Source organism: Lepeophtheirus salmonis, chromosome 8 (genome assembly GCF_016086655.4).
Source record: "Lepeophtheirus salmonis chromosome 8, UVic_Lsal_1.4, whole genome shotgun sequence".
Lineage (NCBI taxonomy): Eukaryota > Metazoa > Arthropoda > Copepoda > Siphonostomatoida > Caligidae > Lepeophtheirus > Lepeophtheirus salmonis.
The window spans coordinates 30,091,850-30,163,938 of record NC_052138.2 but is presented as its reverse complement, the minus strand read 5'-3'; the positions used below and the strand labels follow the sequence as shown (position 1 = coordinate 30,163,938).

The window sequence follows — 72,089 nt, the reverse complement described above, 5'->3', positions numbered from 1 at the left end:
TGCTCTACAAATTAAAAAGAAAAGGAACTACAAATCTAAAGTGTGGGTACTCAAAACTAGTAGTAGCATGACTAAATTACAAAAAACGTCATTTTAATGGAATTAAGAAACGACAACTCAAAACTGATTTGTGATATGTTTAAATATTGTATTTAGCTATACTTATTATGCAATATGTCATCCTTCACAAGCAATAACAGCCTCAATACGCCGGCGAACAGATTGTCAGCTTTTGACCAAATTTTTGTCCATGGTGGCAGTTCAGAGCGAATCCAAATATGCATGAGATGTCCGCAGACATCCTTCTCCAAGACACCCTAAACTACAAAAATAAGGGCTTGAGGTCAGGGCTGGTGGAAAGCCATTTGGAGGCTGGCCAAATATCAGTCATATTGTTGCTGTTCCTAAACTGACTTTTTAATATTATAATGCAGACTGGATGGAGATACCAAGGGTCTGTACAGCCTTTTTGCTACTGACACCGGTGCAGAAGAGATTGTACACGCTTTCCCTCTTTTTTTGTTTTGTTGTTGTTGCTTTGACATTTTTACAATTAGAAAAATGGGATTAAAAATAAAACTTGTTTATTTTTGTTTCCGCTGTTGTTTGGTGGGTTAATGACATCTAATAATTTTAATAAGTGTAATAAAATCGTAGTTAAATGTTACTTGAAGTTTTGGGTCCTCACTTTGTATATTAATATAACAAAGTTTGTCTGTCTTTTGTCGATACCTAATCACTCCAAGCAACGACAGGTACTCCCATGAGTAAATAAATAATTCATTCTTGACAATTATGCTACGTCTTAAAAAAGTAATAACCCTTTTGTCAAAATGCTAAAAGATTTGTCAAAAAATAACACAACAACATTATTTCCCTCAAATAAAAATCCTAATAATGACCTAATAAAGCAACACTAATTTAGACAGATGTATGTTTGAATAGCCATATTTTAATGATTGAAATGTCTTATTACTTTAAGAGGTATGTCAGTGCATTCCAGAGTATTAAAAGTCATTTTTACATCCTATAAACACATCAAGTCCAATTGTAATGATAGTAATACAATATTTTATCATCATCAAAGTATTTATTTAAACAGAAGTGTTTTGCACATATGACACAAATAAAAATGAAAATCTACTCAAACATGACATTTTGAATGATTTACTATTTATTTACTAAAAGTTTTTTTAATTCCTTACAATAACACAGCTCATCATAATTCGAACTCTTGCCTCACATGTGCTGTTATTGTCAGAAAATTATAATAAGTTAACACTTTTATTCCTAATTTAACTAATTAGGAATAAAAATGTCAAAAAGTATGTTTTCAATGGACAACAATATTCTGTTTGTTCAGATTTTGCAATGGAAGAATTGATTTTTTAAATATTAGTAATCTTTTAGTAATAAAATCCATTTTTTATTTGTGAATAAAATGTTCTTTTATTTGCACCATTCTTATACTTGTTTTCCTGTTCATTTTAGATTAGACCGGTTTGATTTTTAATTTTTTTTTCAAATTTTGATTATAGCTAGTGCGGAAAAGTTATTATATAGTATGAAAATGACCTATGCAAAATTTCATATCCCTACGATGTCATCTTTAGGTAGCGCATCTTGCACAAACTTTGAAAAGAGAGAAAAACTCTTTATTTTGCCAATAAGGATTAAAATACATTATTTTGCATTAATTAATTGTCATGGGCATTATTCTAACCTATAATAAACATTAGTAAAGTTTTGTTCTGAAGCCCCTCTATGTATCAAAAAGAAAGAATAAATAGAAAAAATTTAACTTTCCTTATTGAAAAAAATAATAAAGGATGTAAGCTGTTCTAGGGTCATCAAATTTTCCGATTTTTTTTTTTTTTTTTGTCTTTTTTTGTTCCATAGAACAATATTAGAAAAAACACTTTCTAAATACTTTTTATAGGTTAAAAAAATGTCTATCAAAACTATTGAATGCAAATCCAATAGTTTCTTCTTCCAATTCTCTAATTAGTGCTGTTAGCATTGATTGGTTGGATTTCTTATTAAACTGTGAACAATTATGAAACACTTATTGAATAATAGTTCCATAGTTGGAATAATTTACAAACTAATTTTGGAACTTCTTCTGTTGTTTTTCAAATGAGAGGTTGTGAGATGCAAAAAAAAGTTGCCCAATGTTATACTAACAATAATTTTAATAGTAACTAAATTATTTTCTCATAGTAATAACATAGGATTATTCATTGTTTCGACATCAGGAATCAATAAAAACATTAAGCTTAATCCTTATTCTATTATATTTAGGTAGGAACTTCAGGTAAAATGCTAATAAAATTCGAGCCAAGTATACGTAGACTTTTGTGTTTGGATTTGGGTCCAAAAGTTCGGGTAGCGAATATTTACGCCTAAAGATCTGAAAGGACCCGAATACGAGAAAATGTGGATCTGTCTTATCTATAGTCAACATTTGATTATAAAGTATTCATAAACCTACCAAAATACCTACTTTTATTATGATAATTTCTTCTTCTTTTCGGTTGCTTGCTTCTTTCATTCAGTTGACGTGTTGCTCTTCTAGATCTTTACATATTTTCTTTGATTCCTCTTAAATAAGCCTGGATATATACAAAGGTCGTCCCAGAAGTACCCAGACTGACTAAGAGATGAGAGTAGTTGTATTAGAAATTACACAATCTATAAAGCGTATGGTTCAAGTTTGAAAGTCCCAAGTTGTTTAGTATTTCTTTGGGTGCCATCAATAGTGAACTTTATCAGTGAATTTGTGAAAATGGAGAACATTGGTCATTGTTATATGATACAGTACAATTATTTGAAAAGCCTCAGCCCAACCAATATAAGAGCTGAACTGGATTCTACTCTTGGTGAGTTTGTTCCTTAGTTTAAAAAAGTAAAACTTTGTCCATCTGAGTTTTAACGACACCGTACGAGTTGCCAAGGGAAGTATCACAGTGGTCCACTAAATGAAGGTGGCAACTCAAGAAATTATGAAAAATATCCACTAAGCTGCACTGGTTGATTGTCGACTGAAAGTGTGCAAGCTAGCAAAATTGTAGGCATTTCAAGAAGTACATTGCATTTTATCTAAAAATAGGAACATATGAAAGCTGAATACAGGATGGATTCCTCTTTTGCTTACACTCGAGTAGCAAAAATAGTATTCTGGAGAAGTTTAAGTTGAGTGTTTACCGAAATTTAACTGCAATAGAGCAGAATTTTCGGCATTTAGAAAAAGAGTATTTTCTCTATTGGATTGTGTTCTTCTAGGACCAGCCTCGTATAATGTAGCGTAAATATACCTTCGCGCAAGGATATCCAAATTCTAATCACTGTAAATCATTTAAACCACTTTTAATCTGCGACTGGGAACAACTGCCTTGTTCATTTGATCCCTTGTCTAAGGGAAGCGCTTACTATGGATACGCCTCTATAAAAATCGGTACTAAATTACACTTGTGTACTGCTAGGAATTAGAAGATTTATATATGGACTATGGATTGGCAGTTGAGAACCCCTGCCTGAGGCCCAGCGCTTAATTATAGGAAATACAGATCCTGCACATTGATTTTTAATGACATTAATTTATTAATATAAATATGTTTTTTCTATAAATAATAGTCATTTACAAAATGGGGATTCATAATTCATTAATAAAGATACAAAATATTTTCCAGAGTGACCAACATAGGCTATTAAATTTATGAGAAACAATTTCCATATTTTTAAATTATGTATATATAGTTTAATTCACATTATTTACACTCCCTTGACTTTTGGACTGGGTGTGACTGCTTAATTTTTTTATTTTAAATTGTCTATGCAAATTGATGATTCAAAATACACCAAATATCATATGTCAAGAAACTGTCAGTTTTTGAGTTCTTCTACATAAAAAGTTTGACGAAGGAACATTGTGTTTTACATTTTAGAGAAAAAGAAGTTACTTTATTTCAAAGATCAAAATTGAAGAGACAGTAGGGGCAATGCCGTAACTATAGGGGCAACTAGGGACCCTGCCCCTTCAAGTGACGTTTTTGCTCCTTTGCAGAAGTATAAATATAAACTTATTATATATGAAAGTTTTACTAAGACTGCAAAATCGTGACCACTTTCTACTTTATTATTTTAAATATGCCCCTCCCAGAAAATAAGACCCATTGAAAAAATAAAATATACCTTTTTCTATAGAAAATAATTTTTAGAACTAGATACAAATATTATTTGATTAAAAAAAAAAGAAATTAAAAAATCTATGGTTAGAAAGTGGAGGATAAGGGGCCTAAAAAAGGATTTACCTTTTTTCGACAATAAGGTCATTAGAAAAATTAAATAAAGCATGTAACCAAATAATTTACTAAAAAAGGATATTGAGAAAAAATGAAAAGGCCCAAATTTTTATCTGGAAAAAGGAAATGTCTGTCGGGAAATTTGGAAATCATATTCAAGCTTGGAAAGAAAGAATTCATTTCATACCAAATGTATTCACTATTAAAAGGCCAAAGGCTATACGCTCGACCAATATAAATATTTTTTAAATTCTGAGTTATTTGAGGATTTATTTGATGGATGAACTAAAGTATTTTTCTTCTTCTTCAAGTTTTCCTTTGAGATTTCAATGGGAAAAATGATATCGCTAATCGATGGAGGTGGGATGTGTGTTACGAAAAAAGTAAGTATATCGATTAGAAAATGAAAAATGGTTCATCCCTGTGCCTTTTCTTTCTTTTGTTCATTATTTACAAAGTCGTGTGTGTGTTGACATCTCCCTCTTAAAGAAGAATTATCACTGACCTTTGGTGTAAATTGATTTAAAAATGCATAATGAAATAAATATTTATGGTTTTAATGCAGTTATAATATTTCGTCTTCACTATTTTAAATATAGAAGTTTTTCCTCTTTAGAGCAGTAATTCATTTTTCCCCTCCAAAATAATAAATCTTGTAGTTGATATTATCCATGGTCTTAATTCAGGTGTACCATTTGTCTCGCTCTCGCCTTCTCCTCGCACTCTTACAAAAAAAAAACATATCTACCAATGAGGCGCGAGTGTTATTGACTTATTTTCGTTTGGAAAATAATACAACTCCCTGAATAATAATATTATTTAATAATATGCATAAGTTATTCACATAGAGGACGATGTGAAAATTCTTTTGAGCATCCACCGTTTTTTTAAACATCAAGCTACAGACTGTTATTTTGCAGTTAAAATATATATTTATATATTTTTTTTAGTTTGTTCTTGTCCTATTAGCTTTGCATTTTTTTATTTTGCAAAACCCCTTCCTCCTTTCTCATTTTCCTGTTTTCATACCTTAACAGCCGGTGCCCCAGTGAACACCTCCTTCTCTGATGTGTAATACATTCAGACCCCCATGGCCTCACTCCAACCATTAATAACAAGTTGTTCTAAGTCTTTCATTTAGGAAAAAGTTCGTAGCCCCTACTTTCTTTAACTTTATATACATTTTTACTTGATTTATTTCAGCTGAATCAATGTTTTTTCACAACTTTGAGTGATATAATTATATCAATAAAAAAGAAAATATTAGATTTTACAGAACACTTTTTTAGTAGTAATTCACATAAATTGTATTTGTACTAGAGTTGACATTTTTGTAATTAAAAAAAAATACTTTTAAGAATTAAAAAAGAAAAGGCAATTTTTGCTAGTGCTCTTTTCTACTTTTTTTGTTTATTATTTAATAGGGTGTCCTAGTATTAAAGATAGGTTCACTGAAGTACTTACGCACTCATTCACTACGCCTAATTTCTCCCTTTGTATAGTTATTATTGCACTGAACTTCAATAAAAAATAAAAACGATACTACAAGAGGATATTTTATTAAATAAAAATTTATTGCTACGCAACATATAAAAACATACAATCAATACAGGCACATGTAAAAATATCTTCAAATTGGGGTGTCCTCGCAATAGTTTGCCGGATTAGGTATCCTTCTGCAGTCTGTCCTGAAGGTGTTCCTAATGATATAAATTGTTCAGTCAGTGCCCGATATCAGAATTCAATACCTAAGGATCTAACCTTAGGACACCTAAGGATTATTTGTGGAGGAGGTTATCCTCCAAATATAATCCTAGTTACAGAGATAGCAGAGATGTTCTCAAAAATCTGTCATAATTTAAAATTATATTCTGTGGATTTGGGTTGTAAAATAATTATCCGAGTCCTCCAACAAATCAAAAAATCCTGGGAACATCCCTGAATAGTTGGTGATTCAAAATGACTGGTATGTTATATTGAAATTAAAGAGACATTCAAATCCTATCCTACAATCTAGCAGGCGGAAAATGATAAAAACGTGCCAAATCAACATTGGAAATAATGATAATGTAAAGTGCCTGTTTTTATCTCCATTATATAAAATTTTTAAGGTATGTAAAATATTAGGGTGGTTAGTTTTGAGGGGGGTGATCAACTTTTTTAAAAGTTGTGAACTTTGTATAGTTTCCCAAAACATAAATAGTAGTATTGGGGCTCGGGCTGAAAATCCTAGACCAATCTGATACCATTATGATTTTAGTGGACAGAGCACAATTGATCCTTTATAGAAGTACGTTCCGAAAGAAAAATGCGGTTGGGATGGGGTTCATTTACAATGGAGTAAATACTAATTCTATATATGAATTTTTGATGATGTCATCTGTGGTTTTTTTTTTTAAATTGTGAACATCAATGAGACGACATGGCTCACTGGACAATGTGCTCGGAAAAATTATTCACTTGAACCTGATGTACGTAGGTTTGCGTCTCGGTTGTTCCTAGAAAAAGAAATATACTTTAAGTAGGTGGACTTCAAAGACAATTAATTCCTTGGATAGATGGAGTAATTGTAATACTATAATGTTTATTATTCCTAATCCGTGCAACTCCATCTGACAATAACGTCGAAAAAAATTAAAGGTGTTGCATAAATTAAATTTGTACAACTCATAGATCAGTTGTGAGGAGAAAATTGGTCCATAGATTGATACAGGAAAAAAAAACAGTCTATATATTGAGTCTCACCACTTAGAAATACATTTTTAAAATTGTATATTTTCATATAGCTGATTTATTTGGTGAGGATCACTAATCCCATTCCCAATTGAAATATTAATAAATATGAAAATAACAATATGTTTAACAGAAAATGTAGAATTTGATTTGGTGGAGCTATTAATTTTTTGAATAATAACGAAACTTGAACCTTTTGATCATTATGGATTAAAAATAATCATTTAAGTATATGGTCAGAAATGCAATATCTCACCATAATAATTTCTAAAAAGTATGTTTTTTAAAATCTACAAATTATTGGGTTTAGCAAAAAGAAACCCATTATTTTTGATGGACTTTTCCCCATTAAGGTTCATGTCCTTGGTAATCAAAACAAAGCTTACATGATAGAGGGACTCGACGATTTATATTATTTTGTTCATATTTTCGAAAATAGACCTTCCAGAAGCGTGGTGCATTATTACAACGTGAGATACACATTACTAAAGCCATCAATTGAAAAAAATATTGGATTTATTTTAATTTTAACTATTATATATCAATAATGTTTGAAATGAATTAGAGAACCCCCAAAATACAGTCAATCGTTGGGAAATTTAGCATGGAATAGTCTTTCAATGTACTATAAAAATTTCCCAATACCTTCAATCATTAATTTCTAAAATTCGGATTATCGATCCACTCTAATATACATTCTCCATACAAATATACTTTAAACAATTGTAGCAGGGTTTTTTAAGCATCGTGTGCCTCAATGTAAGAAGACAAGTCCTGCCTTTTGAATGTATGTACATCTTATTAGTATATACTCCTAATGTAAAAACCCATAAAATATTTAGTGAGCCTGCTTCATACTCCTACTTAGTAAAAACATACATCCCTGGATGGAATTTCTTTTTATAAAGGAATAATGTATGTAATCCATTAGTTTCTCTTATAATACGAATAAGATATTTCATTTTATAATTAGGATTTCTCATGGTTGATCATCCTTCATTGAATGTGGGTTATTATAATATTATGCAGTATTGATAAAAGTGCATGATGACTTTTAAGATGTAACTCAAAGTTGAATGTTATTCCACGTGTGTTTTTTTTTTTTTAAAGAGAGAGTGAGAGTTCCAAGAACGATCCTTTCCAATACAAAGCTATTTATACATAATAGTAAAGCTAAAAGTCTCAAGTGCGCTTAATTAATTAAAACTGCATGACTACTTGATCTAAAAAAACAAACAATATAAAGTGTTGTATAAACTATGACATAGAAAGCGGGCCATACTTTATGCAGTTCCACCCCAAACATTATTTTTATTTTTTAAAGCTGTTATCATTCTTATTATATTCTTGAGAAGGGGAAAATATGAAAATAGAGAAAATGCAAATGGTGTAAGACTTCAAGTTACATTAGTAGAGCAATACAAAAATTGTAAGTTCTATTAGATAGTAGTCATTTATTTGATATAAAAGTTCTTTCGACCAATAATTATTCATCCAATTTTATAAGACGAATTATAACCACTTCATAACCATTCAAGGTTCAGTTCGTGCCTCTGATATTTATCAAGAGTATTAGATTATTGCTGTTTTCAACGTATAATGTACAGTTCGATATTATATTCGTTTCTTATGTGTATACATAACGATCCGGTCTTGTCCAGATCGTAAAAATCATCTCAATCCCTGGATATCCAGTCAACTTATTGAATACATGCTCCTAGGCCAAAGATGCTCTTAGAGGAACAGCCTGCGAATGGCTAATTTAGAAGATCTGTAAGTTCTTATTGGACACTAAGTGGAATTGAAGATCGACTTCAGATTATATGTCTTTGCTTTATAAGGAGTGGGATTTTTGTTTATTTCCTTCATCATATTGTCACTCACAGCTCAATTAATGAAATGTCATGATAGTTAAGGTGCTCTTTTTTCAGAAATTCTTCAAATTTTCAAGATTATCACTTTCAGTTCCGGTTTCTTTTATTTTTACAGGCCGACAGGTAATATAATATGCAGCACTGACCATGTAAAGCTAATGTCATATTAAAAAAAAAAATAATGATCAGTTATACGTTGGATGCTCAAGAGCTGATAGTAAAAAGAGTTTATATATCTTGAGGCAAGACGGAATTACTAAAAGTATTGCTGATCAATAAGTCCTCAAGTCTCTGTGTTTGCAATTTTGAATAATTTTGTAGAATGAAATATTAAATTTTTTTTTATATAATTAGAATTTTTAAATTCATATTTTAATCTAAACTTTGGTATAATTATTCATAAATATAAAAATATAAGAAGGGGGAAATTTTTAAAATGGACTTCACGATGACTGTGAGCAACAAAGGCATTTAAAAAACTTGGTGTTATAGTTGAAAAATAACTCCAAGCAATGCGGGTACTCTCTCGCTAGTAACTTATATTAATACAATTATGCCTGTATAATGTTAGTACATAGAGTAATGGACAACAAGCAATATTATTATTATTGTTTATATCATGTATATTAGGCTGTCCCGATTTTGGGTTATATTTTTATTCGTCTACTCAAAAAAAAAAAAATTAGTTGAAAATAATCAAAAAACTGACTTTGAGAAAGTTTGAGGGCTCTAAGTTTTTAGTTTGGGGACCAATCAGGTTCTATTTTTAACACATTTGTATCGTACCCTATGAATAAAAAGTTGTACTATTTATTTCCTTTAGCAGGTGCATCCCTAGGGGGGTTGGCTGGAGGGGATGTACTCCATGTTATGTTTTTTTTTGAAGATTTATTTTCGCAAAAAAAAGAAGGTCATTCAGGTAAATTATGCAAAAGAGCAAAAAATTAAATATTTAAATTTTTTTTTCACAAAAGATTTCACATTTGGATTTCTTGTGAGCAGCTGTAGATTATGAACTTTTTTCCAAAACATTAACATTTAAAATTTTAGAATATATATATTTTTTTATCAAAAAAATTATTTTTTCTAAACAGCTGTGGATTATTGAATTTTTTTGCGAATATCTATGGATTTTTGAAATATTTTGTGAATAGTCTTGGATTCTTTTTTTTCAAAAAGAATCAAAAAATCAAGCTCCCCACCAAAATACAAAACCTACAGTTTAGTATTCTGTGTATCTGTTAGAAACATTTTGCACCTTGTTTTTAAAAATAATTTAAGGGGTCCCTGTAAGATGTGCTCAATGACTTGGAGCACGGGACTGTCTAATCTACATACACATAGACGACGGGTATTCAACATTGAATATATATGTATACAGAAACAAACTTCTTATATTATTTATGAATATATTACGTAATATAATATGTAAGAAAAAAAACAAAAAAAAACCTCGTTTTCTAAAGACTCTCTGCTCCAAGAAAAATAAACATTTTGATTGCTTATATCTTCCATCTACTCACTATAAGTGTTAGAATACATATAAATGATATGAAAAAGTGTGTTATAAAAGTCTTGAACGTTTAAATGTTTATAGAATTTCAACATGGTGACGGACTATATAGCTCTCTGATTTAGATGACCATGAATTGAAGTTATGTGATATTTATAAAAAAAATATATCAGAATTAGGATTATATATATACTTTTTTTTTGGAGAGGTGGGCTTGGCTTTTGGAATTTTTATTGAAAAAAAGTATCAAAAATCGATGGCCATTCAAATAAAAATTATTTTTTTTGCGAAAAAAAATTCAAAATTTTAACTTCAAATATTGAAAAATAATTAAACTTTGTTAAAAAAAAAATCAAATGTTAAATTTTTCAAAAATCTAGAGCTATTCACAAAAAATGAAATTTCAAATACTAAATGTATATAAAAAAAATCAAAAATTCAAAGCTGATTACGGAAAATCTTTTTTTTTTTTTTTTCAAAAATCCACAGCTACTTACAAAAAATTTCAGAAATTAAATTTTAAATATTAAATTTTTGGAAAAAAATACAAAAATCAAAAAAAATCATTTTTTTTTTGAAAAAAAAATTAAAAATCCACAGCTACTTACAAAAAATTTCAGAAATTAAATTTGAAATATTAAATTCTTGGACAAAAATACAAAAATTCATAGTTATTCACAGAAAATTTAATTTTTTGGAAAAAAAATATGAATAATTTTATTTTATTATCTTTTCACATAAACAAAATTCCCATCAAATATCAATTATTTAAATTATAAAAACAAATCAATTAAAAAAAAACTTGAGTTGTCTCAAGTTATTAAAAGGATGAGGTCCCCTTTATAAACTAAAATATATAATTTGTCCAGTTTAAAAGTCCATTGTTTCAATATATCTTGCAATTGTTTTGTTTAGACCTGCAGGAAGAGGAGCCTTTTTTGTTCGGCATGCGTAAATAATCGTGATTGGCTTTGCAACTATTGCTTCAATTTTAAAATCATTCTCTCCTCTCAATGTAAGAGCAATGATCCAGTCTGACGCTTTTAGAGTTATGTTAAATCCATACTCTCCACCATCAACAATGGAGGTCTCAATGACAGAAATAGGAATAGGTGGAATAAAGATTCTACTACATAATTCAATAATTTATTTTTTTGGATATTTAGGGGGGGGGACTATGCCCCTCCAGCCCACCCCTCCAGACGCCCCTGTATATATACTACGTACATTCAATAAATCCAATGTTTATATCTGTATTCATAAAAACATATGTAGATATAATATACAGATAGAAGCTACATATATTTCTGTCTTCATTTGTCCCATTCCTCAGTTCAAAGACCTTTTAAAAAAATCATAAATCTTGATGATGCAATACCTAACATCATCGACAACATATTGTTATATAAAAACACTTTATCTATGTAGTATGTGAATTCGTTGCATCACAAATAATTATTACTATCATCCCCATTATCTATTCCTGTTATTAGCTCTACTCGTAATTTTCACATCCGGTGAGCTGTAGGAGTTTTTCTGTACAGCTGTGGATTTTTTTTTTTTTTTTTTTTTTTCTAAAAAATTCAATTGGGAAAATACTTTTTGAATAGCTATAGATTTACAAAAAAATCAAGAATTTTACTTTTGGAATTTTTTTTCAAAAAAATTCCAAAAACCAAGTGGCCCTCAAAAAAAAAAAAAATTGGGCAGACTGATATTAGTTGAAATAAAAAGGGAAAATTTTTAAAGTTTTTTCAAACGATAATTGAATAAAAGCCATATTTTTTTTCCCAAAAAAAAAAAAAAAACGACATGTGGCCTATTCAGTTACAGTTTTAGCTTTTAGCGAAAAGAAGGTGTTCCAATTTTGATATTAATGAAATTTAAGAATACCTTATAAAACATTAATAAACTTTGATTTGATGTTTAATTTGTACTTTCCTTAATTTTATTTTGATTTTAAGTCAAAAGAAAATCTACTTAACCTACAAAAGACCGCACATTTTATTATTTATTTATTTTTATTTATCAAACTCCACAGACGCTCTGGACAAGATGTAAGAAGAGCACATGTTTCGGAGGGGGCTTGCTCACTCTTGGTCATACCAAAGTTTCAAAAAATTATTTTGTCTCATCATCATGAAAGAAAACATTAATTGAAGAAGACATTTCGTCTATATCAGTGGTTCTTAACCTATGGGGAATTCCCTACTGGCGGGGAATGGCGCAGTTGCCAATTGGGACAGACTGATCGAACAGGATAACCACTAGTTCAAAATTTCCTAATTTTTAGACTTGTTTAATAACAAAAACATTTTGCTCCTATTACTAAGAAATTACTCATACGTCTATATATTCCTATGGTTATTTTATTTAGTGTGTTGGGGATGATATTGTTTGTTAAGGGTTAAGATCTGTGAATACGCAGGAAGAAGTGAAGCAAGTTCTATACTAACTGCAGTGCAACGGCTTTTCCAACATTAGCACGAATCAGCAAGACTGCTGGTGGCGTCAGCAGCATTCTCTAGAACGAAGCCATCATCAACCTCAAAAGGCTGCTGGACGAGTTTCAGCACTACTTTCCGCACTTCAAAAGCGACAACCCAATGATGAAGTTGAAGAGGGATCCCTTCACCTTTCGAGTTAAAAACTTCCCGAAGGAAGTGGAAGACATCTAAGACCAGTTTCTTGAGCTGATGCTTGATTCCATAGCAAGGGCTGTTTTTTACAGAGAAAAGCCTGAAACCACTATAGATGGTTCGTATCCTTGCATTGCTATGGCGGCGTTCACTCTACTGGTTGTATTTCTCTTCACGTACCTGTGCGAGTCGGTGTTTTCAAGCATAGTTGAGCTCATAATCAAATCGCGTAACCACCTGATTGAACTTTAACCTGATTTGCACTGCGCCATTTCAAAAAGTAAAACCGAACATTGAGGCACTCGTCAAGGCAAAATAAATGCAAATGTCTCATTAAGATATATGCGTCTAGTGTTGTATTTTGTATGTTTTTTATGAGCCAAATAAATTGAGAAAAAAACTAGGAATCTTTTCATAAGTATTTTATTTCTATGTGATAACTGTTAGTAAAAAATATAATATATGCAAACAAACATTAAGGACCGTAAAAGCAAAGCAATACATGGGTTAAAATCGAATTTGTCAAGGACCGACGCTGTGGTGGGAAATGGAGAGTTGGCTCACTAAAAAGTGGGGAATTTGGAGAAAAAGGCTAAGAACCCCTGGTCTATATAGTCAACTCATAGCTGACCAAATTAACACAGTATAGAGAATACAGTAATACCGGGAAATACGATAGTCCCACAGCACGAGTCGTTTTTTTAATACGAGCCAGATTGCGAGAAATAGTTCGCGTTTGGGATAAAAGTAGTATTAAATCAGTTCTAGGACTGTTTTCCTATTCAGTGTTCCCCCTTCCTTTAAGATTTGTTTTTTATATCGGTCCGATCTTCTTTTTTTTTCAATTCAACGATCCTAAGGGCTGTTATGTTGGTTCTTTAGTCCTACGCTCCTAGCAAAAATTTTATTTTCCTTACTTCTAGCTAAAATGGAAGAATCAAAGACCAAAGAAATTAATTATGATGACTAGAACGTATAATAATAAGTTCTAGGCGCACATCTCCGACTTTAAACTTCAGGTACCTTGTCTCTTTGAAAGAGACTTTGATAACACTTCAACTACGGACATGACGTAGTTAATAACTACGATTTTTCAGCTGTTGTAATTACCATAAAAGACAAATAAGGACCGGTCCTAGAACAGATAGGATTACAATCGTTTTAGATCTATCCAAAACTACAATTCAGTCTTCTTCTTTTATGAAATACAAGTTAGGGAGTTATTTCGTATAATTGAATCAATTGATTTAACTTACGAGCTCTGTCGAGAAAGGAAATACACGCATTCGTGTGAAGGACCTACTGTATAGCACACGTCCCATTCAAATCCGTTTAAAGGTTCTTGGTCTCCACTTCTTCAATTGATGCAGATTTACATTATATTTTTTAGCCGTCAATGCGCTCCTTGCAATGAGTAAACTCAATTCTTTATAACGCGCAATAAGAAATGAAATTGCATTGCATTCTTCAAAAACGGTTCTTCTTAGGGATATCCTAATCAATCCCTAAAGAAAAGTAATTATAATTATGAGTGAAATATTAGAACGATCTTATCATTTCTTGATATAAAAGGGGATTGCACCTGTTAAATTAATATATGTGGTACATTCTGGTGCACATTCGTACTCGACAGATCTCCCTAGTGCAGAGCACTCTCCTCTTTCCTCCCTTCCTATATATATAATATTATTATTATTATAAAGGAACATGTTTGTGAGGGGAAAGAATTAATAATGTATTCTGATTCTCAATAGTACACAAGGCCGAGGCCGCCATATTGAGCAAAAAAGAAAAGAAGAATGGGAGAGCTCTCTGTTGTACATGCATGGAACTTGTCAAAAAAAATGTAGGCCGGATTGAGGAGGAGGAGAGGGGGATCATGATGGCCTGTGTTTCTCTCTCTTCCCTTCTTCTATTTAAAAGACTTACAAGAATAATAATAATAACAAAAATACAATTCTACGGGCGAGCAAAAGTATTTTGAAAAAGAAAGAATGGAGCAGTTGAATTTTATTCGGGGTTGGGGTCGGGATGATGGTGTCGTTAATTAATAAAAATATGTGACAGATAGATAAATAATTATATATGTATTATTATATTATTAATATTCTTATTTATGAAACTTGTTGTGATTATTGGCGGCATTATTGCATTCAGGAGAGACAAGGAGGAAATCCGTCGCTTTAGCTAGTAGAACTTGAACAAATAAAGATTCAACATCAACTGCAGTAAAAGCGGGGAGCAACTAGTAACTACTACACACTTCTCAAATAGTATTTAAAGTTAAAACACTCGCACACAAAGACCCAACATAATAATGTCCGGCTCTTTTTCGTCAAAGTCACTTTCCCTACGAACGGATAATGTAGGAAAACGATTTCTATGCGTGAGTGGAAGTCATAAAATCAAAATTAATCGATATACTGAATGGCCTTGGAGAGCTGGAGTCATTCGCTGTTCTAGTCACCTGGATGCCTCAGATAATGAACTTCAGGTGGGCCTTCCATCTTATTTTATTTATATCTATATAATATCATATAATCCATTATTATTTGACAACTATTAATTGATTAATCCTTTATTTTTTTTAAATTATATTATGTATATAGTTATTATCTATTTATAATATACGCATATATTATAAATATTTTCTGTGACTGTATTTGAAGTACTTTTGTACATATTTTGACATAACCTACTTTTGTAGATCTGGAAGTGAAGGAGAGAAAGAAAGACGAGGGGGAGTGGGCGTACCTCAGTCGTCATTATCAGTATACTATAGATCATATTCCATACTACCAACTTTAGTATTAATATTCTTCTAATACAGCCACCTATTCCGTAATCAGGGAAAGGGTATGAGAGAAAGGGTGAAGGAGGAATCCTTCTGCATTCATCTTATATGAATATTATGCACCTATGTACAGGCCTATACGTTATTCCTTTGACCTGTATTCGTTATCCACGGGGTTGGTAATATGTGCTGTAGGCAGGGTTCCCAGTGCTTGTCCCCCCCAGATATTGGGTTTCACATATCTTCTTAGGTTTTTTGTACTGATATTCTTTGTTAAAGATCAAATACTGCAGGCAGCCGCCAAACTGTCAGAAATTATTAAAAGTATTAATTAAGTTTATATTAGAGGAAAAGGGGATCATCAAACTTGATTAATAATCCGTTTGAGGAAATTACTGATAGAAAATTTAAATATAATTGCTTAAAGTTCTTAGTAAAGCTATGCAATCAAATATTAAAGATATTTAATTTAAGATACAAATAGGATAATTGCAAAGCTAAGGATACTAAATCTTTAAGTAACCCAAGTATTTCAGCTCCATAAATTATTTAATTTCCCTTTACTTTCACCGAAACATACAGAAAACCATATTGATGATCAATAGAAGCTTAAACGTTTATCTGCAGCCGACCATTTGTAAATATCTACCGAAATTTCTTCAATAAAGATAAGAAAATAAATCATAATATTAATATATATATTGTAGCCTTGGGTTTTAAATAGCTACGTCTTGAGTTTTGTTGAAAGTTCACTGGCAGCCATGTTTGTAGGCCCTACCAAATAAAATACAAATGCAAAAAATACTACTTTCTAGCTCATCAGTGGGCTCCTAAACTTAATATGCCTCTAACATAGGTAGAGTTTGAAATTTATACAAAGTGGGGGGAGGGTTATTCTATATCTGCTTATGGTCTTTCGGATTCAGCCCATGTTAGCCCTTACATTAAAGTGGTTCTGCCTATTATAGATGTAGTTTTAAATTGGTTCTGAGGTTGGGGGCCAAATTGTATTTATTTAGTAATTACTAAGTATATCCAATATAATTGTTAATAAAATAAATCTTGAGCATCAGGGGGCTTGGTCCTTCTGCAAACTCTGCCTATGGTGCCTGATATTACTATTGGAGATAACGTCAGAGAAAGTAGTAGTACTACTTATAATAATGAGTAAAAGGCTATTATTGTTTGATTAAGTATTCATTTGAGAAATGGAACAAGGAGTTTTATAATTATTTATATGTACATAGATATCCCTTTGTCCAAAGAATTGCGATAATGAACAACACTCTCTCTGTGCCCTTTGTTGTTGAGTACTACATAATATGGTACATATTCGTACATATAAAAATCATTAAGAATACATATTTTAAGGGCATAAAGTATACATACTATACTCTTAAATAAAAATAATTCTATTGAAACATGAGACTCTACCTACCTCTTGTAGGTAGAAAAAGAAATCTCTCTCTTTCTCTAGGAAAAAATATCTTTTGTAAGATTATGTGGAGTTGGAAAATATCAAGGAAAGAGTCAGCACTTGTATTATTATTTAGAATACTTACTTTGCAAAAAAAGCAAGCCCCTGGAATATCCTTCTTATTCAATGTAGTCTAGCACACAAATCCTTTCAGGCCTAAAAACATAATAGAGCTGTACTTCTTTGTCTTAATTCTTCATAATAGTGGCTTCTCTTCTATTTATCTCCTTTTTAGGTCAATCTCGTTTCCCATACATTCTTCAATTAAGTATGTAACCTAGATTCAGTGTTGCTATGTTTTCTTCTCTTTCTCCTTTCTTTCACGCATTTGTTATTGCTTCTGTTGTTATACCACATCTACTCTACATTTTAGGTTTTTGTATTTGCGCCAATCCTTTCTTCATTCCTTCCTGCCTCATCCTTATTAATCATACTGAGAAGGATACTAATACACTCTTAAGGACAATATATGTTCCTCCATTTCTGTTTCTTAAAAGCTATAGAGCAGGGATGCTATTTAGAATTTTGATATATCCCTAAATTTCCCCCTAAGATCCCAAGAAAATTATATTGGTTTACTGTATATCAATACAATTGGACACTCACCTTGAATCAGTCATGTTTTATAGTCTTCTTCACCGTCAATAATATTTACTGAATAGCATATACAATTTTCATTTTCTATATGCGTTTTAAGCCTATCTTTGCTTCGTTATTAGGTCTTTCTGCGGCAATCAGTTCGAACATTTTCTTCCGTTCTTTCTAATAGGTATATTGTGTATAGGCAGTTAAAATCAGACAAACGAGACGGAGTACTGAACGAGTGTAAAACGACTCAAAAAGTTATAAATTCTTAACGCTTTATATCTTCAAAGTTTGAAGATATAATTAAACGAAAGTTATCAATCATTGTTGAATGTATACAATCCCAAGATTTTCACATTTTGATAGAAATCATCCCTAACGTAACGTTAATATCCCAATCTTTTGGGATGAATCCCAAGGAGTAGCATATCTTCTATAGAGTAGGATGTTGTATTTATGTCGTGTACTACTAATTGTACTTGTTACAACTCAAAAATGAGACGAATAATTTTATATATTAAGAATTTATAGTACATATTTTAGGGAAGGATAATGCAATCATTGAATATTTGGCCATATATTAATGATATAACTCATGATATATTAAATAAAAATTACTAATATATGAGTAGATATTATGTGGCACACTATAAAGTTCAACTGTCCATAGTTATATTGCCCCTTAATACATAATAGCCCATAATAATTTTAATAGATCAAAATGAAATTACTACATCAAGTATTAGAGACTGATTTTATAATTAAATATACGGCGTTATGACTTATGAGATATAGAAATTGTAATTTGTACAAAATCGCAACTTGTATGCAAAATTTACAGTTCGACCTAGTCTAACAGGCCCTATTCTAAGTGTCTCACTGCACTAAGCGGACATATCCTGTTTTCAAATATAGAAGGGTAATAAACAAGGTTTAAGAGATCACCTTTCAATAAGTGATCGCTCTTTCAGTTTCTCTTGCCTGACCGCTACATACAGGTCTAACTGTACTTACTATGCACATGAAATAATAATGATGGAAAAAGTAATGCATTGTACAGTGTACAATCCAAGGGAACGGGTTTTTGCCCCTTCTTTTTGACAATTTTTATTGGCAATTATCCAGTTTTTTTCTCTCATTCAGATTGGATCTATGTAATGTGTTTGTGTATAAAATTATATCATGACAGAATATTGACCTTACTCCAGTAGTTTATTTGAATGTTTTTTCTTTAGTCAAAGGGCTTCCAATTAAAAGAAGGAAAAGGATTCATAATCTTTTTTCTTATAGATATACTAGTATACAATATAGGTATATGTTATTAAATATACTTGTGTGTGCTTAAATGAAAAATACTTACTTACTTCAGGGCAGACTTGCCAAAAAAAGAAGGAAAAAAAACAACATATCTTTCTTGTTTATATGTTTGTGGATATATGTATTAAAATAAATTTTCTTAGAGCAATATGTACAATGTAAAATGGAGCAAATCAAATAATAAACTGGCTGCATTTTGAATTCTATAGCAGATGCTTAGATAGTATCTACATGATTTGGATATTTGTACATACATATTTATTTCTATATGTACAAGGGCCGTCTGCACGGATTGGGCTGGAAAGGCTGTAGCCCAACCCAAAAAATAAGGAATTTTAGCTCTTTACAAGATTGTTTTTTCATTCGGGCTAATTATGCTGCAGAGCAAAAAATTTAATTTTAACTGATTTAAAAAAAAATAATATTTGAAATAAAATTTGAGAATTTTTTTTCCGAAAAAATTGAATATTTTAATTTTTTCCCCAAAAAATTATATTTTTTTGCAAAAAAAATTCAAAAATCCACAGCTATTTACAAAAAAATTAAATATTAAATTATTTCAAAACTCCACAGCTGTTCACAAAAAAAATTAAATCAAAAATCAATAGCTATTCATAGAAAATTAAATTTAAAAATCAAATTTCAAATATTACATTTAGTAAAATAAATTCAATTATTACATTTTGTAGTAAAATGCAAACATTCCTTAATTTGGGGGCTACAGCCCCTCCATCCCTCCCTCTAAGGACGCCCCTGGGTCTTGACAATTTCATTAGCTGAATATGAGTTCAACTCCCTTGTGTTGGCTGTATTCAGCAAGTAAAGGAGTTAGTGGTGGAAAGTAGCATTTACCTTATTCCTAAGGGTGCCCCATCAAAAATAGCCCAACGGATTCTAATCTGGTGGAGCAATGAGGAACTAAGCCTCATTGCACTCATAGAAGCACTATTTTCCTAGCGAATACGCTACACAATACACAGTTTGAACTCATACACCATTGAGTAGTGTTGTGTAGGCCCTTATTCAGGTCTGAAGACTTCAGTCCGGTCTTGGTCCGGTCTAGTTCTGTCCTGCGTATCATTCCTCAACTTTATTTCTTCTTCTTCTTTTTTTTCAATTCTGACAGTCCGAAGGACTCCTGAGACTAGACCGGAATGAATAAATATGGAATGACATAACACTACCGACAAGCTCTACAGTTTCCATTTTATACATTGGACTTTTAGTAGAGGAGCGACCTCTATTCGTTCATCTTCTTTCAACGCCCTTTATGGAATCCGTTGTCTTCAAACAAAAAGGAAGTGTATAAACCAGACGGAATTTTTTTATAACTCAACCTCATACCCCTTAAAATAAGAGTGGTAACAACACATTTCCTTGCATTTGTGGTCCTACACCCTGTATATATATATATTTCTTTCAATTGCTTCATAATTTGAAGGTAGTGCGTGCGTGCTTGTGTATGTGTGTGAAGACGTTTGTTTGAGGCTCATTAATCATCTTATGCATTTTTAAATTCCTCACAAATAGAAATCCGATTCTCATTATATTTATACAGAGTCCAGAGTAGGAGGTAGGCACGCATAATAAGTGTATAATTACCTGGACTTTTCCAAAGGTATATCATTAATATACATAATATTACATACATATATAAAATATGTTGGGGATTCACAGAGAAATACACTATGAGAGTGGAATCATTCATTCTGTATTTTCCTATCTGGCTATTTATCTATACACAACTTATTATAGCTATAGGTATTAAAGTACTTAATTATACAAACAACACGATAGTATTTACCTATGTAAATGCCATTAAGGTATAAGCTTTTCTCTCTAAGTAAACTCTCCTCCTCATACTTTTAGTTACTTTGTTTTATATAAAAGAATGAAACAAGTTGCTCTACTTATTTTTACTAAGTCTTTCTCAGACTGTCTGCAAAAAAAAAAGGCAAATTCATTTCACTAATAGTATATACATTTGACAATCTATCTAATTATGTACCTAATCTATATAGATTGCCTGACAGTGATATTTGATTTATAAATCAAAATGGAGTCTGGATTATATTTGTATGTTTTCTTTCACTAATAATACACTATTTCTCCATTTCTATTAACAAATTATGCGGATTAATGCCTTGAAGAGACTACGAATTGCAATTAAAGTTGTCAGCCAAACAAAGTATCATGTAGATTATTTGATCCCTTGTCGTCGAATTTGTAAGTTTGTACAATCACAAAGAAAACAACTGTCTGTAATATGAATGGTAGGTTTATTTGAACAGTAAGAGACTGAATATAGAAGCAGAAAATGTGGTGAAGTCGTCCATTCCCCTTCGTAGAGAAACACATCTCGAAACATAATTGGTCCCATGCTTGATGGGATGGGGACGGTGTTCTTAGGGCGTTAGACTCTGCATTTTTCTTTCTTCAAACACAACGAGTTGCCAAAGAGCTCGATTTTGGTCTCATCTTACTGCATCCTCTTCACCCAAGTCTCATCTTAATCATTCAGGTGTTCATTGTCAAACTTCAGTATTTATAACTTTCACGTAATGTAATTTTCTGGATTTTTAAAAATAACTTCTGTCTTAAAATAAGCCTACCATTAAAATTACAGGCTTTTTATTATTCTTTATCAAGGGATCAAATACTATTTTCTCAACTGTATCAACTATTGAAAACGAGGCATACCATTCTATTTTTTGAAGAATTATCGTCAATTTCTATCAATAAATTATTCTTATTAACCTTTGGGTACGTACTAAATTGTTTTCTTAAAGTAGCCAATATTGATCGTCTCCATAAAATAATGAGATATTGACTGATTTTATTTGAAAGGCCTTATTGGGCCAAATTAATTATTATTATTCAAATAAATGTATTAAACTATAGACAACACTATTGAGTATTTGATTTTATACCGTCAATTAGAATGTCAGGCCTATAATTGAGAAAAATATGTCTATACAATGTATGTATGATGAAAAAAAAACAATCTTATTTTCTTGAATTATTTGAAGATTGTTTTTGTCCTAACTCAACAAATGTACGGCTTCATAAGACCCCACATTAAAGACTATGTTAGTGAATTCCAGTTGGTATTTGTTTTTATGTTAGTTCACCACATAATATCTAAGTATTTGACTGTAATAAGAGGTGTATAAATATGTCCTACAAAGCGGGAGCTGTTTTTTGTAGTTTTGTAGTTATTTTCCAAAGCTGCAAGGATAAAGTTATAACTAAAGGACTCGAGGGAAAGAGTTTAATAAACAATTTGTTGGGAAGAATATGTTCTAAAGTATCATTTATTTTTATTTGCACAATGGGGAGCCTCACCAATCCTTCATTGGCTGTGTGCCTAACTGGAGGAACATGTAACAGTTTATAATTTTAAGCCAATCAGAATTGAGAACTAATAAACTCTATATTCCTTGCCTTGAGTATCCACTGTTATAAATGTAGAGCCCTTTAGTAATAACTAGTGCTATTGTTGATAGACGGAGATTTAGAATGAAGGTTTTCTCAGTAGTTAAAAGTGGTTCTTGTTGGCTGAGTAGAGCTGAGGATCAACATCGTGATAATTCCATACTCTAAAATTGTTTAATATTTGTTGTAGTTGCTATCTAAATATATGTTTTTATTTGCCAAATCATGATTAATTAAAAAACTTTTACAAATAAAGAAAACGTTGATAAAAAGTAACAATGCAAATGTATTCCGGTGTTATAAATGTAAGTCCTTTGTTGAATAACTATGGGGTTAGTGAAATTTTTCCCAAATAAATAATTTTGTAATATTTGAAAGTTAATATGTGAATTTTTTTTCCCCAAAAATTTAATTTCAACTTTAACTGTGGATTTGAAAGAAAATAATATATTATCCTGCAGACGCTTCTTCTGTTTTATGTCATGAATTGAATTTTTTATGAAGTATGAATAAGAGAATTTAAGACGCCTAAGGGAGAATGACTTGATATTAGGGGAAACAATCGTGTGTGATAGACTCTTCCTGAAGGAGGTTTTTTTTTGTGTTCAATCATAGTTCTTTCCTTAAATGTGTTTACATATTTGATGGCGTACAAAGTGAATACCTTCCTACATATAATACATATTTATGTGGTTTGTAAATGACCCTTTGTACTTATGTATGGATGAATGAACATGAAAACAATATTGAGCAAAAGTCAAGGAAAATGAGTCAATTTATGTTTTTACATCATACGTACATAAACCTAAAATACTTTGATGCTAATTTTCAATATCTGATGACCCTTAATTCAGTTTAACTAAAGTAAACAAATTGAGCGATATTCTTTTTTTTTTTTTTTGCCAAGTTTCATTTATATAGCTTGAAAAATGAATTCACAGGAACCAAATCTGAAAAATCATTTCCCACTCTCCTTCAAGCTCAAAAGGAACCAAAGGAGATTGAAGCCATTGTTCGGTTTCCCTGATCACTATGTATGCCGTAAAAAGACGTTGCAGGATAATCACACTGAGGATCCATACTCCATCATGGTCTTTGGGGTCATATGCAGTTGCAGGAATAGGATTTTCCCTACTTTTTCTAACAAGAAAAGTCTGTAGACACAAAGGCTTACTACAATGTGCTTTGATACTTACCCTGGTTGAAGGACAAATTCACGAGGGATAATTATATGTGTTAACTGTTACACAGCGAAGAAGAACAAGGCCTTTCTCAAGTCTAAATTGGCAAGACTTATGGCCCCTATTATCTCTCGACATCAACCCTCGGGACTATTATTGGTGGAGTACAGTCTGTGCTTTCGGTGACACCAGATTAAGGAAAATACTTTGAATACCTCAAATAGTAGTTATTGAACTCTCAACATACCATTTTTCAATTCAAAAGTCATGTCCCCGTAAATTGTCGTTGAGGGGATCCGAAACTAAGATATTTCTAAATTACGGGATCCCGTTAGTAAATTAATTTAAGTATTTATGTTTGTACTTAAAGAAGTTTATGGGTGGGTAGAGCCCCTGGGTCCCCCTTATAATCTAGAATCTATACAACTCTTTTGTTAAAAATATCAAATATCTGAAAAGTCAACTTTAAATGGACTGATCCTTCTATATGTATTTTATTTTTCCTTTAATTAAACTTATATTGTCATATAATTAATTATTTTATTGTTACGATGCATTTTTGTGTTCTGTAAGTGCAATTTTGGAGAGCCTCCGAAGGATTAATCACAATAATTTATTGATGAAAATTGACGATAATAATTTACTGCTTGACGTACCAAATTTGCTACGTTAATTTTATTACATTTGATGGCAACAAAAAATATATAATGCACCTAATGCTTATCTGTATAACGCTAAGTGAAGTACAAACCTGATTGCATTAAACCTTCCATTAAATTTCATTATGAGCTTAAAATTGTTCAATTATCCATGTTAGATGTTCAGGTGAGATAAACCTGTCAAAAAAAAAAATTATTTGTATAATTAAAATAGCCTTTACCATAAAAATTATTTATATAAAATCCTTTATAAACAGACAATTAAGATCATACAAAATGTAATGGTGTAGGTATAATTAGTGGAAGAGCATAAATCCAGAGTCAATGTTGACGAGAAAAATCCTTCTCGCTTACTTTCGTGTTGATGGGCCATATATTTGTAGTAGGCCTTATATTTTCTTATTTAAACCTGTTGTGAAAAGAGAACAGGATAAGAAACTTAAAATGGAGGAGATGTTATAAAAAGAATCTCTCCATCCTTCCTCTAAAATGAGAAAGAAATCAAGCCTGAAATCAACAGGTGGATGGCTAATGATTTTTAAAATTAAGAATATTCATTGTTGTAATTTGTCAAATATTTTGCTTATTTGAATATGATGTGTCAAAAAAGTCATATAAAAAAAATTTATGTCAAGGACTTGTCTAAAAGCTCCCTAAAAATTAAATAAAGAAAAATCCTAGTAACGGCCCTAAGTAGGTCTGTTTTAAAAAGTAGGATTGCTGAGTAATGATTACATCGATTTATCGATGGCCTTGATTATTATGAATATAATTGACTCATTCGTCTATGTTGTTATTGCTGTAGTCTCCTATTTGCTTGCTGTTGGCACACACAAATAAACACGCACAATCATGTATGTCAGACCAATGTAGGTAGGACCTCTACTTTACGTCTAGTGGAGAAGAATCCATCCGTATTGCTCACTCTTACTTTGACATTCACAACTCTGCGACTGGAGTGTGTGTGTGTTTGTGCGTGCGTTAAGAAGGAGGATGTAATGTAACATTTTCCGTTTTTGAAGGACATTTATACTATGATTATTATTTATTGTCAGGATCAGGTTTATTTGTTTTTGCTGTCTACTCCACGCAGAATATGCTCAATAAACTTCTTTTAAAAAAATCCATCCCTCTTCCTCGCTCTTTTTCCTTGTATCGTTTTACTACATAGACTATAGTCAATTACTAGACGTATAAATGGTTTATTAATTAACAGTTTTAATTCATGCATTTTATGACGAAGGAATGACTACTTGTACAATTTACTTCAAAAACTTGTCACTTCTACAAAATCCCAACTTGTACAATACATATATATGTACAAAAACGACAGTATAAAATTACAAAACAAGAACGAAAATATAGCCAAAGCTTGGAGCACCAGAGCTTTACAATAATCCGCGAATCTGTGGCGTGTGACTGAATCACGAATCATATTTAGATGACAAATGCTTACGTGAGATGATTCCAAAGTTGTTGTTGTTTTTTTAGCTCGGAGGCAAAGGGTACAGGCAAAAGCAAGGTCGAAAGTATTTTTTTTCCTTCTAAACTGAGTTTGAATTACATATTTATCTTTCAAGTACTTAAATATCATCCATTTTTATAAATAAATTATTGCAATTGATCCTTTTGTAGTCGTCACAAGTTACACTTCATGTATCACAGATTCATCTTCATAATGAAATAATTAGAAAATTGATCGATTTGATAGACCATATCAGGTCTGAATAAATAGCATATATTAAATTAATTTTCTAAATTAAAATTATTACTCCGGACTTTCTCAACTCATCATTAAAAAAATTTCGCCTCCCAAACTGTTCTTCAGATTTTTTTGCTTCTTTAATAGATATATTAATAGTGTGGGGTTTTGTTCTGGAAATCCTAGGCCAGTCTGAGAACGTTATATTTTTGTTGGACCGAACTTATTCAGTCCAACAAAAAAGCGTGTTCTGGACCGGTCTCATAAAAATTTGGTGTAGATTGGTCCAAAGGAAAAGTTCGGTCACAAAAAAATGGTCCAACCCCATTTTACAGATAAATGGTTCATAACATGACATCATATGTATTTTCAAGTACAATGACGTTATACAAAGTTTAAACAGAGATAAATTGGATTAATTTAAATCCCGTCGTCTCTTATATGTTTACACTATTCCTTCTAGAACTTATTGTATACTTTTGATTTTTTTTTTTTTTTTAAATGAAAAATCGGTCCAAATCGGTCTAGAAAAAATTAATTAAAACGAAGCTGAAAAAAAAAATTGGTGGTGGACCGAGTCTCCGCACTATATATTACAATTACAGAGGCGTCTGCAGGGGGTGGACTATAGCTATTCTTTGAATAGCTGAGTATTTTGTTTTTTTTTTTAAATTTTATATATATCTTTACTCGAAAATTTAACTTTTTCAAATTTTTTTCTAAAAAATGTGATATTTTTAATTTAGTTTTTGGATTTTTTCAAAATTTTAATTTTGAAAAAATTCTAAAAACCAAGCCTTCCCCAAAATATAATCCTAACGACTTCCCTGCTTAAGTATATTCAAATTCTTGAATGGGTATATGATATACATGTTAGCTAATAAATAATTTCATTTGAAACGTGATACTTGATTTTCTTTGAATATGGTTTTTATATATTTTTACTTTCATTATGACTTGGATTTTCTACAACCTTAAGGTGCGATTTGTACTGTCAATTTTTTAATTTATGATATACAAGCCATAAGTATATACACCATTCATTGTCCGGAGTAATTAGGCGTCGAGGAATATATATATTTTGCTTTCATAATATATAAAATCATCAGTGTTTCTCTCCTTTATTTATTGAGCACACTCAGACTTAGCTACTCATTTAAGTGTAACATTCTCTCCTCAAGAATAAAAATTAACAGCTTGAGAAACAAAATTTAATATGATTTTATAAGCCAGAGTGACTATTCACTTGTTGCTCAACCTCGTCTAAAGTCATATTCATTATTTATATATACATATAAAGTACGTCCTTTAAAAAAAATATCTGAGTTCGAACTAAACGCTTGCCAGATTTAATTCATTTAATATGTACAATGCTCCCTATACGGTATACTCTTTTTATTTTTTTAATACTGTACTGGTATATGGTATACATTAGGGAGCACAATATACAGTGCCCTATGCGACGTTTTTCATACATTCAGACATACATAAATATAAACTTTTCTTTATTAATAGAAATAGAAGCTAATCCTAATTAATTTGAAGAATATAGTTGGGATTCATTCAATCTCTTTTGTTGAGAAGAAAGTTATCCATTTTATATGCTAGTTTAGTTAGAACAAAGGCAGTCTGAATGCAGGGAGAGTCTGCATTCAGACTACATCCATGCCAATAATAAGTAATGTCATATAGGGAAAAGTGTGAAATTGATTTCATATTTTTTGACGCATGAGTAATAGTGGGGAGACTGTCGAGAAAAATAAGAATTAGAACACACAGATTTAATCGTTATTGTCTGAAAAAAAAAGAGGTTGCAATTATATATATATACGTATTGGCTAGACGACGGTGGCTATAACGACAGTGATAAGTAGTACAAATGTATGCATTAACATATATAAAATATACAGTTGTTTATTAATAATAATATGTGGGGGGGGACTTCATTTTTTGGTTATTTGGTTTCATTCTGCATTTTCTCTGTTCATTGGGGTACTTTATGAATTAATTAGTCGTTGCATAATAAAATAAAAATCTCCCTATTGGAGGCATTTCAAAATTGTTCAGGCTCTAGCGAAAATACAGTTTGTAGCTCAGTAAAATGTGTAAATATAAGTAGAGATTGGATTTTTTTAAGAGTGCAAGGAGAGGGGAGGATTGAGACATATGCTATTTTGAATTAAAACCTTTGTTAATATCAGCTGCTTGTTATATAATTTTGGAGAGAAAATGAGTTACTGTTTTAAAGAGGAGAAACTTTCTACATTTAAAATATAATTAGTGCAGGGGAAATATAGGTATAATTACATTTATATTTCTATATACATATATATTCCATTATGCATTTTTAAAACAATTTACAGGAAAGATAGGAGAGAATGCTTACTTCAGAGAGGAAAGTTAACACCAGAACCACTTATGAAATAATTAAAATAAAAGATTAAAGAGCACGCTTAACAACTGTTTTTCGCATCTAATCGCTAAACTAAGTTTGAAATATAAGATCTAATAAGGGTTTTTTAAATTTTCCAATACTGTTCATAGGGATGCACCACTGGCTCTACGCGCCGTTTTTGAAAGTGGGGGCCAATAACTGAACCAAAAAAAGAAACTTTTTTTTTGCTGCTACATGTTATATATAAATTCTCAAAAGTAGGGTAGCAATGGCTCTCCTCCTGCCTCCCTGTTCCGCAGCCCCTGCACCAATTGGACTGATTACCGATTAATCTGCCAATCATTTATTAATTGTCCAGTTAATACAAAATACGGTTAAAAGAAGCCCATTAAATGCTTGTAATACATAATGAAATCTCACTGTCGGTAGTAGGGTCATAGCCCTACACAGTCTCTGACTTAAGTTACTTTACACCTGTGCTCATAAAAGACGTACAGTAACACTGAGGATTTGTAGTAAGCTATGAGTGTAAGTCCTTGTTGGACTTGGAGTAGAATAGAGGATCGGAATTCCTGGCTAAGTCTCTATTGATTTCCATTCTTCTCCATCTCCCCGCCATAGCTGATCTAATGGAACTTTAATCTTAGAGCAATGGTTCTAAATCAATGCGTACTTTCTAATTTTAAAACCCTTTATTGGCAAAATTGCCCATTTGCCAGTTAGAGTTCATTTTTTGTGTAATTTGACCCAGATAGGAATTTAGTGTATATAGTATGTTTGTAGATTGCCCTACTTTGTAATTCATATATTGGAGTTAGTTTCTGGGAATTGTATGTCCCATATTTGTAGGTAGTTATAATAATAACTCTTTCTCTCTCTCTTCAGTAATTTGGCAATATATACAACCATATTATATATTAGTCCAACTTTCTTAGGAGGGAAAGAAAGGTTCTATATATGTAGAACAACTTCCATAGCTCTTCTATTATATATATGTATAAAGTATTAATGTTGTGAAAGACGAAGATCACAAGAATAAGAAGAGAGATTTGAAAGAAGAAAGAACGACGAGGAGTTGTAGAATGTAGATGGATCGATATTTGCTCTACTTTCTTCTTCATATTATTCTTTATAATAGTATGCACACACGTATATACACACAATGTATGTACATGGTACTTGGCTGTACTGGTAGTATCTACTTTATATATAGTACAATCTACATGGTAGAATACGCATAATCCCATAATAATATGTATGTTCCGCTCGCTCACAACCATTCATTTACAGTTAGTTTTTTGTTGTTCTTATTGCGTTTATTTTGTACCTTTTCCCTACACAAAGAGGGTCTCATGATGAAATGACGTTTATTGCTGTTCTTAATTCCTCTTCAAGGATAATATATTATTATATGTACATATAAAGAAGGGCTGTGTAGAGTTGTGTCAGTCCTTATATATTCAGGTCCAGTTCAGTCCAGTCTTGGGACAATTACTGGAACTGATTAAACGAAGGATATCAAGGACCTGAAGTCTGTCGGTCTTTAGGACAAATCAGTACTAGAACTGATTAAACAAAGAAGAAATACATTTTAATGATGACATCATGATCAAACTTGATCAGTTTTAACGACTGGATATGTAGGATTGAACTGGACCGGACAGAGACTGAACTAGAAGGGACTGCGTGTTCGGTCCTAAATAAGGACGAGCGTCTATGGGTGATTCTAGTAGTCTAATATTTAATACTTTAAAACAGATGATAAATTTAATTAGTTTGGATATCTTTGCTCGTTATTAATAAGGAGTTCTTGCGTCATCCTCTTCATCATATCCAACCCCATTGGCGTTCGCAAGGGAGGGCTCCCAAATTAAGGACTATTTGCTTTTTACTAAAAAATGTAATATATTAATTTTTTTTTTTCAAAAAGTTTAATATATTAATTTTTTTTTCAAAAGTTTAATTTTAATTTTTTTCAAAAAGTTAAATATTTGAAATTTATTTTAGTTTTTCCTATGATTTTTTTAATTTGTTTCTAAAAAATTTAATATTTGAAATTTAATTTTTTTAAATTTTTTACCAATAAATTTAATTTTCTCTGAATAGCTATGATTTTTTTAAATTTTTCACTAAAAAAATAAAAAAATTAATTTTTCAAATTTTTTACCCCAAAAAAATTTCATTTTTTTGTTAATAGGATTTTGATTTTTGTTCGCAAAACGAAGCCCGCACTTCTCCACAAAAAAAAAAAAAATCTCCGGACGCCCTTGCACCCAGTAGTACCATTTCACAAGATGAGGTGGAGGAGAAACTCTTGGTTATTAGGTATTTTGTATAGAATAATACTACAACTCTGTAGCTAGCTCCCGCTTTCCCCCTTACAACATGTTCTTTCTTCTTCAACTAGTCAACTCATCGTCGTGTTTGTTTCTAGGGTGCAATTTTGTTTTTTGCGTCCTTGAAAGGCACAGAAGAAGCAAGCCTTTCCTTTTTGATTTTCTACTTCAATTTTGTATTATTATAAGTATCGTCGTCCTTGATAATAATAATAATAATAACAAGAAGAGGAGAAGAAGGAATATCTATGATAATAATAACGGTGAGATGACCTTGAACAACAACAACAACAGATGAAATAAGGATTATTTATTAAGTGTATACCTAATCATATTATGCACTTACATAATATATTATTCGCTACACAGTTTGTGTAGCGAATAAGGGGAGAGAAAGTGAGAGAGGAATCAGGTCCAAGAAATGAATTATGTAGGTCAGGCAGTATTATTTAATTATGTGCATATTCTTAACTACCAATTTGTTGAATATTTCTCGCTCCCTATACCATGGGCGTCACAGGGCTGGACTCCCCAAATTAAGGATTCTAACTTTTTACTATAATTTATTTTTTCCAAAAATTTAATAAATGAAATTTAATTTAATTTTTCAAAAATTAAATTATCGGTGAATACCTATGGATTTTTGAAATTTTTCTCCAATTAATTAAATTTTTTATGAACAGCTGTCGATTTTTCTTTAAATTTAATATTTATAATTTATATTTTGTGAACAGCTGAAAATTTGGATTTTTTTGTTGATTTTTGACATTTAATTTTTGAATTTTTTTTTAACAAAAAAATTTTAATTTTTGGATTTTTTTTACTTGGGGAGGGGTCTTAGGGGTATGCACTATAATGTGCAGTGTGCTTAAGCAAATTGTACCTCGCCAAATAGAGCTCCATAAAGCCATTATTGCTTACAATCCATGTTGGTTTAATAAAAAAAAGACTGTTGTAAAATACGTGCGAAAATATATGTGAATATTATATGCAACATATTGTACAAAAATATAGCTAATTCAATATTATTATTGCTTTGAGATATGAGGCATTATAGTCAATGGCTATGTACGTAACATTTTTCAGGAGTGGATTTTACAAATTTGGGTTTTGAAAATTTCCTCATAGTATTGTTCGTTAAACTAGCGGAAGTATCTGTCATTGCCCAGAGTTATTAGGTGTCGACAAACAGACAAAATTTGTTATATTAAGATAGAAGATAACTCTCCGAGAAGTCATCAGTGTTACTCTCCGTTTTTATGAACATGCGCAAACGTTCTTACTCAATACTTAGTTGTTATCTGTTCAATAATGCAATAATAGTCATAACACTCTATATTTTTTTAATATGTTGTGATGATCCAAGGATTACTTTAGTCTCTAGAGTGCTCTCTGGCTCAGCTTTAGCTACACACTCTCGTTATTAAAAATGAGTCCTCAAATCAACTCTATGCATATGTATTTTTTTTTTTTTAAATATGATGCACACGCTCAATGCTACATGTAAAACGCCTACAAGATTTCATTAATACCACTACATTGTTATTTTTTAGATCAAAAATGAATTGACGCATTTCATACATATATCTTATTTTTACTCGCTTGATGGCTCTTAAGTTGAATCAATGTCACTTAAAGACTTTAGAATAGCTATATTATATTGAAGGAAGTAAGAGTTGATATTCATACAGAAGGTATGAGGAATAATTATATTTAATATTTCCTTAACTTAAGCTTAAATTCTTATTTTGACAAGTGACTTGAGATTTGCCCTGGGCCTAGGATATGTGCATGTCGCCCACAAGTTATAATTTATACGTTCCATAGCGTCTTAATTGTTGAATTACAACATTATCCATTTTAATTACCAACTATAGTATACTTTTCATTTATATTGATTTATTGATTATTTGTCTACTTTTGAAATGTATAATATGCCGCGGAATACTCGATAAAAAGTTAGTAGTTTTCCTCAAAAATATTAAGAAAACACTTCAATGTATTATCCTTCTAATAAGTACCTACTCTAAATTCTTAATTTGAAGTGTTTTGTTCCATTTTTTGATTGGTACAACGTGTACAAAACGTAAATATTGCATTTATATTGCTGATTGATTAATTAATTATTTGTGTACGAGTGATGGAACTGTGGACATTTGAAATGCAAAATGTGCCACAGAATACTTTGTAAAAAAATTAGGAATTTTCCTCTAAAAAATCAAAAAAATCAGATCATTCTATTATCCTTCTCTTAAGTACCTACTCTAAATTTTTAATCTGAAGTGTTTTGCTCTATTTTTTTATTGCTACAAATTTTACAAAACGTAAATAAAATGTATGTACCTATAAATAGATCTCAATTCATTTGTTCTCCTCCTCTAATTTTCCTACTCGACATATACAAGTTGTAACTTTTCCTAGCAGAATGTACAAGTCGCGATTTCTCCCTATTTAATTACATATATGTGCGCCGTGAGTACAAAAGCAAGCTAGAAGGATTTTTCTAAAAAATTAACATTTGTATTTTCTCCACAAATTAATGACCATTTATACCAAGGAATTTTTTATATCAACCCTTTAGATACGTAGCAAATTCCACTTAAAGTAACCATAATTAATGAGAAATTATCATATTTTATTCAAAAGGCCTCATCAGGCCCAAATTAAATTTCATGTATCAAATAAATGTTTTAAACTATTGAGTATTTCATCTCATCCAAGAAATTTGAATATAAAACCTATAATTGAGTGAAATATGTCTATAAAATGTATGTATGATCAGGGGCGTCTACAAGGGGTGGGCTGGAGGTGTTTAACAATCCCTCCCCCCACCCCAATATAAGGAATTTTTGCTTTTTATTATTAAATTTAATATTTATAATTTTTTTTAAATTTAATATTTATAATTTTTTTTAAATTTAATATTTATAATTTTTTTTTAAATTTAATATTTATAATTTTTTTTTAATTTAATATTTATAATTTTTTTAAAATTTAATTTAATTTCTCAAAAAAAATTAATTATCTGTCAATAGCTATGGATTCTTAAAATTTTTCTCCCAAAAATTTTATATTTGAAATTTAATTTATGAAATTATTTTCTAAAAATTTAATTTTTTGAGAATAGCAATGGATTTTTGAATTTTTTTGTGAACAACTATTGATTTTGAAATTTTTGGAGAATAGCAATAATGTATTTTTGAAATTTTTTGGATTAATATTTTGTAAATAGCTATGGATTTTTGAAATTTTTCTCCTAAAAATTTAATGTTTGAAGTTGAATTTTCTGTGAATAGCTGTGGATTTTTGAAACTATTTTGATAAAAATTTAATATTTGAAATTTATAAATATAAATATAATCCATTGAATAACCCTGATAATGTAAAAAAAATTATATATTTTTATTGAATTTTGTTTATTATTGTTTTCGTGTTGACTCACGCAATTTAAGATTCCATGAGAGTAGCAAAACCTTTGTTATTTAATCTTCAAATAGAAAAAAAAATATTTGAAAAGACCCATATTGGGCACAATATAAGTCCTTTAGATCAAATAAAAGTTCTATAAAATAGTTTAAATTCTTGAGTATTTGCACTCATCCCACAAATTTGAATAGTAAAACTATAATTTATTCAAATACGGATGTCCATGAAATATTGGGCTGTAGTTATATATGAAATAAAATAAAAAATTGGATTTTCATTTTCTTGATTCTGGTTCAATATTGTTTTTATGTTTACGCACCGCATTCGAATTGAAATTTGAATTGTATGATGTGTCCTAATTAATTATTCAAACATTACTCTTTTAATATGTCAACCATCTTGTTGTGACTTGAACATCACAATCTTCTTAAAGAAGTTGCTAATTTTACAAAAAATATAGAGTCAAACCTGTATGTAGTGATCGGGAAGGGAAACTCAAGAAGCGACTGCTAATTGTAGCTGACCTCTTCAACCAGGTTTTCTTAATTTGTAAAATTTAATTTGATGGAACGACGTAGCTCCATGGACAACACGCTCGGGAGAAATTATTCTCTTGAACTTAATGTTTTTAGGTTATATACTCGGTCTTTACTAGATAAGTAAGCATACTTAATGTACATAGACTTCAAAGATAATTCTTAGGTCAGATGGAGTACTGGGTGTGTCGTTGAATTCAGAACAATCAATTATTTAAAATAACAAGATAAACCTATTTCCGTAGCTACTAGACATGTACAAAAAATATTTTGAGACCAGATGTAGCGCTATATTGTCACCTCTAATTTTATATGTAGGCCTCTCTGAGGTCCACGGTGGTCTCAAAACGCCTTCTGAAGTCTTGTCACGTCTTCCTTATGTATTTTTGGACATATCGGCCCAGTGTTTGTTTACCATGATATGTTCTGCCTAACGGCACTGGCTCTGGATTCTATAACCGACCAGAAGGTGTAGTAAAAAGTGTTGGCGTTGAGTGAATATGTGGACCATATTTCTTTTGGCTAGAAATTGATGTAATTGCTCAACCACCATCTTTGCCAGTGTGAGAAGGGGCGCCGTCTTTTATCAAGACCACATTAACATCCGGAATGTTAGCCCAAACCCATGGGGGAAGTGAACCTCCAGGTTTTATTTCCTACATCAAGAAGTGGATGAACTTTCAGCCTAGTTACAAATTCAGAAGTGAATTTTCTTGATAACTTATTAAAAGATAAACAAATGAAATTTCTACAGGATGTTATGAAATGCTCAAAGTGCCTAACATTATTTATGTCCGTCTCAGAAAAACTCACCAGAACTTCTGGATTTGCTAATAACCTAGTATTCAGATTTATCTATACTCACTAAATCAGTGCAACTTGATCTGACCAATTAAAGGAACATTATATAAAAAAACCTGAATATGGCCACTGGGTACGTTGACACGCTTAAAACAGGTGGTCGTTGCATTAGGGTTGACTGTATAAATATTGATCTTCTTCAAGTGACTCATCGTCTTACTATATATAAACATATATGTGAGTGAAAAGTTAGTTAAATGTCAAATACAGCTAAAGCATGACGGCGAATGTTTATAAGAAGATTTTCTATTTATTTCTTTAATTGTGTTTATTTTATATTTATATATACATACATATATATATATTCACGGTAATGATTATGTAATCATGATAAAATTACGTTCCTTGTACGTGACCTTGAATTGCGTCAATTCCTCTCTTCTTCCCTCCTGTTCTTTCCATAAAGGAAGACAAAAATAATAATATTATGTGTTAGTAATATTACTTATTATGAAAGTCTGGATCATGGGAGCCCTTACTAATTAATTAACTATGTATGGAGATGTCAGATTCAGGTTTTTCTTGTATGAAAAATCAAGAGAGACAGTCAGTCAGTCATAAATCATTTAGATACCGACGTCATCATGATTTTCTTAGACCATAAGGGGGTTGAAATCAAATACCATTCTTCACAAAGTGTAATTGGATAAATATAATCCAACTTAACTAAAAAAAACCATTGTCTCTAATGCTAAATCAATTGACTTTGGTGCAAAGTATTCGATGCTAGAGACAAACAGAAGTTGAAGCTTCTTTAGTCTCTGTGAGTTGGAAGATTACAGATATTCAATTTTTCATGATTCTTTATTTTTGAAAAAAAAAACGTGAAACAATTTGTATTCTTTGACAGTTGGGAATACGATCCTGAATATTAAGTTTCTCTAGTTGCATGTGTACAGTTGAGAATAGGAAATAGGGAGATTGGGTTTTTAGAGACGTATCTGTGTACCAATACTATTTATCCATTAGTTAGAAGCTAATTATAATAGACTTTTATTATTTTAAAATATTTGAATGCATGTTTTTAAATCCAGAAACCTTCATGATTGATATAAAAAATGCACTTATAGTCTTATCTAAAATGCCGTTGGTGGTACTACATTTCCTGTTACAAATACTACTGGGTGTTTATTTCATACTATGTCTAAAAATCTTTTTCTACACACTGTTATCTTGGTTTTCAAATTAGGAGTGGATTTCAAAATGAATAATAGTTATTAAACTCTCGATTTTTATTAATTTTCAATTCAAAAGTCTAATAAATATTAAAGTTATGGTTTGAAATTATTGTATGAATATTTTTAAGTTTATATCATACTTAGATACTCATCACATTGGGATTGAGAGAGGCTGTGGGGAAATCATCAAATGGTCAATATAACTTTATAGAAGTATGTTCCGATAATATAAAAAAAAATCGGTTTCAGTTAAAATTCGTTCCATTTTATAGATGAATTATTGATGACGTCATATGTGTTTCCAAATAGTGAATATTGTCACAATGAGATCATGTGACTTTTAAAGTGTTGTATATACCTATGTATAACTGAGATGAGGAGAGCATTGGTCCATGTAGTGAGACCGAAAAAAGTATGTGCATAAATTGAAAACGATTAAATTTCGGTCAACGATCTGAGAATGTGGTCTCGACCGAATTATTGGTCCTAATTCATATAGAAAAAAAAAAAAAAAAAAAAAAAAAAAAATTACTGAAGACTGAACCGTTAATAATCTATCTCGTACCGAGTCTCAACACAAATACATACCAATGAATATCATTTATACAAAATCTTAATGGAAAATTAGAAGGAGGTATGCAGTTGAATGTGTGATACCACTAAGTAAAAGAAAAAGAAATAATATTATTTGAGAGCAATTTCATGGAATTTGCAGTCTTTAAAAATAATAATATTCTGTATACTTGTTCAGTCGCTAGATGTCTTTAGTGAGCTATATCTCACGATTAATAAATTACATCAAAATATGCTTAAATATGCTTAAAGCGCACGCTTAAATAATGTTCATTTACAGTTTTGTGTTTGGTGAAGCCAGTTGTGTGTTACAGCAGTGTTAAGCAAAAAAGAACATTCGATGCATCTTTAATAGTACTACGACCAAGGTGGAAAAGGCAGAGCAGGTGGGGAAAAAAAATTGTGCTATTTATGAATCCAATACAGTATCGAATGCAACATCAAAGTAGGTGCTTCCAATGATTCTGTTGTGTTAATATGGACGGCGAGAATCTGTTAGGCCAATCATCGAAAATGGTGATAAAATAATAGAAATCGTCGAGTTGTACTGGCATATGAACACTTACTCCATTGCCCATGAACTGAAGATTAGCCAGAAAACTGTTTGTAATTATTTAAATCGGATAATCCTAAGTAGCTGAGCTATTTGACTGGGACCCCGTGCTGTATAGAATTTAAAAAAAATGTAAATATACTAAAAATACATTTAGATAAATATATAAATAACTTTTTTTTTTCCTTAAAAAACATCATTTAATTGAAATATGAAGTATTGTCCTTTTCTATTAAAAAAGATCATTCTAAAATAAAACTTTATTCTAAATATATAAAAAAGCGTCTTTGATTAGTATTACTAAAATTTTATTTAAAAAGACCGCGCGAGTCATCAAGAAATGTCTTTTTATTCAAAATTTGAATAAGTATATAATTAAATGTATTAACTGAATATTTACTATGGCATCTAACTATATATTATATTACGCTAAAAACACGATAAAACACTTTCAATAAGGACCACATTTGCATTAGCTTTCCATATATATATTTTGAATATTTATGGAATTTATGTGGGAATTATTAGATAAAGATATGCATATTTATCAGTTCAAAATATCTCAGATCATAGTAATATGATCTCTCTCTCTATATATATAAATGCTCAATGATAAAGTTTTCCTAAAAACGATGAGTTTTCCTCATTTTATTTGCCGTTCCGGAGGCGATTTTTGTCTTAAATAACTGTTATTTATTAATTTGTTGGATTCGAGTCAAAAATTCGAAACTTTTGACTTCTGCCTCGAGTATTAGGACAATATACCAATTTTCGAGTTTGGTTGAGTTTGATTATTTGGAAAGTTTCCAAATAATATGTAATATAATAGGATCATTAGAGTGTCCCAAAATGAATCAAATGGAATGCCTATTGGTATTAATACGAATAAAATCATTTTAAACACTTATTAGAAGTATTTTCTTCTCGATGCGAGCCATTTCCCCATCACTTTTTTTAATGTTTATATATTCAAAATTGACATTTACGAAGAAAAAACGGTAATTGATGGGGGATATAATCCTAAAGACCCCTCAGTGTCATAATTTTAGGGGTCAAGGGGCTGTAAAAAATGTTGGGCTGTTGGCCATCTAAATATTGTTTTTTTTTATTGTTTTTACAAAGCTGTTATAATTATTTTTGAAGAGAGAACAACATTTAAGTTTAAAGTAATCACAACTGCGTGTGCTTATGAATGACGAAAAATGGCACTAAGGATTTGTTAGGGAGTTATAGGTCAAAGTCCTTGTTGGACTCTGAATGGAATGAGGATGTACATTGGAGTAATTCCTGTCTATACATCCTTGCTACAAAATGAGTAAGGTTTGTGTTTATTTCCTTCCTCTAATAGTCACTTGTATCTAATCTATTGAAACGTCATGAAGACTACGCTGAACTTCTCCAAAAATATCCTTCAAATTGTCAGGATTACCATGATAATTTTTTTTATATTTTCTTTTTTACATAACGAAAATGCTTACAGGAACAGCCTCAAGGGGTAAGCCCTCAGAGCCTCCCCCCCCCCTCAAAAAAAGCCAGGAATTTTTATCGTTATCATCTAAGAGATATCACTCTGATGGAAACATTTCTAATGACAAAAAGGCTAAACCATGGATATCCAACCTTGTGTTCCGCTTAGTATTTATGTGTGGTCTATACTCATTCTCCCTTCCTGTAGTATTTTGTAGCAAAACTGTCATAATATCATCAAAACGCGTAGAACGCGCATAATACGTTCAAATATTGAAAATAATTCCTAAATAAAGGAATTGTAGAAAAAATATGGCTCTGGGGGAGGAGAAAAAAATTCGCTCAGCAAAAATTTAAAAAAAACAAGCAAACCCTACAAATATATATATATATAGTCTTGTGCAGCAGGGTGGCCTTGAAAATTAGATTAGACCTTTTGTTATATTTGGCCTAAATTTGAAACAAATCTGTATTTAATAGTTTTGTATTATGATGACATTTTTCATGAAATTTAATTTAATAGCTTCCCATTAAAATATTACAAGTGGCAATGCGGCCCATTATATTAATATTGAAAAAATAAGTGTTTTTTTTCTTATGGGGGAAATCCTGCGGACGCCCCCGGCTTACGATTTAAAACCATATCTTTAACTCTCCTCGCCTTATCCGTCTCATTCAACCTCAACCCAAACGCCAAAATTAAAGGGTTTTTTTTATAAAATCCACACATATATAAAAAGTAAAGTGGTTGTTTCAAACGCCAGATTATAGAGTTATTTTTGGTATATTTTTCCTTCTTTTTTTTTCTTCATTCTGCGCAGGCACGCAAATTATCATTACATTATTTATATTCTTCCACAATATCTACCTATATATATATATATAGGTAGATAATTTCATTCAAATTTAAAGCGCACTGTGTAACTATTAATGATCATAACAAATAGAGATGAAATAACTAAGGAAAAGAAGAACAACGGGAGAGAGAGAGGGAAGAGTTCAGCTGATGATGACCTTATTTCACACGTGGTGGTGCAAGCATTAAATAATTATTTTTATAAGGATGATGCAAGCGCCGTGGAATCGTCGTACGCATCGTCATTGTGGCTCTGATTCATACCAACTATATACATACATATTTAGAGGCTTAGGGGGGATTAAGCTCCTTCATAAAAAAATATATTTTTGGGCATGTTTTTGGGGGAAAAAAAAAAAAGAATTAATGAAAAACATTTCAAAAATTCATAGCTATTCAAGAAAAATTTATAATGTTAAATTTTTTAGAAAAAAAATTTGAATATAACATTATTTACAAAAAATTTCGAATATTACATTATTTAGGAAAAATAATTGAATATTACATTATTATAATAATCCGTATTTATTCCAAAAAATTAACTTTTTGGGGAAAAAAAAAAAAAATTATTTTTTTTCTTTGTTGTATAATTTTTTAAGAAAAAAAAAAAAAAATTACCGTGATTTTTGCGTAAAATTCAAAAAATTTCTTAATTTGGGGGGGGGGGCTACAACACCTCCCCTAAGAAAAAGAATCTAAAAAATCCATAGATATTCACAGGAAATTAAATTTTTGAAATATTTTATTTTTTGCTCTTCCGCATAATCTGCCCCCAATGACCTATTTTTAAGTAAATAAATCTTTCAAATAATAATTTTTACCCCTATTTTCGCTTATAAAAATTTCATCCTGACAAAAAAAATTAAAGGAAAAAACAAATTAACAATGGGTGGACAGTAATACCTTGAGATCAGAGTGACCCAATATACGAGTTTATTGAGATAAAAATAATTACTTTGACTTTGGAACTCGGTCCATGAAGGAATTAAAGTCTTATGCCAATGTATTACTGTACAGTGTACATTAACATAACATGTGGTGTGTTAAAACAGAGACAATTAAAAAATGATGAGATATGTAAAAATTATTTTTTCACATCATCGACATATTTTAATCAATTAAAGGCTTTGTATTCAAACTTTGGGTATAAGTGAAAATACACTATAATGTTTACTATACTGTATAACCTTAATTTGAACCCGATATGGCGTTTTAACAATAATATCTATCAATTCCTATTTATTTTTTTTATTGTGTAGATGAATTTTTACTACTTTAAGCGCTGTTTGTGATGCATTTTAAAGGATTAATCAGAATATTTATTTTATAGAAATGGAGAGTAATCATTTTGTTGAAGAATACAAATGTAATCAGAGTCGTGGAGTTGGAATATTTCTACCCACTCTGACTCTATCAACAAAAATTTTTATTTTTATTTATGTAAACAAAACTTATTTATAATCTTAGGCTTATATTGAGTTTTTGTAAAGTTATTTTCTAAATGTTTATAAATTATAGGTATTAAGTACTATTTATTTAAGAAACTTATTAAGTTAACTAATTTGTAAGTTTACTTCAACAATTTCAAACGTGATTTATGACTCATAGAATCACAATTCCCAAACACTTATAAAGTCTAAATTATTATATTGGATAGAGCATAGCCGTGTTAATTCATTAATTAGACTTATAAATAGTCTATTTCATCTGAGAAAAGTGTTATGTTGCAGTGATATACTGTGGGTATTCCCGTTCCTCGGTTACGAGTACATAAATTATTTTCCAAAACTTATGACTGTATTAGCAATAGATAGATTTTGATCCATTTCATTTCTTGTTCATCTTGTTAAATATCTTATATTCCAAGTATTTTCTTTATATCTGGTACAATTATTTACTACATATAATTAATTAACTATAGCTATAAATTAAATCCATATTTAAGAACTCAAGTGACTCAATGGTACTTGGCTATAAAACATATTATTTAAACATAATAATGTGTGTTGAACTCAGCAGCCCTGAATGTAATTAAAACTTTTTTTAGAGAAAAAATCATTAATTCTTCTGTTTGTGTCGAATATTTACTTGGGAAGAAAAATGTGTTTTGAGTCCCCGTATTTCTACATATAATATACTAGCAGTGTTATTCGGCATTGTCCGGATATATTAAGTGCTGACAAAGAGACAAACCTTGCTCAATCGATATAGAAGATAACAACTCCCTAAGAAATCCTCAATCTTACGCTACGTTTTCATGAGGACATTCACATGTAATTACTCGATACTTAGATGTCTTCTCCTCAAGAATGAAATAATAATGATAACAGTTTGAGAAGAAGAGTCCTCAACTAATACTTTATAGATCTCTATAAAGTATAGAGTTGTATAAAATATGAGCTAACATACACAACTACGAGTTCTTTACTTACATACCAGCAATGCCATATGCTATACAACTCGTAACATATACAGTATAGTGATGTAAATAGTGCCCGTTTTTTTAAGTTGGCAACCTGAAGAATGGACTTAATTTTCCTCAGCTGTTGTTATTATTATTCAACTTCCTTTCCTACTACATTCAATTATATTCCAACCCCGTTGTGCTCATAAAAGACGGAGTGTTACGCTGTGGATATTTTGTAAAGTTATAAATGTAAATCTTTGTTGGACACATAGTAGAATTGCGGGTTCGGCATCGGAGTCCTTGTTTATTTCCTTCTCCCACTCCTTCCTCTCCACAGATGATTCTAACTAGTCTAATGGAACGTCATGACAGCTAATCTGCTCTCCTCGAAAATATTCTTCAAATTTTCAGAGTTACCATGTTGATTTTCTGTTTTATTTTTTTACATACCCAAAATACACACGATTTTCAACACTAACGATATATATCAGGGAGCACTATTCACATATTTCCCCCTTTCTTTTCCTTTTTAATATGAGACGATGAGATTTATCTACATACGTTCGTTGTTAATTTGAGATATCTTCAGACAATCCAGAAAATAAACAAACATACAGAGAGATCAACTTTGCTTTATTAATATTGTAATAATATGTACTACGTATCTGTTACACCACCATCAAGCACAACCTATGCTTACTGTCTCCTCTTTATATTGTGCTTGTGTGTAGGCGATTTCCCCACTAAAGAAAAGAGATAAGTACAAATATATATTATATATACTTTGTGTACTAGTTTCAACTCTGTACCAATTATTACTAGCAGATTATACAAGTCTGAGTTTCATAACCTTATAGCATCTCTTTAATTATCAATTGAGGCTATCATCATTACATTTTGATTTACTTACAATAACAATTATGCAATGTGTAGTCATGTCATATGCATAGTAATTAATTAATTTTTAAAAATGTACCCTTTATACAGCAATATCTAGAAGAGTTCGTTTCTTTGTTCTGCCAGCATATTGGACTATGACAAGTCCACAAATTTCAAGTCCAATGACTAACACTGTATTCTTTTCGAATATTGCAAATGGTGGATGATTTATTACTAAATAAATGGAAACTGGTATTATAGCAAAACCCGGACTGATCTAATCCGGAGTAAATTGAGTATTGTAGTATATCTAAGAATGTTTTATGTATACACTAGCAGAATGGACCGAAGTAACTAGGCGTCGGTTAAAAGACCATTTTGCTTCTATAATATCCCCAAAAAAATCCTCCTCAGTGTTACTTGATGTTGGTTTTGTTTTTGTGCGAACAACAAGGAAAACGGCAGTGGGGGTGCAATCCCCTCCGCTCACAAGTCGACAAGTGAACGTTGTTCTGAACAGGAGAAATGATCCCTTCTTTGGCTGAATCAAGAGCTCAGGTCATTGTCCTGGGCGTCGTGGTATCTGACGGGAACAAAATGCATCCCTACTTCTTCAAGGCTAACTTAGGAAGTTAATATAGACGTCTACTAAAAGGTCCTCATGTAGCATGGGTTGTCATGGTTGAAGAGCACGTTCCTCAGGGACAACTATGTGTTTACCCAAGACGGTGCCCTGCCACACACATCCAAGAAGGTGCAGCTTTTATGCATGGCTGTCTTCTGGTCGGCAGACTTCGTTCTCACCCGACGTGAACCCTCTGAACTTTGCTGTTTGGAGCGTCTTGGAGGGTAAGACAAGCAATACTTTTTACCCGAATGTCGATGCTCTGAAGGTCGTGTTCATCTTGTCCTGGGACCTCATTAAGGCCCCCTTTTGAATCCATCATTCCGAATGGAGGGGGGATATTTTGAATAGAAATTGTAGAAAATGATTGAATTACCACTTTTGCTCTCAAAGTTTGCCATAAAAATGGGACGACAAAATAAAAATATAGGGAAGTAAAAACGGCTTTTGGAATTTTCTAATTTTTGATCCTCACCCTGTATAAAGTATATACATTTTACGTGCCCACCTAGTAAATACTAACATACGTAAATGTATGTAATAAGAAGAACGAATATGACCTAATAATGTCTTCCTTTTATCTAGGTATGCACTATCTACATAGTGGCCAGTAGGTATAATATGTATATGTAGGTACTAAGAGCAAAACTTGAAATGAAAATCATGTTTAGTGGTGGTGTCGTTTGTTCATTCTTTGTCTTTCACCTCAGTCAAAATAAATAATAGCTATTATGTAGAGTTCGTCGATAGAGTACGTACAATAATACAACATTTATGAATCCTTATTTTCACTCTTATTTATTACAGGGAGCTGGAGGAGGTCCTCATTACTCATTAGTGCGCGTCTCTTTGCGTATTTGTGGAGCCCTATAATTCCTCCTTATCCTTTCATTTTTGACAATTTCTTTTAATAGACCCATAATAATTATACGAATAACAATATTTCCACTTGCCGTTCGTTTTTACTCTCTTCTTCTTCAATGTCTTCCTTTATACACATATATGTATATAATGTGTTATTAGTGCTGTTGGTTGCTATTATTGCTCCATGATGATGAACGGTTTACCTGGAGTGGTGGTAAGTGGTAGTGGTAGAGTGATAATGATGGTTGTACGTACACACATACATAGTGGTGGTCGTCGTCGTTGTAGTCGTTGTGATGGCAGTAATTGAAACTGTTCTTAAGAGCTGGATGTATTTGTATGTAGTATTAGTAGAGAGAGCGAAGTTGACTTTTGTTTTCTTCCTCATGACCATTGTCAGTCATTATTGCTATTAGTCATTACTTCTTTGCTATGCTTTGATGGAAAGAAAGACAGACAGAAACGTACAAAATGCAAAGTGATCTTTTTGTTATATTATTAGGGGCGTCCGCAGGGAAGGGGCTGTATCCCCAAATAAGGAATTTTTATTCTTACTAGAAATTTAATTAATTTTTTACAAATTTTTTTACAAAAAATTCAATTTTTGAAATTTTTCTACGAAAAATTTAATATTTGAAATTTAGGTTTCAGTTTTTTCTGAAGAGCTCTAGAATTTTAGGTATGGATTTTGTATTGTTTTGGAAATGGCTATGAATTTTTAAAAAAATTCTTCAAAAAATTTAATATTTGAAATTTTTTTCCAAAAAAATTAATTTTTTGTGAACAGAATTTTTTAATTTTTTAAATGTAATACTTTTTTTTCCAAAAAACTGTAATTTTTAGACTTTTTTTTCACAAAATTCCAAAAACCAAGCACGCCTCCCTTCCAAAAAAAAAAATATATATATGCAAATAATTTGCGAACTCCCTTGATTATGTAGGGCATACTGTTGATGATATTACCTGCATATGTAATATGCAGGTAATATAATTAGGCAGTACACGGACTAATGATCATGTGTGAATGACAAGACAAATATGTACTAATAAAAATAGAATTTTTTTCCTTCCTTCCTTTTTCAACAAATGTATATTTTTATATCTGTAGGTATATACGATCTTGTGTACAAGTTGCAACTTGTATAAGTAAATTGTACACGCTGGAATTTCTTCGTCATATAATATCTTATTTAATAAACACATTTTATGTACTTGAGTAATATAACCCTGAGCAAATGAACTTTATAATGTGCAACATAATTCTTATATTTTATTAATTTGTATTAAAATAGTCTACAACCCATTAGTACATATTCATCATTCATGCAATATTCAATAATTGCATGATCCTCATCCCAAGTAGGATGAAATCCTTTATTTAAAATGATTCATCTCATTTTTTTGGTTGTAACTTTTACAAGCAGATTGTACAAGTTATAATTTCTTCGTCTTATAATGTCTTATTTAATGACAACATCAGTTTTTTTTAATTACCAATATATCGTTTCATATTGATCTATTTAGATTACGCATTTATTATACATATGAGTTATAGTTATGTGTGGACCATTGGGTTATTTATCTAATGTGTCTTAGAATGCTAAAAAAATAATAATTCTCATTTAAAAAATGTCTGATATTACATCATTGGTATGCCTACCATCAATGGAATATTATAATGCTATCTTCACCACAAGTAGTGCTCTAAAGTCTTCTTTTAGAAATATTCGTCTTATTTTTTGGTTTCAACCTGTTTATTAATTAAACTATGTACAAATGATCAATTTAATATTTGTTTTGTTGTTGTATTTACAGTTTTTGGTGGAGTTTGATGATCAACCCTGGGAGAGTAGGGAATGGATCAACGTGTACACGGACAATTACCATATTTTCCTCGTTGAGTCTCAACTATCCCTTGGGAGCCGTCCCTCTGCCACAAGAGGTTCCCTTCATCCTGCCTTGGCCTTTATTCCACTTGTAGATAACATTGGATTCTATAAGTCCAAACATTCCAGACCACTCGAGTTCCTCGTGGACTCTCTTCTTGATTTTCAAGACACTTCCAAGCTCAAAACCATTCGTGATTGGGATCCCACCATCACGGGATTAGAAACTAGTTCTGCCAATGAACGTGCAGTTCGTGCCTGGTCTGAACTTCAGGGCGGACAGCATCTACTCATTAATACTCCCTCTGTTCTTATCGGGTTCAGGATCAAAGTCTATCGAGCAGAGGGAACTACTCAATGGTACACTGCCGTTACTACTGGATATAATGATGAAACGGGGGTAAGGATATATTCATTATTTCATTTGTATATGATGTACTTTATTTATTACCACTGTAGGAGTTTACTCTCATTGATGATACAGTCTTAGAGGAACACTATGAAGATCCTCGACTCACTCATTTGAAATTACTTGGAGAAGGAGGTAATAATTATATACTTAAAGGAGAAAGTTTCTCTTATACACACATATATATATATATTTCATTTTTCTTAAAAATGCATTTACGTTTTTTTATACTTTTTGCTTCATTTCATAGTTGTGGAATCCATTTTAAAAGGAGAAAATATAGGGATAACTCCCCGTCGATCAAGATCATCTGTAGGAAGTATACGGGTAATAATTACATATATATATACACTCATATACTTTTTATAAAAACACAATTTCTTCCTAGGTTTGTCATAATTATGGAACACACTTGCCAAGACGAAGAATCGTCTCTAAAAAACCATATAAAACAAATAGAGCTCATCTTAAGAAATCAACAACAACAACAACGACAAATACTACTACTAATCCTATGAGAGGCAGAAGAAAACGGTCACACTCCTCTTCCACCACGGTCTCATCAACCAATAACAATAATAACTCCTTAAAAAATGTACACGAAAGAAAGAAAAATCCTAGTCTAAAGAAATCAAAATTAAAGTCTAATAGTAATAATAATAATAATAATAATCAAGGTATGTATGCGTTGCATTAATAAACGACATTATTATTGTTATTATTCGCAGGACTTTCTTCTTGTTTTGTTTTTTGGGTACACTCATATTTGAGTGTATTTTATTTGAGGATAACCCATCATCCTTCTTCTTTTATTTCTTCTCTAGCAAGAAGAAGGGATGATGACGAAGACATTTTTTTTTTCTAGAGAGAGAGAGAGAAAAAAAAGAGAGAGCAAAAAACACACGCGGTTGGGCGGGCGGGCGGAGGCATTCCTGTTCTTTTGAGGGGAGTCAGTTACGAAATTCCCTTCATAGTGAGACGATGTGTACGGAGGACCATTTTTTGTTGTTCCTTTAATACTATTTCTGTTCTATTATTATTTATTAAATCCATCGATTCAGTTGTAGCTCCGTTGTGTTTTCCTTTTGTAAGTGCACTATTTTGATATTATTTGATCTGTTGTTTTGGTGGGATTTTTTTTGAAGTTTTTTTTTTTTTTTTTTTTTTTTTTGAAGATTTCTCCTCTCTTTGAATGCCTCCAGGGAGTGCCCTAGAAGTTCTATTTTTTTTCCTTTTTTTCCTTCTTTTTTTTCTAATTTCAATGGCGAAGAACTTTGGGGAAAAAGGCAGATACGGCGTGTGCCTTGAAGGCTTCCCTCCAATTTATTCTTTGTTCACTCAAGAAATATGTGCTATGAAGGAAAGAGGTTTTCCTTCTTAATGGTAGCTAAATATTTTTTTCAGTTTTATTTTTTCTTCAAGTTGAACAGCAGCGGCTCTTTCCTGCCCCTATTCCATTTTTTGATCATCTCTTTTGTCTCTCTCTTTGAGTCGTATTAGTGTTATGTTCTAACAGCTTAGAAAGGACACCTCAATCTCTTAATTCTTCCACTATTTTAACAACTGACACCTTGCTACTAGTCCTCCGCGTCAATTTTGAAACTTTTGATGATGATGATGATGTCTATACACACACTACATATTGTAATGAATATCTTCTCCCTGTTCTCCTGACTCAAGGATTTTTTTTTTTACATTTTATAAATATATATACGTATAATGAAATTATCAATGTAGCAAGTAGATGTTAAAATATAATACATACTTTGAATTCCATTTACTCTGCCCCCCCCCCCTGTTCCTCCTTCAACGAATTTATATATGTATATGATTATTATTATTTTAAAATTGAGATCATCAACGTTCATAGTTGCCAGTTGGGGGAAGCAGAACGGACATTACTAGTATAACTACACTCAGATACGTGTTGAAAGAATATACATATTTGTCTGAAACAGATGGTCGAATATGTAATAAAATATCATTATTTTTGTCATTCCGTTTTGTCTAATAAATTATAATTACATTAGATTTTTTTTTTGTCCACAGAAAAAAAACTTCAGAAAACAACAAAGCGTCTTGTGGTGGTTAAACCTCGGGGTGGGAACTCTGTAAATAATAGCAATAATAATAACAATAAACAAGAGACGACTCTAGCTTCACTTGTTGACAAAAATGCCTGTGGTGGCAGTCGTCTTGCCGATAACAAGCCTCAAAAAAGAAAAGCAGTTGCCATAGTAAGGCCTCAACCACAGCAATCCACGTCTGCTTCGAATTCACAAGCGTCAAATAAAAATAAAGTCCATAATACTGAGTCATTAACCAATAATAAAAGTGATAATAACAACCCTTCCTCTAAGAAAGTTGACGAACTTAAAGCTCGATTCTCTCTCTATGATTTCCATTCTGATGAATCTGAGACGGAGGATAGCAACAATTCTACGTCTACTACCACCAAGAGACCTCTAAAGTTTAATAAAGGAAAGCAAAACAAAAGTCAAATAGTAGTAATCATAATAACTCTTCTCCTAATCTTATCATAAAAAATAATTTTATCTCTAAAGAAGACGGAGAAGAGGATAAGAGGAGAAAAACTAAGGATATTGAAATAGCAGTTGTATCGTCGTCTAGCCCTGTAATTCATTCAGAGATAAAGAAGCAAATTGATGCATCTACGCCATTACTCTCATTTGAAAACAGAGCACCCCTACCACCAGGAAATCATATACTAGAAGAAGGCTCTAAATTAGAAGTAATTAAATCCGAAAAACAAGATGATATTATTTTGTCATCAAAAACATCGTCGTCGTCGCCTCGCGTCGATGAAGGTCTCTCTGTTGTTAAAATGGATGATGACCGCTCAGATTCTGGTATAAGCTCTACAATACGATCTGATTGCACTCGATCTTCGGGTGACGAAAGATCTGGATCGCGCTCATCTGCCCTATCTGGAGATGAACAAAGGACTAGTAGTAGGCCTAGTTCTCATGATTTAAGTGGAGTTGAGGAAAAAGACATTCAATCCAAGTTAACCACAAACTCTGTCTCTATTATGGGTGATCACTCTTCGTCTGAGAGGTCCTCTTCCAGTGGTGGAGATCGTCGCCTTCTTCCTCCTTCAAATCCACTGTCTGCTGCTGCAGCTGCCAATATCACAGCTCTTACTGCTCATTATCAAGCTGCAGCTCTGCAACAAGCTGGACTTGCAGCACATGGAGCTGCTTTGTCTCCGCATTTATTAGCTCAATATCATCAATCTCTCGCAGCCGCTGGTATACCCCCTGAGATTCTGCTCAAACAACCTTATCCTCAATTTAACGCAGCTGCGGCAGCTGCCGCAGCAGGAGGAGTTCCACCTCACTTACTTGGAAGAAACGATTACTCCATTCTTGCAAGAGAAAGAGAGATTGCAGCAGATAGGGAAAGGATATTCAGGTAATTATCTGTTATTTTATGTGTATTAGTATGTTTTGCCATTACTAGCTAGCTATATCCATTTATTTGTTAAAATAAACGTTTGTAGTACTACAATCAACATCGGACATTTTGTTGCGACATCCTTATGTGTGTATTCGCGTACAAATTAATTAATTAAGCTACACTTCAGTCCTAATTAATTTGTATGAAAAGAAAAATAACGCAAATATCATTCACTTTAAAAATTCAATTCCAAGTTTTCAATTTTACATACATAGAGTCATTTATCATTGAAATATGTTTCAATTCTTTAAATTGATAGATAAATGGCATATTCTTTAAATTTAGTTAATTAGAATGTATGTATGTATAATTGACTAAGGAAGAAGAATCACATTATTAAAGTATGTATTGGTCACTTAACACAAACGACACATATTGGACCCATATATTATGTACTTCAATAAATTGTTTTCACCTTGTCAATGTTTTATCAAAAGAATCATAGATTCAATCACGCAGTAGTAGCACTTGATACAAATACTCTTGAAAAGTGTAATAGCTCTTCAGTATTCTGTGTAAATACATACATGTATCCTTCCTTTTTCTCTAGTTATTTAATGAAGCATGGAAAAGTTATTATATATTACTGTAGAAGAATGATAAATTGACATCAGTAGTCTTTTTTTTTTTTTTTTTTTTTTTTTATTATAACCATTTGAACCATACTCTTCTCCTTGGATATTGTAAAATAAATCTTTTTTTCTCTCTGGTAAATGTAGTTATTTTGTCGAAGTGCAGTGTGTCCTTTTCTGTATTTTCTCTCTCTCTATCCTATTCTGCAACGTAGTTTCGGAAGGGTAAATAAAGATATGATGAAATTACCTCTACATAGAAATACATGCATATAGGCCCCTGTTATCTTAGTTATTCTTGTTTATCTGTATTAATGTGAAGAATGGATGTGTGTTAATCTCTTACCTTTGATCACACTAAACAATTTTCATTAAATATGTTCTGTCTGTCATGTAAAACAATACTTTATTAAATAATAATAATTGTTGTTTTCACTGGAATTGAGTCCTCTATTTATATAACTTACTAACATGAAATATATAAGAATAATCATAAGGAAAATTGTGTCCGTATCAAATAACTATGTATTTAACACGTTTATAATATTATTTTTATCTTTTTACCTGCTTTTAGAGAAGTCTCCTTTGTACTTTCTCTCCCCCTCAATATGACTATTCTAAAACATCATTTTCTTTATACACAAAGGACTTATTCATTAGTGACTATATTTTACGTCCTTGTCTAACGCCATAAACATTATCTTTTTTCGACATTTCATGATTTTCTAATCGTATAAATCAATGTGTATTTATATATATATCAAACTGGATTCTTTTTGTCCATATCTTTCAAATTTAAAGGTCATGTTGAAGGTCTTTGAACGCTTTTACATTCAAGTGGATCGTCAGTTAATGTATCTTTATTTTCATAAAAGGAACCATATAATAACAATTCTAAAATTCCCAAATAGATGGATTCGTTCAGTTATTTTGATCTCTTGTGTTGTTATGCATTGCAAAGTAGTCATTTATTTATGACTATACATTAGACTGCCCCGTTTTTGGGTTGATATTTTTTTGTCCCTGCACAAAAGTTTTTCTTTTCTCGTGACCATCAAAAAACAGTTTTTGGCAAAGTTTGAGGCCTCCTAAGCCATTTTTCGCATAATACAGGGCAATTTTAATTTGAAAAAATGGGATATAACTAATTAACATTTAATCCTGGTTGAAATGTGATGGTAGGTCAACAAAAAAGGAGAAATAATTAGTGTTGTGTGAGTCCTTATATAGGACAGAATTCTGCAGTCCTGTATATCAGTCCTATCGGATGACGTCTCTCAACTTTATTTCTTTTTTTTAATCAGTTTTTGTTACTATTGGATCGTTCCTAGGACTGATAATCTAATCAGTCTCCCTCCCCATTTGAGTCTTCTTTTTTTTATCGGTCCGATCTTTTTTATCCTTCAACAGTCCTGAAGACATATACGTCAGTCCTCCAGTCTTAGCTATTCTTCACTCATAGCTAGAACTGAATAATAAATATTTGAAATAACGAGGAAAATAATAAATGATAGTAAGAGCGTATGAGCCACACACACCTGCTACTTTAAACTTCAGGTATCTTGACTCTTAAAAGTGGTTGTGTTGAACAGTTGAAAGTACTTAATAACTACGTCGTCATTTCAGCTGTTGAAATGACCATAAAAGACCAATAAGGACCCGTCCTACGACTGAAAAATTGTATTAGGACCGGACTGATAAGACTGAAGTTATTTTAGTTTTTTTAAACGGATACAACACTAGTTGTAGTACAGACATTCCGAAGGACTGGTTTGGACCGAATAAATAAGGAATGATATATTTGATAAAACAGGGAAAGGATAAATAATTGAGTACATTTTAGAGCCCCTAAAATTAAAAAAAAAAGATGTACAATATTTTTAATCATAAAACCAAATAATAATAAATATAAAAGTACAATTTTCTACTCATCATATTTAGAACGGTACAAGATGCCTGAAAACACAAAAATCGTTATTTTTTTTCTTCAACTTAAAATGCTCTGAGAGGCATTTAACCTCACCAAACTAGTTCTCAGTAGAAAAGGTTTTTGTATGCGAGAGTAAAAAGTATACAACCGAAAACGGAACAGTCTAACGTACATATATATATATATACAGCAAGTTTTTATTCAACTTTCAAACTAACAAAGTTTAAGTAATTTCATACATACTTGGTATAAATATAGTGTAAGTATTCTCAGCGTGTGGGAATTATACGTAAATACATGTATGTATCTTATATATTAAAAACACTTATATATACTCTTTGTATAAATGATGTGAAAGGAAAGTGCTGCAGCGGGCGGTGGGAGGACTACTACTGTTGTGCTCTACTGATTGAGATTTAAGTTTAATATGTATTAAACCATTTATCTATATATATAAATTAACACACTTTGAACATTCTGTGGCATGTTTTTATACTGCATTTCATGCATATTTTCTTATCAAAATACTGTTCTATCATCCAAATTATATACTCTTTCTACGTGATTATTATTTGATGATGTTACTTACATTTTTCCAAAAATAAATGGCTTTCCGGAAGTAGTAATATCAAATTTGTCATCCTTTAAGACAAAAACAATCAAGAATAATGAAAAATGTACAATTTTTTTTTTTTTTTTACTTTACATATTTAATTATAGCCTTTGTATTCAAAATTTATGAGATTATTTGTGATATGGAATAACGTTCGTTAACTATAGTTTAAAACCTTTACTTGATTTATGATATTTGGCACCGAACATTCCGTTTTTAACTATAAACGCTATCAATTTCTAATTATCTCATTGTGACAATGCATTTTTTTATTTATTACTTAAATTGGAATTAGGGGTGCTTCCAAAGGATTAATCAGACTATTTTTCTGAATGACGTTGACGACTATGGAAGAATATAAATGTAGGGAATCCGGTCTTCAGGTTGAGAAAGATCATTCTAGCTTGCTTTTGTATGATCGAGGGTGAAATTCACTAGGCAAATGTATAAATAAAAGTGCAGGAAATGTGAAAAGTAGGGCAAATCATACTTCTTCTCCGTTATCTGATATCCAGTAAACTTCAGAAACATTTGCACCTGTGTGTTTTTAAACAAATAACATTTTATTTATTTCCTCTGTTATTTATAGTATTATGTAGTTCACGCTGTGTCTGGAAATACAGTTGTACTATTTAAGACACTTTTAACAATATGCAATTAATATAACTATGACAAAATGGCAATACATGTTGATATGCATATGGGTACTTTAGTTTATTTATGGTTAAAGTGTTAAGTTTTCTAACATATATACTTTGACTTTTTTCAGAGAAAGGGCTGAGGCCGAACAGAGGGGAAGAGAACGTCTTGAAAAGGAAAGAAAAGAAAAAGAGCGTCATGAACGTGAAAGACGAGATCGAGAAGAGCGGGAAAGACGAGAACGTCGAAATGCTGAACAAAATTTTATGAAGAAACAGCAAGCGGTTGAGGCAGTAGATCAACACTTTCAATTGTCCATGGAACTAGCCAAAAAGGTAACTATTAATGACATATATTTTTCAATACTGATAATATTTCAACCTTTCTTAACACCAAACGAGCTCGTTAAAATTTATTACTAATTAAAAAGTAGAAAAGTAAAATGCTATATTATTCAGTTCAACTGAATATAAAATAATATGTAGTTTATTATAATGACTAATAAAATCTATCATTTTTGGAATGCAGCTACCAAGTTATACAAATAGGTATATGATTGCATCTCAGGTACATACATTTGTTTTAAATTAATTATTCGTGATATGAGTCATTAGGATTTACAAATGAAGCAAACTGCTATGGTTTGTCATGTACATACATGAGTGTAAACGTATTTCTTTATTTGTAAATTCTATAGAATCATTTACTCATGATGTTCATACGTACTTTGATGAATGAATGAATCTAATTCATTTTTATTCCTCTTTCAGAAAATGGCTGATGCTGGCCAGCATTGGTCTCAACTTCCTGGAGTTACAAAGGATGATAGGAGAAAGTTTGAAGACTCACGCCATGATGCTGCAGCTGCTTTTAGACAACAACAACAGTATATAAATGCAATGGCAGCCAATATTGGCAATCCAAGAGTCTCAGACCCAAAGGTGTATTCTCCTTTCAACAAGGGGGATGTGGGGCCGAAAGAACATTCTGTAGTTTTTAAACCTTATGAAACCACAGCTACTCGTTTTCATCCTTCTAATAGTGTTAGCCCTGTTGGAGGGCATTCTACTCCTAGTCCACTCATGTCTGCCGTGTCTCCACCTGCAACGCCTTTTTTTCCAAGTAATGGGCCACAATCTCATACTCCAGTGTCTGTTCTTCCTCCTCCGCGAACTTCATCATCATCACCACCAAGAATTCCACCTCCTCCTGCACATGGAGCTCAAACGCGTCCATTGAATTATTTTGATGAGCTTCCTCTTGACTTAGGATCGGCAACCAAGCGCCAAAGTGACTGTAATGACATGCCTCCTAAGAAGGCTGGAAGATTTGATGCTGGTACATTATACAAAGTTCTAGAACCAAGTGTGCTTCCTCCAGAACCTGTTCCAAGTGTTATTAATACAGTTATCAACAAAGCAGTTGTCTCATGTCAAGTACCAACTACAACGACGACAATTAGTAGTAATAATAGCAGTGGAGGCTGCTTCAATGATACTGGTTCCCAAAATCTAGTTGCTACAGCAGCATCCTCATCAAATTCTTCGATTTCAACAGTCTTAAATAGTGGTCCATCAATCTCCTCCACTCAATCCGCTCAGGATACTAATTCTGATGATGATTTTGGATATGTTCATAAGTTGAAAAAAGCTTGGATCAAAGCATATTCAGAACCAAATACCGCTCCTCCTACACCGTCTCATCCACCTATAAAAAGTTCTTTCTCTAATCCTCCAACTCCTAACCCACGTATGACACCTTCGCCAGCCTTATCAACGAACTCGTCCAAAGGAGGGGGAAGTGTCAGTAAATCGCTAAATGGGTACTCTTCTCCTAAAAAAGAAAGCTGATTCATCTAGCTCGGATAGTGAATCAAGTCATGGAGTTGTGAAAAGAAAAACTATAACAAAAAAAGGAGGCAGAGGAAGATCAAAATCTTCCTTAAAAACAAATGGAAGTAAAAAGTCAAAGCAACGTGATAGTGATAGCAACTCCGATTCTGATAAGGACAATGTTGAGGAAAAGCCTAAGAAAAGGGGGCGCAAACCTGGTGTGAGAAAAGGAATTGTAAGTGATTCCCTTGAAGGGAGCAACGGAGGACGAAAAGGAGGGAGTGATCCTTCATCATCACCGAGTATTTTGTCACAAGTACTCATCGATAAAAAGAATCCATTTTTTAAAGCCATCAATAGCTCAATTAAAGAAGACAGGAGAAAGCTTTCTCCAAGACGCTAGCTGTTTCGAAGTTGCCCCAAAATTAGCCAAATGTAGAGAGTGTAGATGGACTCAAAGTCAAAGAAATAAGAAAATGCCCAATATTTTTTGCAGATTTTATGCTTTTAGAAGGTTAAAGTTTACAAAAAATGGGCAACTGGCTGTTTCTGGATTTTGTAATCCAATACGGGATGCAACGGAGAATGATATAGCTGTATGGTCAGTCTCTGGCTCCAAATCAGTCATCGATAAAGAACAGGCTGTTAAAGTACTTCAACATTTGAAAGTAGATTTTACTACTATTATGGACCAAGAAAGAGCTGCACAAAAAGCTCACATGGCTAGTGATGGTAAGTTTTATATTTTATAAATTAGTTCATTTACATCAATCTGAGCTCTTTTAATAATATTGAATCATTTATATCTTTAAGATACTGTCGCTTGGAAGCGAGTGGTTCAAGGAGTAAGGGAAATGTGTGATGTGTGTGATGCAACATTATTCAACTTTCACTGGGCTTGTAGCAAATGTGGATTTGTTGTTTGTGTAGATTGTTACTTGAATCGCAAGAATGATATTGTTCGTACATGGGGAGAGAATGATAAAGAACAAGACAAGTATTCATGGCTCTTATGTACAAATCGGCAAGGACACGAATTAGATAAACTAGTCCTAACACAAATAGTAGCTGGAGAAGCTCTTACAAGACTAGAGAGTTTGCTCAATAATTCATCCGTCACTAAGAACGGAGGTATGTTCCCTATTAGGAAGGATGCACACTCTCAAGATACGGAGGATCTCGATGAAAAAGAAAATAAACCCTCAAAATTGGAATTCTTTCAACGTCGAGGTATGCCTCAGATTAATAACTCCTTACACCACCATTGGAAAAATATAAAGGCCTTTCAAAATGAAACTATGGGTACAAATTCCAAAACTCATAATTGGCTGTGCGAAGGAAAGGTACTTTGTTTGGAAAATGACGTGGATAATTCTTCTTTAGAAATGTTTAAGGGAGTTTGGGGCTCGGGTATTCCCATTGTGATACGAAATTTAACTAAAGTGTCAGCAATATCCTCCTGGGATCCTGAAAAATTGATTGAAAGTTTTGGAGATATCAAGGTTGAACTTGCTGAAGCTCTTACTAATAAACCAAAAGGAGTATATCCTATTAAAAAGTTTTTGATGGGTTTTATTGATCCTGAAAAGGGTATTAAGGATGATTCTGGTAAAAACTTATATCTCAAAACGAAGGATTGGCCACCTCAAGGTGAAGAATTTTCAGAAGCATTTCCATCCAGGTCAGCAGAGTTCTTAAATTCCCTTCCTTTGTCAGCTTATACAAGTCGATCTTCTTCATTAAATATGGCTTTATCCTTACCTGATGTATTTGTCCGACCTGACCTCGGGCCTCGAGCTTGGTTTATTCATGGCACTCCTTCTAGCCCTAATCTCGGGACAGTAAATCTTCATTTGGATATAGCTGATTCTCTCAATGTTATTGTCTACTCTTCTAAGACGAATACAATTGAAGAAGAGGAAAATGATCTCTTTTCTGAACTTGAAAGTGTACCTAATTCAGAGGTCGCTGCTGTTTGGCATGTCTTTCATCCTCAAGATGCAGATAAAATTAGAGACTTATTAAACAAGGAAGCTGGAGACAAAGACCTTGACTTTGATTATCTTCATGAAGAAACCAAATACCTCGATGCAAAACTTAGAGCTAAGCTCAAAAGTGAATACGGTGTTTCTTCATCAACAATTTTTCAGAGCCCTGGGGAAGCCATATTAATTCCCGCTGGTGCACCTAAGCAGGTAAGAAAAAACAAATTTAACTATAATGCTATATTTGAAATATCAATACAAATATAGTCTTAAATTGTTCAAAACAAATTCCTAAGTTTTGATTTTTTATTTTCCCCTTTTTTAAATAGGTTAAGCATTTAAAATGCTGTATCTCAATATCAAGTGATTTTGTTTCGGCAGAGAGCTTGCCACATAGTTTTTATATGGTACAATCAATGCGTTATTTACCTGAATCCCAAGCCATGGGCGAAGACAAGCTTCAGGTCAAAAACTTAATTTTCCATTCTGTGAAAGACGCATTAAAGGCGTTAAGTGAAGAAAAATCTTAAATTGTGATAAAACTTTTTTTTTCTTTTTTATGTCTTATTTCAACTGTGTTGGAAGTATTTGTGAAGAGTAGAAAACATATGTAAACATATTTATAATAAATGTCCATTTTTTTTTCTTTGTCGAGGACACACCTTTTTGTTTATTCGTTACTACTTGCTTTATATCTATAATTATTTTAAAAAAATAATAATAAAAAATATTTAAATTTGCTGATGTTTGGAGGACCTTAACAATATATCCTTTAATATTTTCTATTGCATTTGATTTCCCCCCTCCCTTTATTTTTAATTTTGTGTGAAAATATATAGTGAGATTGTTTTATCAAATAAGGATAAGTCAAGCTGGAAAAACGTAAAGTCAATTGAGCCACTCCACATAAGGAAATATTAATGCCATGACGTGTATTTGTCGTTAGAATAGTGTTTCAATAAAGTCTTTATACAAACTGAGAAGATATATTAGTCTCCTTTTTTAAGAGACTCTCTGCGTAGTGGGGAATCAAATCACCACATTTCTCAGTATTAAAAAAAAATCATTCATCCTTTTTTTCAATGTTTTAATAAAAGCTATTTAATTAAATTGTATCCGTGTCTAAGTCTAAATCTATTCATTTTTTTAACTCATCATTTGTTCCTTCTGCATAGTATTATGTATGTGTGTATGTACTAATGTCAAGTTTTTAAGGATCCGTAAATGTATGCATGTGATATTATGTACGTAAATACCAATCCACTTATTTGATTAAAAAGAATGATTGATTGCATCTTTCATTTGAAACATGGATAATAATAAGTAGGAAATCAAGGGTATAAAAATGAATCTCTCAAGAATAAGGATTACATAATGTGAATTAGTTTGTAGTAGTGATAGAACGATTATCCGTAATTGGAGAATTGAGTGTTTTTTCTGGAATCGACATTGGGAAAGTACTAAGTGATATTGATTCTTATTTATAATGATCTATTACAGGTATTAACTCATTATTAGACTTTTAAGCTATGAAAAAATTGGCCCCTCCCTTAAATGAAGGAATTTTGCTTTTTACTAGAAAATGTTATATATGAATTTTTTTGAAAAAAATTAATACATTAGAAAATTAGTTTTTGAATTTTTTTTAGAAAAAACTTTATTTTTTGGAGAACAACTATGAGTTTTTGTTATTTTTTAAGAGTAGCCATGGGTTTTAATTTTTTTTGTGAATAGTTGTTGATTTTTGAAAAAAAAATTCAAATATCAAATTGTATATTTGAAAAAAAAAATTCTAAAAATTTAATTTTTCAAAAAAACGATAATTTTTGGGGTTTTTTTTTTTCAAAAACCAAGGCCCCTAATAAAATCCTGTGGACGCCTTGATAGCAAAATTGTAAAATAAAAATATTAAAGAATCGGCACCGGGAATTTTTTTGTGATCATCCCATTAATAGTTTGAAGGGAATAATATTTTGTTGATTTGTAATTATTGACATTTTATGATAAGGAGTCAAACCTGTATATAGTAGTCAGGTAAGTGAAACTGAAAAAACGACCACTTAGTGCAGGTGAGCTCCTACACTTGATTTTATATTTTGTGACAATTCTAAACTTAAAAAACTGAATCAAATATGATACGTATTACGTTATAGGGTTTAAATTAAAATTTACGTATGATTGATGAAGTATGTCGTCCCATGAATATTAATTTTGTTAATTTAAAATTAAAACGATCTACGAGATGAAAAAACGTTTCTTGCATATAATCAATTCAAGATATTTTTACATTAACATTTAGGTATTAATTAACCAATACTCAACATAATTCTAAGGAAATACACTTCGTGTATATCCTTTTTTTTAAATAATGAACTTTTCCAACTCTCAATTACAAAATATCCAATGAACTGCATGTTTCAATAGGATTAATTTGTCGTAAATAGGATAATGACTATCCTTAGCGGTCTTGCGGTTGAAGTGGTAGAACCAAGACTGCAATGTATTGCTTATCGGTCTCGGTTCTTGTGCTTTTGTTCCTGTATAGAATATATATAAAAAAAAAAATTAGCTTTAATCAATAAGTCAATTTTTGGAGTATTTTGTGTAATTCCCCTAAGCCGTTTTCCAATGATTTTTTTTACGTTGCCATGGTGATACACTTGTATCTGAGTTCCAAATAGCTAAGGACTTCTTATGGATATGGAAAAGGGGTTTTAGGCACCAGACAGCGTAAATATAAGACGGAAGGGGTGGGGTAGATTATGGATCCAGATCCGCTACTAAGCTTGACTGGGCCCTATAATACGATAAATATAATATTTCTTAAGCCAGACTTTCCCAAACTGTACTATGCCAAGGCCCCCTTTCACTAATGCATTTTAACAGAGGCCCCTTTTATAACTTGGGGTACTCGGCGTATATATAGCCGAGGGCCTGTTTGTATGGAATATTATTTCCAGGGCCCGAATTTTCTACGAACGCCTCTTGTTTTAAGTCCCTGTTACCAAACTAATAATGTATTAAAGCTGAACCGAGAACGAAACCGTTGAAATGAAGGAACCCAGATCGATAGAATCGCTGAACCGGGCTCAACCTTGCTATTCATTTTTTTTTTTTTAAACAACAGTGAAGTATTTCTGAAAGGTAGTATAGCAAAGGTAATAATTCGAGTGCGACTTAAGTTGTATTTATTCTGACTTATTCAAAAAACTTTGTTCAAAGAAACTGTCGAACAAAGTTGATCAGGGGAATCCGTCGGATTATATTTTGGAAGAATGCTTTGTGAAATGAAAACTGAAATTTCAAATATTAAATAGCAATTCACAATAAATTAATTTTTTGGGAAATTTTTTTCAAAATCCACAGCTTTGACAAAAAGTTTAAAAAATTTTAGAAAAGAATTTCCAAAACTGAAAAAAAAAATCAGATTTTAAATTTTTAAGAAAAACATTTTCTAAATCTACAGTTGTTCCGAAAAAAAATTCAAAAATCCACAGCTCTTTACAAAGAAAATAAATTTTTTGGAAACAATTTGAAACATTAAATTGTTTGGAAAAAATTTCAAATATTAATTTTTTTGAAAAAAAAATCACTCCCATTTTTATGTAAAAAATTTTCATCCTGAACTATAAAAGTTTCTTGTAAGAAGTTAAAATTCCCTAATTATTTTTTTGAGGGGGGCAGGAGTACTACAGCCCCTCCAACCCAATTCTTGTGGACGCCTCTCTTGATATTTGTTTTTAATGTGTATTATTGTTTTATAAGCATGCAAGGAGAATAGTGATAAGCTAACGACTTTAATCACGAACTGAAGTCTTCTTAAACCCTCAACTACCACCGATTGCATAATACACTAATCAATAAAACTTTTTTTTTTTTTTGCCCTTTGATTGAGATTCAAATTGTATTCCCAGAATTATGAAACAATTGAATCACTTAAATTGAAGTCCGTAGTCAAGAAATGTTTACCCTTGGGCTGAGATGGCTTTTACTCGAATGTTTATTAAGTGAGAAACATGAACATTTCAGGTCTTTTACCCTACAATGTGCTTTTAAAAAGAAAATAATTTCCCCCTAATGATTTAATGTTTTATGATTGTTTCGCCTTGAAAAATCCCATTCAAAAAACAAAAGATACACTTTATAGGTTCAAGATTAAAAAAAAAAAAATTAATTATATATGCATCCCTTTCCGAATCGCAAAAATGACTTATAAGAATTACAAAAAAATGATAAAAAATTAACTTATTCTTAGTAAGTGTAATAAAATCCTCATTTTGGATCATAATGACAAAAATTATAATTTCTTGAAAAGCGAAGAATACAACTTCATATTAAAAAAAGAGCACCTTGAAAAAAATTAATATTTTTAAAAGTGATGTAAGATTAGTTGTTTGAAAAATATGATTGCATATTTATTAAGGCTCATTGATAGTAGATAAAAATGTATCCCTTAGTAGGGACAAAAACAAAAATTTTAGCTTAAAAAGGTTTATTTTTATGTTTATTGAGGTAAAATAAATTTGAAACACAGTATCTCGATCCAATTGCAAAAATTTATTTATTAGTGATAAATAATACATTTTAGTTACGCTAAATATAGTCTTAAAAAATAATATACTCTAGATTTGTTTTTTAGCAATAGTAACTTTAAAATGGATTTATATTCTGAATGCTTGTAGCTACATTAATTAAAATGTATTTCTCTATTGGTTAAAAAATAAGATATAGGATGTTGTTTTCATAAATAATTGTTCAGATTAATTAAATAGTTTTATTAATATTTCCCATTTTCTTGAATTTGAACAGCTCCTTCTATTGAAATTATAATTTTTTTTTTTAAAATAAAAAATGAATCTATAATTCTCCAAATTTGCAAATACATTTTTTGACTATTATTTACAAATTAAGTACTAACATAAACAGGGGTTCGCTTTGGGGGGGGGGCTTTGTTTTTGGAATTAAAAAAAAAAAATCAAGAAAAATTGAAAAATAAAATTTTCTAAAAAATTTTTTGAAAGAGTAAATTTTTTTTCAAAAAATTTCAAATATTAAATTTTTTGGAAAAAAAATCAAAAATTCACAGCTATTTACAAAAAAATATCAAAAATCCAAAGCTTTTTAATAATAAATTAAATTTTTTTCCAAAAAGTTCAAAACTTAAATTTCAAATATTGCATTTTTTGGCGAATAATTTCAAAAATCCTTAGTTATTAACAAAAAAATTAATTTTTGGAAAAATAATTTCAAAAATTAAATTTCAATAATTATTTTTTTTGAAAAATTTTCTAGTAAAAAGCAAAAAGTCCTTAATGGGGGGCTACAGTCCCTCCAGCCACCCCTAGAGGACGCCCCTGTTAAATAAATGTTTTCTTGAAATTTTTTTTTACTAGACAAAATTTGATTAAGCCTCCCTTATCGAAATGAAATTTAAAAATAAAAAATGGATTTACGAGTCTCAAAATTATCCTCGTGTTATTCTTCTAATATTTCCAATATATATAAAAAAGATAAAAATGTCGTTACACTACGTTCAAAATGTGAAGCGTGCCATTTTTATCATGCTCTTATGAATACAACTATGAATATTTATATTGAAAGTACTTCATAACTAAACAAATTTGGTATTCTCTCTATCATCATGAGCGTCCTTAACAAAAACAAAAGTTCAAATAAATTGAATATTCAATATATTGATTTGTCTAAATAGCAACGTCGAAAAATTTACTCATCGGCCTAGATGGTTTAGAAATGGATCCACTTCTAAAAACATCAGATATGTACGATTTATTGTTTGATATTCTATTACAATTATGTTGTTAAGATTCTCAACTACGACTTGACTCGATAATTTCCCCTAAGACTCGTCTAGTAAACAACTCTTTAAAATATAGATAATATTATTATTTCATATCCCACAAACAGTTATTTTATTAATTTCACTTAACATGTATTTTTTGAAAGAGGAAGTTATTGTCATCAATAGTGATGCGTTTGCAAACATTTTCGGGATGTTCAAAAGAGAAACCGAAAATCAACATGGTGTCCCTGACAATTTGAAAATTTTTTTAGAGGAGAGTAGCTTAGCTATATATTCTATATAGAGAGTGTTCCAGGGAAATTTTCCGCGATCAAAAAGCAAAACCAAAACCTTAATTACTTATTTTTTAGAAAAATATAATGAAAAATGTTATTGAAAAACTTTTAGCAATCAATCTTGTAAGAATTATTCAATATGGCCGCCTCCACCCTCTATCACAGCCTTCACACGAGATCAAAAACTTTGTGCGGGTTACCACAATATAATCGGTGGAGATGTTTGCCATTGCTTCTTGATGCTGGTCTTGAGCTCCTACACATTTCTGTATAATATCTTCCCAACCCCGCCCTCTAAGACACTCCACACACTGAAGTCGAGGGGATTGAGATTGAGACTTGGAAGAGGGTCAGAAGATATTGTCCCAGAAGTCAGCAAAGCGCTCCTTGCAGAAGTTATGTTTCTTCAAGGCCGTATGGCTGGGAGCACCGTCGTGGTTTTACACATAGTTGTTCTCCGGATAGTTAGCCTTCAGCCAGGGCAAGATTTTCCACCTCAGGACATTATAGTAGGTCTCAGCCCCGATGTTCTCATTGGTTTATAAGAAGAAGGGATCCATTTTCTTCCAATCAGAGGCCACAACTCCCAAGCACATTGTTTGGGTCGGATGTTTTAATCCTGAAGGTGAATAGAAGTTGCAATAAATCTGTCGTTTCTGCAGTTCAAAACCTGGTTGACTGTGAAGATCTTCTTGTCTGAGGAGATTTTCAAGTAATTAAGGACTTTTTTTTGCATCTCTCAAGCCTTAAGGCCTTCATCCTGTCGGTGAGGAGATGTCTTGGAGTCTTGACAAAGCTCTTAAGGGAAGGTCATCATGAACTGCCCCCTGATGGTGATCTCGTCCACGTTGAACTTTTCAGCCAAGCGGCGCATTGATGCTGTTGGATCTTCCTTAATCTTGGCCTACAGGGACTTGAGAAATGTTTCACCTCACTTCAAACCATTTCCTCCACTTCCTGCCTTCCTTTTGATTCATTTCCCATTCTTCTTGGCCACCCACGTCACGGTCACACCAACAACAAGTTCTAAATTTCTTTTTGGATCAACATCTGGCTCGAAAAGATCCGAAACCCATTGCCTTTTCATTCCTGTTCACTCATTTTTTGTTCAACTTTGATCAAATCAAAACAATGCACCAGAAAAACAACACATGTATCTGAACATTGGATGAGATGTCACCTGAAACCTTTATTAGCACAAAGAAAATAGTTTTAATGACGCGGAAAATTTCCCTTTCTCACTCTGTATGTCATATAGTTATAGTAATAAGTTATTTTGGACGTCTAGACGCGAGACTCTTAGAGTTTTCTTGGAAATACATTATCATTATTTTGGCGAACATTGACATTTCAATTTCGAATAAAAATGGAGTGTTCCAAGAAGCGTTTAATTAGATCCGGTATAAGAAGTTGTGACGAAAGTAAAAGCGGAGAAGAATATAAACAAGGACATTGGCAAGAATTACTTGGATTTCGATCCTTAATTCTACTAGGAGTCCAACAAGGACTTATAATGATAACTCCGGAACAATACTTCAAGGTTGCCCTCTGTCTTTTATGAGCCCACGTGAATGTTTAATCTGGTTTTGAATGTAGTAGAAAAGGAGGTTCACTCCTCAGGAATTAAATAATAATGACAACAGCTGAGGAAAAGAAAGTTCATTTTTCAGATTACCAATTGCAAAAAAAAAAATTAAAAAATGGCGGGCCAAAAAATACAGCCAATTTTTATCAATAGGCATTAATGTCATTTTTTTATCAGGCCGATCTTTTTTACCATTCATCGGTCCTAAGGACCGATACATCTGTCATGAATTCCTACAATTTTTGCTATCTTATTTTCTTCACTCCGAGATAGTTTGGAAGAATATCAAAAGTCCGAAAATAATTAATGATAGCTAGAACGCATAATAATACGTTCTAGTCATACATATCTTACTTTTAACTTCAGGTAGCCTGTCTCTTCGAATGAAGTTATGAATTATGATGAAATTTCAACGACTGAAATGCCGTACTTATTAGTAACTACGTAATTTCAACTGTTGCAGTTACTGTAAAAGACCGACATGGACCTGTCCTAGGACTTAAGCTTAATAGAAATACAGGGTTATACAATGACGCCTGTACAACTGATGATTGACGTCATAGTGTATGAGTGGTTGTGTGTTTTGTCAAAATCGGTCTCTCTTGCCCAGTAGTCGGTACGATACATCAAATTGAAAATTACAGCAAGCCCGATTACATAATGGTCCAACCTTGTATCTCTATTAACCTTACTAAGACTGACAAATTTTATTAGGATCAGAATGATAGGACTGCGGTCTTTTTAGTATTTTTAGACCGATCCAACACTACTAGTCATCAACATATTTGATAAAAATATAGGAATATTTGAGTATTTTTGTGAAACACTTGGGATTTTCCCATTCTCAAAATAATTTATATTTGAAAAGGGCAAGGCGGGAGTTACAATTTCTTAATAGACACATTTGACAAATTTAGCTGTATTTTAATAATGTAAGACTTGTTTAGTTTGGAATAGTATATCGGACATTTGCATATTTAAATTACCTTGATAAATAATTAATTTAATTATCTCAAACTAGGAGAAGTATTGTGTCTGTGCGTACATTTTCGTTCCAGTCTGATATTAGGACCGCTCCCATTAGTCCTTGGTATTGTTCCTTAAGATATAAAGGGCTGAATTGGACCAGACCGAGACTTTACTGGACGGAACAGTAGTAATATAAGTATATGAGGACCAACACAACACTAGGTAGGAGTTTAAAAGGCAAATTTTGTATTTATATTTTTCTGCTCATACGATTGATGAAAGTCAATTATAGGAAGTTTTAATGTATCTTATTGTATATTGAAGTTTTGAATGTAGAAACATTTCCTCATTTCAATAAGATTTATGGGTATATCCCGCAAAAAAAAAAAAAACTGAGATTCCCACACTCCTTGAATGCTACAAATTCCTTTTTAATAAATTGAATCAGTTATCATTCCAAAAAATACTTATTTCCTTATGTATTTGAGAACTATTATAAAATTAACAATGAAATCAGTTAGGTATTCATCACTAAGAATTAAATAATTGAATATTACGTAGATTCATTGGACAGTATCTGGTTAAACAGTCGGGTTTTTAAGTTGATAAAAGAGTATGCCTATTGAAACTAGAGTCCCGTAAAGAGGGGACATTTGTTTCCCCTTTTTTGAGAATATACAATATTCATATAGCTTGGGTTTCCAATGTCCATATTTTGACTTTCAAAAAAAAAATAATGGACATGCAAGGGTGGCTGCAGGGGGTGGGCTAGAGGGACCTCCCTCAAATAAAAGTGTTTTCTGTTTTTTCTATTAAAAAAAAGCTGTCCCTAAATACAATTCTGAGAACGCCCCTGACATGTGACCCAATTAGTGTCGGTTTAAGGAAGGAGAGAGTATTTTATTTTGAAATGAGGTTAAATTTTGATGCACTTAGACTGTTTTGATAAAAATATTGATCTTTCATCATTTTTAAATTGACTTTTATTGTATATTTTTTCTATGATAACAGACAATCCCTTATGTACATATATTAAATCAAGGAGACCATCCGTCTTCTTTTGCCCGAACATGTGCTCTTTTTTACAATCTGAAAATCGATCATATCATAGATTTATAAAAAAAGTTCTAAGGACGAGATGTAAAAAAAGTGCATACAAGAGTCTCCACAGGATTACATATATATAAATATATATTGCTTTTTTTTTTTTTTGGGCATTCACAAAAAATTATTTAAAAAAAGAAATCGAAAATCCATTACTGTTAATAATAAAAAAATTCTAGTGAATAGCTTTGGACTTTTGAATTTTTTCGAAAAAATTAATATTTGAAATCCTTTTTTGATTTTTTTTTTAAAACCAAGCGTAGAAAATTGGGCATTTTACATAATGCCTGTGCAATGAGCAAAATGCCTGTTAGAGCGAGCAATGTGCAAAATGCCTGGGCGATCTATAAAATTTCCAATAGGGTGGTCATTTTATGTTCATTTACATTGGCAGGTAAAATGATAGTGAGTAATTTGATTATTAAACAATTCGTTGCAAGCAATTTGATAATCTAATGTATTTTCGTTGAAATTTATATTGTATTAAGATAATCAAACTATTGTATGATAAGAAATTGTACCGAGGGACTCCATTCTAGTTTGCAAAATATACCTCAACCAACAGGTGTGCAGCTGTAAAGATGGTTCCTGAAGGAGATCAAAACCTATCGGCACCACTATCCTGAGTATCAAGGACCCCTTCTTTTATATAATATATTATAATACACCCCAACCCACTGGTGTCTCAAGTGAACTGCTTGTCCACTAGGAGGATCAAAACATATCGCCGTTGCTATCCTGAGTATCAAAAGCCCCATATAGTATGCTATGATACACTCCGGCCCACGGGTTGTGCAACTGAACCACTGGTCCAGAAGGTGGATCATTACCCACCGACACCGCTTCCTTGAGCGTGAATAACCCCTTTTGATATCCTATAATACAACCCACCCACGTGTAGTGAAAAAGAGCCGCAGGCTCAAGAAGTGGATCATTACCCACCGCCACAGCTTCCTTGAGCATGAAGAACTCCTTTTGATATCTTATAACACACCCCACCCAACTGTTGTGCAAAAGAACTGCAGGCTCAATATATATTTAAAATAAATTTCATATGTTTCTTCCAAATAGACAAAAACGAATATATTTTTCAACATCAAATGTAATAATTTCAAAAAATCATATTTTTGAACATACCTAATAATACCTCATTTTTATCTAAATATTTTTATTTAATATATCTTCAACATACAAACATTCACCAAATCAACTACTTTAGGAGTATGTTGTGCCGTTATGGGATTTGCTATTACAGAGGTTTCCTTTTTTTGTTTTTGGAGATGAACGTATTTGTTTAGAGTTTTTTCAATTGCACCCCTTAAACCCTTGTTCATTTCTATCCTACAGAATTGATGCAGTCATTCGCAATGTAACTTTAATCTCTCTAGGAACTTCATCAACACTGAGGAATGACTCCTTTCAAGGCTGAAACTGGTTTCTTACATTGAACTTTTTTAAGAAATCCTTTTTTTGTCCCTAATCTATAATATCCGTTCTCTGATACGTGGATTACAACAGCCAAGACGTACGGGGGATCTGTTTTTCTATCGTTGATACTTAGAACTGGGACTTTGACGCACACTTTGCATCAGCCTCCTTAAGCTACCGTGATGAGATTTGCATAATCCTGTTTGCTTTTTCTTCTTACTTGTGATTAGCTCCTATCTGTTGCACTTGGCGGCCCTGAAAATATTTTTCAATATAAACACTTTAGAGATGTCCAAACATCTTCATTTTCACCCATGGCAACGCCCGAAGGTTCTAAAACGTGGAATTTAAGGCCGCGGATGGAACAATCAGGTTCTCCAGATCCTGATTGTTTACAAAATAACCATTTCTTGTCATCAACTGGTGTTCTCTTTATGCCTTTCCTGGTCTATATTTACAGAAATCTCTAATAGAGGCTTCACCATGTTTATGTCACACTCTTTGGATAAATGTAAGCCCTCATGTCCGACCTGATGGACATACATTGATTGGTATAAAGTTCGCCCAAACCAGAGGAAAGCGGGGTTCTTGGTCTAGTGAACGAACCACTGTCCATCAGCTAGCTTACTTGTCTAGTTGTCACGTTGCCACATTATAAAAATGTATTGAATGTCTCCATTTGCTCTCTCATATAATTCCTGAGATTGTGAGTGATGGGGATTTCACTGCACAGGTTCACTTCCACAACCCATTGACCAAGATCTATTATAGACAATTAGAAGGGATTATTAATACTCAGGGAAGCTTTGGTGGTGGCTAAAGACCCCAGCGATTCACTTGCACAACTTATGGGCTGGCGTATATTATAGAATATTGAAAAGGGGTCCGTAATGTTCAGAGAAGCGGTGGCAGTGGGTAATAATCCACCTTTTGGAACAGTGTCTACCTTTTACAACCCGTGGGCAGGGGTGTATCATTGGATATTAGAAGGAGTCTTTGATACTCAAGATAGCCGCCGAGATAGATGTTGATCTCCATTGTAGATAAGCGGTTTACTTTCGTAACCCGTGAGTCAGGGCTATATTATCATATATTCGAAGGGGACCTTGATACCCAGGATAGTGGTGGTGATAGGTTTTGATCCATCTGCAAAACCTGTTGGTCATGCACTAGATCATGGATGTCTAACTTTTTAATATAATCGCCGCATTGCCACTTGAAATATTTTAATGGGCCGTAGAATCTATTAAGTTAAATTTTTTGAAAAATGGCTATATAAAACAAAACTATTAATTACAAATTTATTTCAATTTTAGACCAAATATATAAAAATCAAATCTAATTTTTCAAGGCCAAACTGCTTCTAAAAAACTAATCTGGCAGCCTTGTTAGAGTTTTAGAAAATACGAGATACCATCAAATATTCTACGCGTACTGATGATATTGCGACAATATAGGTAAAAAAAATACTACTTGAAGTGAGAATGATAAGTGGGCCACACTTAAATATTAGGCAGGCCGCATTGTAGACTGCAATCCACAGGTGGTACATCCCTGCACAAGATTATCAAATTGCTTACAATAAAATTGTATCTTAATCAAATCCTTAATGGTCAAAATTGCTTGCAATGAATTGTTCAATAATCAAATTACCCTCACTCATTTCACTTGATAATGTAAATGAAATTTAAATTACCATTGAACACTATATTGGAAAAATTATAGATTGCTAGGGCATTTTGCACATCGCTCGTAATATATATATCCCTACAGACGTCCCTGAATACTCATATAATAATAATTTTTAAATATAAATAAAAAAACAAATTGTTATAATGTCAAATCTATTTAAAAAGCTGGGACATGAACATTATTTTTGTTAAATATTTTCATAAAATCTGTTGTGTGTTCTTTCATGAAAAATTTAAATAAAAGAAAAAGGTATAAAACACATGGGATAAAAAGTACTGGGCTTAACAATGAAAAAACATGTTTTTTTGTTCAAAATTGGCTTGTTTTAAGTTATCATTTTTTTATTCTCTTTATGGAGCGAGACCCCGTAACACATTTCAAGCCGTTGCTTAGCTGAAACAGAATTTTTTTCTATGAAAAAACAGTTTAAAATGAAAACAAGAAATCGTTTTAGATCCATTATTTTGAAAATAACAAAAGTACCTTCGTCACACTAAGCACAATTACTCACTAACTAAGGAACAGATGGTCATGAAATTTTGATAGCTGTCTATTGAAAGTTGTTGAAATGAGGTGAATTTAAAAAAAATAGCGTCATCTATGTGCGAAGCCCGGGACTTTTCCGTTTAAATGTTAATATAGTTTGAAGATGCAGTTTCCTGACTCAATTTAAAAAAAAAATTATATCTACACCCCTTTCCGC

The 72,089-nt window shown here is 31.7% G+C and overlaps 1 protein-coding gene across 1 annotated transcript; it reads left to right on the top strand.

The window, feature by feature from the left end:
- The first annotated feature begins 15,061 nt into the window (after positions 1-15,061).
- Positions 15,062-59,622, top strand: LOC121123596 (uncharacterized). The gene is given in 13 exon segments (XM_071890817.1): positions 15,062-15,554; positions 46,982-47,452; positions 47,512-47,596; positions 47,712-47,788; positions 47,850-48,138; positions 49,511-50,001; positions 50,004-50,896; positions 54,826-55,030; positions 55,224-55,262; positions 55,466-56,540; positions 56,765-57,259; positions 57,341-58,722; positions 58,842-59,622. Coding segments are annotated over 13 exon segments (5,880 nt in total). The 5' UTR covers positions 15,062-15,377; the 3' UTR covers positions 59,043-59,622.
- Positions 59,623-72,089: the final 12,467 nt, after the last annotated feature.